The 72,089-nt window shown below is 46.6% G+C and overlaps 1 pseudogene; it reads right to left on the bottom strand.

The window, feature by feature from the left end:
• LOC102171261 lies at nt 37,862-59,688 on the bottom strand (annotated as a pseudogene).

Raw genomic sequence — 72,089 nt, 5'->3', positions numbered from 1 at the left:
CGGGTGTTTAGTTTTGGTTCGTTATCGGGGCAATGGCTGAGAAATACAGACACGTGACACTGGGCGCTGAATTGCGTTCTCCATTCCCTTATCTGTCAAGGGGGCTCATGGCATGAGCACCGGCTTGTCAGGTGGTTGTGGGGTTTCAGTGTGACACTGTGTAGAGTGGCTTGTGGGGCACACCCGTGGGCATCAGCCGTATTACTCTTGTGAGGCCTCCTATGGCCTCCCCCACCCCCTCTCGTCACTGTGCTGGGGGGCAAGGCCTCCTCCCACTTTCTGGAAAATTGTAAACCTTTGCCTCTCCCCCAGTCTTCATGTGAAGGGTTTTTCTCCTTCTCTGGAGCTCAGCTCAGATGGCCCTTCAAAGGAGCACGTGCCCAGGGGCTCTGTTGCCCTGCCTGGTCCCCACGTGCTGGCTTGTTCCGTGTCTGTCCAGATGCTGGAGGGCAGAGCAGGGCCCTTTCTCTCTTGTTCTCTGGGGCATCCCAGGTCCTGACCCAGCCCTGTGCTTGGTGGGTGCTCTGTTAACACTGTGAACTTGATCTAGAAAGCATGACAGACCCTGCCCTTCGTGTGTGCATTCGCCCAGCCAGTCGTGCAGGACGCCTCCCTGTGCTCAGCTCTCCCCTGGGCAGTGGGAAGGACAGCAAGCCCGGTCCCTGTTCTTGGAGCTCCCCCGTCAGCCGGGAGATGCCGAGCCTGAGAACGGCTGGGATGTGCGGCCTGGGGGTGACCGCCGCAGAGAGGAGAGTGCAGCAGGATGAGCCGCAGGGGTGGGAGGGACAGAGCCAGAAAGGCTGCAGGGGAGACCTGCTGAGATGATCACACAGGACAGGGGTCCCGGCGGGCGACACAACCGGGCTTGTAGATCCTGGGGAGGGGGCCTCCAGGGTTGGGGCACGGCCGGGGCAGGACCTGCGGGTGTGAAGGGCAGCGGGGCCAGGGTGGCTGCGGGGAGGTGACTGGGGTTGGGGTGGTGGGCCTGAGGTCAGGGAGGAGACGAGCCGGGTCTGTGTTTGCCTTGCAGACCCCTAAAGGGACGCTGGCTTCACTGTGTGTGTGACCCGAACACTGGCGGGTCTGAGTGGAGGAGGGCTGTGTTCTGAGTGTGGTTTACATGGACCCTCGGGCTGAGGGCAGGGCAGCCTGACCGTGAGGAGGCCACGCTGGGGCTGGGTGACCATGGTCCAGCCTCGGGGTTTACCTGTGAATGTCGGGCTGGCGGATGTGCTGCTGGAGGGACAGGGCAGGTGAGAGGAAAACAAACGAACCGAGGTCACCTCCAAGGATCTGTCCCCAGCAGCTGGGCAAACAGAGGGGCTGCTGAGTCAGGTGCGGGGGTCTTGGGGGGTGGGTGGGGTCCAGGAGGGGCTGAGGTGCAGAGAAACCTTCTGGAAAGGACTGAGGGGCCTGGGCCGACCGGCCCTGGCTCCAGAGCCTCCTCCGTTTGAGCTGCAAGGACGGCCACCTGTGTCATCGGGGAGCTGGTGCAGCCAGACTCTGCCCTGTATCTCCCCTGAGGGACAAAGGTCAATGTCACAGCAGTCGGCTCTGATGCTGGCTTCAAGCCAAGACCTTAATATGCAATGAGGAATCTGCATTGATGAAAATTTCATTAAAGAAACATTTTTCTCTTTCCCTCCCCTTGTTATTCTTGGCTCTGAGTATCAGGCTAATTTGGGTTTGATTACCCGATGATCTGAAGATTGGAGCATTATTAAAAATTTAGATGAGCGGTGATACGTCTGGCCTCCCTCTCCTCTCTCAGCCAGAGCACGAGGGGCTCTGCTAATGATCACAACCAAGTCGGGGCAGACGTGGCAATTAGAGATTTATCCACAGTTTGAGAGGGCTTTGACACCTCTGCCTTCTACGGAAATTAGCTGCTTGGCGTCCAGGGCACAGATTTAATCGATAACATGCTCAAGAGGAAATTCCAGCCCTGGACCCAGTCTTAGGAGTAACCAGCTCTGTTTGCAGGGGCCCTCCCCTTTCTGTGCTCAAACACGCCCCCCATCTGCAGAGAAAGACTGGACCAGGGCAGATGCTTCAAAATAGTGCCTGTGGGCTGCAATCACCTTAGAGAGCCAATCTGTCCAGCACACTGCTTTGTTTATTTGACTAATGAACACTTTTCTAGACATACGACCTTGAGTTCTATGTGTTTCCTGTATATTAACGTTTCTAATGTTCTCTTCCACACTATGAAATTAATTGTCTTAGCAATCCACTTTATAAACTGGGAAATTCTGACCACAAGAGGTTGAATGACTTACCCTGGGTCACCTACTTGGCAGGGGCAAAGGCAGGCTCTGAACCCAAGTGGTTTGACGTCCAAATCCATGCTTTAACATCTATGCTACAATTTCTCAGAGTTTTTAATCCTTGAATATTTTTTCTGAGCACAGTGTTTCAAAAGTAATTAGGTAGTTAGATTGAAATAATTTGTATTTTTTTCTGTAACCATAGAACATATTTAAAAATTGGAAGCTCTGGCTAGATGTTCTCCGAGAGCGTCCATTTTTGGAATATTATTAATACTTATTGCTTCCATGAGATACTAGTTACTAAGATGATTTATAGGGCTTTCTAGGTGGTGTAGTGGCCAAGAATCCACCTGCCAATGGAGGAGATGGAGGAGACTTGGGTTCGATCCCTGAGTCAGGGAGGGGGAGGATCCCTTGAAGTAGGAGATGGTGACCCACTCCAGTATTCTTGCCTGGAAAATTCCATGGATAGAGGAGCCTGGTGGGCAGGCTATAGTCCATGGAGTTGCAAAGAGATGGACGTGGCTGAGCAACTGAGCACACCCCCCCAACACACACACACACAGAGACACACAGACACACACAAGATGCCTTATAAGTTTTCTCTTAGGAAAGACTGTAGTATTAAAAAAAGAACCCCATCTTTCAAGAAGTCCAAGAGAAAAAGTAGCTATATCCGAGGGGACAAACCTATCTGAATACATTAAAGAGCAACTGAGGCTGCCACGATTTTAGGGGCCGACCGCACAGACAGAGGGAAATGCACTGAGGTGAGCTTTACACTGTCCACCTCTTTGCTCTTGGAGGAATCTGCCAATTTGTGAGCAGAGAGGAGCCAAGATTCACAGGAAACTGAGCGTTTTCCAACAAGCTCATGGTTCTGGGGACATAAATTTTGATATTTGGGGTTACCAAGGAAACCAGGGTTTGACGGCCCAAGATTTCAGAGAAGCCCCTAGCAGCGAGTCTCCCTTTTACTGCAGTTCTCTCCCTTTTGAAGCATTTGCAGATTCCTACAGTGCTCTTGCCTGGCAAATCCCATGGACAGAGGAGCCTGGTAGGCTGCAGTCCATGGGGTCGCGAAGAGTCGGACATGACTGAGCGACTTCACTTTCACTTTTCACTTTCATGCACTGGAGAAGGAAATGGCAACCCACTCCAGTGTTCTTGCCTGGAGAATTCCAGGGATAGGGGAGCCTGGTGGGCTGCCGTCTATGGGGTCACACAGAGCCGGACACGACTGAAGCGATTTAGCAGCAGCAGCTTAGCAGCAAGCTGTACCAAGGGGCTCAGAATACAAGCAGAAAGTAAGCAGCTGAAAGGCTAAGAAACTCAGCAAAGATTTCACCGATATCATGATGCTATACAGCAGAACTTGGAGCTCAGTGATCGCCAAATAGGTGGAGTCTTGGAAAATAAACAGTGGTATATGTTCAGTCTCTCAAAGAACTTGTTCTAGGAAGTAAGGACAAATCAAAATGAACCAGAACCGTAAAGCAGAAAATCAGTCTTGAATAATTACAGTCATAATAATCTGTCCTCACTATAGTGGCTAACAGAGACAAGAAACAAAAAGACAAATTAGAATCCTCTGGGGAAATAGAACATTATCCATACATAGTACAATGTTTCAAACAAAATGCCTTGCCAACCTTCAGAAAAATATTACCAGATAGATCAGAAAGAAGACCCAATAACCAAAAACCAAGAAGAAAAAATGATAAACAATAAGAAAAGTCAGTTGATGGATTATCAGAGTCTATCAGAGATAAACTGTAAAACATTTATTATTAACATATTCAATAAAAAGCTCAAATGATGGAGAAATTTATTAGAGAAATGGAATATCTAAAAAGGACTCACATGAATATTTGCTAACTAGAAAATATAATAATTAAAATGAAAAAATATAATAGATTGGTATATCAGGCAAAGATTTTGATAGGCTTTTTGAAAATGTCCTTTTTGAAGCATGGAGACAAAAAAGGATTGCATATACAGGCATAACTAGTTTTACTGTGCCTTGCAGACATTGCATTTTTCACAAATTGGAGGTTTGTGACAACCCCGCTTCAAGCAAGTCTGTTGGCACCATTTTTTCCAACAATACTTGCTCAGTTCACGTCTCTGTGCCACATTTTGGTAATTCTCACAATAGTTCAAAGCTTTTCACCATTACATTTGCTGTTGTGGTCTGTGATCAGTGATCGTGGGGGCTTTACTGTAGCTGTCTCAGGGGCCTGTGATCTGTGCCCGCGAAAGACGAGGAACTTGGTACACGCGTGCGTTCTGGCTGGTCTACTACTGCCAGGTCTTTCCCCCGACTTCCCCCCTCTTCTCTGGAACAACACTGAAATTAGGCTGATTAATAATCCTGGAAGGGCCTCTAAGTGCAAAGCAGAGCCGCATGTCTCTCTCTTTAAGTGGGAGCCTAGAAATGATCAAGCTTAGTGAGGAAGGCACGTCAAAAGCCTACACAGGCTGGAATCTTGGCCTCTTGAGCCAGTTATCTAAGTTGTGAATGCAAAGAAGTGCTCAAAGGAAGGTTTAAAGTGCGACTTCAGTGAACACACGAACGATAAGAAAATGAAAGAAGCTGATGGGCGAATATGGAGGGAATTTTAGTGGTCTGAATAGAAGATCGGTCCGTCTAGTCAAGGCTGCGGTTTTTCCTGTGGTCATGTATGGATGTGAGAGTTGGACTGTGAAGAAGGCTGAGTGCTGAAGAATTGATGCTTTTGAACTGTGGTGTTGGAGAAGACTCTTGAGAGTCCCTTGGACTGCAAGGAGATCCAACCAATCCATTCTGAAGGAGATCAGCCCTGGAATTTCTTTGGAGGGAATGATGCTAAAGCTGAAACTCCAGTACTTTGGCCACCTCATGCAAAGAGCTGACTCATTGGAAAAGACTCTGATGCTGGGAGGGATTGGGGGCAGGAGGAGAAGGGGACGACGGAGGATGAGATGGCTGGATGGCATCACGGATTTGATGGACGTGAGTCTGGGTGAACTCCGGGAGATGGTGATGGACAGGGAGGCCTGGCGTGCTCTGATTCATGGGGTCACAAAGAGTCGGACACGACTGAGCAACTGAACTGAACTGAATAGAAGATCAAACCAGCCCAACATTCCCTTTGATATGCACCGAGAAGCCAAAGATTTGTGTGACTAGCTTTATTGTGATATTTGATTCATTGTGGTCGTCTGGAAACCAGAACCACAATATCTCTGAGGTGTGCTTGTACACAAAAGAGCATGAAGCCACAAGGAGCATGGGAATGGTTCCAACATACGTACAACTTAAATCCTAACAAGAGAGGGAACAGAAAATCAGAAGCGCTATGCGAAGATATATAGCTGGAGGATTCCTCAAAGTTGATGAGAGACTAAAGTCACAGAACCCCTGGCATGCTAGGCAGAAAGAAATACATATCTGAAAGAAAACAACTGCCAGTCTAGAACTTTATCTCATTAAAGTTATCCTTTGAAGGTGAATATAAATAAATGTTCTTATAGAAGCAAAAGCAGCTACTTCACTGTCAGCAGATCTTTCTGTTTTTGCCACTTTTGAAATTTTATAATTAATTTTTAATTACTAGCAGATAGATGTACACCCTGGGCCCCTGTGGATCTGCTTTAAAATAAATATTAAATGGAGTTCTTTAGGAAGAAGGAAAATACTTTTAAATGAAGACTACAGAAAAATAAAGAGCAGTAGGAAGGGTAAATATGTTGGAAACTTTATTTTAACCATGAGTACATAAAATAGCAATAATAATAATAACCTGTGGAGGTCTATAGTATACGTCACATTTAAGTACTTGCCATGGGTGACACAACAGCCAGAGGAGATTAAACGGTTTTAAAGCATTCTCAAAGTTTTCCACTGTCCAAGTGGTAAAAGGATGTAATTTAATGTAGATCCCAGTAAGTTGAGAAAATATGTTGTCATCTACAGGTTATCCACTAAAGAATGATGGAAGTAAAATTGACAATTGCATGTAATAGTAATAATTGTTACTGATTAATATAAAATAAGGCAAGAGGAAACTCCTTGGTGGTTCAGTGGTTGGGGAACTAAGATTCCATAAGCCAAGCGACATGGCCAAAATAAATAAATAAAATACGGCAGGAAAGAAGAGGGGAGAAAAAGAGAAAGAATTAGAAAATCAATACAAGTATCCCCCACTTTTAGAAAGTTTGATTTATGACACTTTTTTTTTTCCACAAAAGACCTATCTGTTTTTTGCTTACTGAAAGAAATCCAAAGAGGATCTTCACTTTTACAAAAATAGTGTAAAATGAAAATAGCCAAAACACTATGTCCCGCAGCAAACCTTGGTTGAGTCAGGGCACACCCAGGGCAGGGAGAGAGAAGCCCAGGAAGCATTTTCACAATCTCAGTATCAAGCCCAGTAGCCTTGAACTGTCTGTGAGAATCTCTGCTTTATCTCAGATTATTTTGTGCACCTGTTAGCAAGATGGTCTCTATGATAACCACTTCTTCACTTTGTGCCATTCCATAAGGCTCTATTTTCAGGAAGCAGGGAAATCCTCTAATAAGATAAGGTTGGATGATAAGAGGCACTAGCACTAAAGCACCCACCTGCCAATACAGGGGACAATACAGTAAGACACACAGATTCAAATCCTGGGTCGGGAAGATCCCCTGGAGGAGGTGACGGCAACCCACTCCAGTACTCTTGCCTGGAAAATCCCACCGTCAGAGAAACCGGGCGGGCTGTAGTTCACAGGATCACAAAGAGTCGGACATGGCTGAAGTGACTTAGCACACGTAGGAATAATTGCGTCAAAGGAAACAGATTAAATTTCCAACAAGAAGGACCAGTCTTAGTTTTCATGGGTGGTAAAAAATGGATCTATTTCTTACCTACTGCAAAGTATTTCAAATAGACATACTTGTGAATCGCTCGAAGAGCTCATGGGAATGTCTGATTCCCCAGGCTGACTTTAATATTTAGGGGTGTGATTTGAGAAGCTACATTTTTAATAAGACTCGGACCCGCTTGTCTTTGAGGGACAATAACCTTTGTGTGGAATGGGAAGGGATAAGAATGAGGATAAATTTGTAGCTCAGTCGGTAAAGAATCTGCCTGCAGTGCAAGAGACCTGGGTTCGATCCCTGGGTTGGGAAGATCCCCTGGAGAAGGAAATGGCAACCCACTCCAGTATTCTTGCCTGGAAAATCTCATGGACAGAGGAACCTGGTGGATTGCAGTCCATGGGGTCGCAAAGAGTCGGGCAGGACTGAGCAACTAACACAACACATGCACACAGTTTAGTTCTTACAGAGCCTGGAGCCGGGCAGGGGAATGAGACAGGCACAGGATAAATGCAATGAAGCTATACAGTGATTGTCTCAGGGAGGACCTTTGCCCTCATGCAAGCGGCCCACAGTCTGAGGTCTGCCCCCATCTTAATGATTCCAGTCTCAGTTACTTTGGACAGACTAGTTGCAGGTAGGATCCAAAGCAAGCAAGGGTCCATGCATGTACTCGGGTATTTATTTACGGGTGTAGCTCAACCAAAGAAACTTAAACCTCGGCCGGCCGTGTGGGGACCTGCGGTTGCATCTGGTCCAGGACACCGGCTCCCCAGGGCTGTCTGTGCACCAGGCCGAGGCCCTGCTGGACGCGGATCACAGATGGGGAAGGGGCTGTGGTTTCAAGCCAACAGCAGCTGGCCTGTTCACTGTGAGGGTCCCGGCTCTTGACAAGCAAAGGTGAAATGGGGGCTTTACTCCAAGGCAGGAGGGGACCCGCCAGCCCTGTGGCGTGGGGGCTCTTCCTGTGACAGCCCGTACGTGCTGGCTGTGTCTCGGGAGTCACAAAAGGGAACCTGAAAGGGGTCACCGAGGCCCAGGCTGTGCAGGGTGGGCAGTGCCAGCCTGTCCTGCCTCAGGCTGCCCAAGGGGACATGCCCGTGGCTGTGAGGATCTCCTGGCAAGCCTGATGGGGTTGGCGGGGCTCGAGTTCCCGCTCAGTGCCATGGCCTGGGGTCCCAGGTCTGACCCCAGGAGGCGGTGGTGGCAGTGAGTCTGGCCATGCTAAATTCGTATAACTCTCCCCCCCACTCCCGCCCCTAAATGATAGGATGTGAATGACTTTCCCTTTATGTCATTTTTGGAATTTCACAGTTTTTATTTACATAGCTAACTGATTCTTGCTATTTGTTTTTCACATTAGAATGGTGTCTGTTTTCCTGCCTGGACCCTGATTTACACAAAAAGTATGAGCATTCTTATTTTAATTTGATAACTATTGCCAAGTACCTGCCAAAGTGCCTATTCTTATTTGATCAGACCAATAGGAGTAAGTGTATCTGTTTACAGCCTGGCAAGCTTTGCTTTGCCCATCTGACAAGTGTGAAAAAAAGGATATTTAATTGTCATTTTCCTTTGTCTAATTAAAGATCAAGTTCTCATCCTTTCATATGTTTATTGATCATTTGCATATCTCTTCCGTATACTATTCATTCATATCCCTGAGTCAATTTTTCTAGCAAACTATATATATTTTTCTTATTATTTTATGGAAGCATATCAAATTAATCCTTTGTTGTGTATAAGCCAGATACCTCCTCCTTGTCTTTGTTGAGGCAATCCTTTGTTATACAGAAGCCATACATTTTGATGTATTAAATTGTAAGAGAAACCTAACCATAATAAAAGTAGCAAAAAGAAAACAAGTTGGCTCTTATAGTTGAACAACTCAGAGATAAAGCTTCAGGTGCAGATGGATCTAGGGGCTCAAATTCGTTATGACATGTCATAATAGTGTAATTCTAGATCTCAACAGGGGAACAACAAGGCTCCCAGCAGCAATTTTTACAAGATTGAAGGTAACTAACAAAATCTTGTCTTAAAGGGGCTTAATTATAAAGTTCTTTTTTTTTTCACACAAGAAGCCTGAATGCAGTTAGCTGTGAGACTGATTCAGTTACTCAAAATGTCAGGGCTAGGAGTAGCTTTTCTTCCCCTTTATTGTGAAAGAACAGCTGTCATATTTCCAAGTATTGTGGACTGAAACAGCAGCATCCAAGAAAAGTAGGAAAGGAAACCTCTGGTCAAGCACAGCTCTCCTTTTCCAGATCATGGAAATCTTTCCCAGGACTGCTCTGCTTCCCTACAATAGATGCTCCCTGAGATCACGGCTAGGACTGGGTCACATGACCACAACTCACTGCAAAGAAGGATGACAACGAAAGTAATGCATTCTCTGTCTCTAGACTGGGGCTGGGCTCTGCTGGCAGGAATCAGTGGTGGGGGGGCTAATGGGTGGACTTCCAGCAGTGCCTGCCCCAGAGAACATCTCTCCCGGTCACTCCCCGTCCACGCAGAAGATTCACTTTGCTTGGACCAACTCTCTTATGTGCTTATCTTGAACCACTTCCAGGTGTGGGGGCATCTGTCATCTGATTGGTCAGGCCAGGTCACATGCTCCACCCTTAGAGGTGGAGCTCATCCCGAACTGCACCAATGGGAGCGGGGTATTATTATGTTTCTTTATCGGGTTCAGTTACCAGAAGATTGGGGCAAGGCGTGTCAAAACTCCAAACAGGTTTACACTAAAGATGGCTGCTGCTGCTGCTGCTGCTAAGTCGCTTCAGTCGTGTCCGACTCTGTGCGACCCCATAGATGGCAGCCCACCAGGCTCCCTCATCCCTGGGATTCTCCAGGCAAGAACACTGGAGTGGGCTGCCATTTCCTTCTCCAATGCATGAAAGTGAAAAGTGAAAGTGAAGTCGTTCAGTCGTGTCCGACTCCTAGCGACCCCATGGACTGCAGCCCACCAGGCTCCTCCATCCATGGGATTTTCCAGGCAAGAATACTGGAGTGGGCATACGAACATATAATAATCACTATTGATCGTAATGTCTATTTCTATGAGGCTAAATGCTGGACAAATACTCGCTTTCTTGCCGTTCTCTCATCCCTCTGGAAAGTGAATGGTGGCAGGTAGCTAGTTTCTTCTCTCTGGACTGCACATCCCTCCCCAGCAATCCCCAGCCATGCCTATTATTGCCCTTTGAAAATTATTACCTTTTAAGTGGGAATTTGGAGAGCTCTAACCTTGACCAAGGTTGCATTGACTGAGTTTAGTGCCCAGTAAACAACACAGATGTCTTAACAGAGTTTGCTGCCCCATTTCTGGAGGTGTTATTATAAAGCTTCATGATGATTCTTTAACTTCTATTCAAATTTCCATTCCTGCCATCCTAAAGGAAAGCCATCCAATCTTGCCTTGACTCTCCCCATGTACCCATTACCAGCTTATGCAGAATCAGCTACACAAAGGCTCAGAATTGCTATGTGTTAGAATAGACTCAGCTCAGAAGCAATTAGAATGTTCATGGCTTTAAAATGACCTGGCAGTCTGTCTGTTACCCGTTCTGTGGCCTGAAAGGGGATGAAAACACGTCTGCATACGTTAGTGATTAATTGATCTGCTGATGGAGCGCAGTTAACCTTTGTGACCAAATTGAGAGAACGGCTCAGACCTCAGCAATCAAAACAGCCATTAAGAATCCAGCCTTGTCCACAGTCCTGCTCCATCTTGGGTTCCTGGGGAGAAAAATTTAAAGGGAAGGGGTTTAGCCACAAACACAGGGATGTGCAGACAGGCTGGACAAAGGTTAGCGAGGTTGGGTTCATTGTGCTGGTGGTTTGTGACTTTCCCTAACCCCCTCCTGGGTTAAATGCAGGGGAGCAAAATGCAAAGTGACATTGGGGCTCTGACACCTGCAAGGTGACTGTCCTTCCATTTCCTGCAGCTTCGGATCTAAATGCAAGGGAGGGTGTGCGTCAGGGCAAGTACCAGGTGCAGGTAGGGAAAGCTCAGGCTTATCTCTCCTTCAGAAGGGGGCTTGTCTCGGTGAGCTCCTTCAGGCCAAGTCTGGGGACTCCCCATCCTGGGCTGACATCTGCGCCAGATTCAACAAAAAGTGTCATGGGGAGAGTGAATGGCAGTTATCTCAAGCTTTTGTATTAAACTGGGAGGGAGAGAGTAGTGAGTGGTTTTGTGTATTTAATCTTAGACATTTCAGAACTTTTCAATGACATTTTATTTAGCAGTTCATTTTCACTCTTAAAGAAGAAAATGATCTTGTAGGAGGCATCCTGTGTTTAAAAATTTAAATTTGAGGAACACCCACACATCAGAGATGTGGAGAAGAAGGCTTGTTGAAGCCTTGTTTGTTTTACAAAAAGCATCAGGGGACATATCCGTTTCCTATTATTGCTGTAATAAGTTACCCCAAACTTAGTGTCTTAACATACAAGTTTACTCTCTTATAATTGTGGAGATCAGAAGTCTAAAGTGGGTTGGCCTGATGGGGTGACCTGTATCCTTGCCTTTTCTGGCTTCCAGAAGCCACCTGCCTTCTTTGGCTCATGGCCCCGCATCTTCACACCTGGCAGGGTAGCATCTTCTAAATCTCTCACCCCTGAGGTCACATCCCCTGTTTTCTGACCCTCCTTCCTCCCATTTACAAGGACTCTTGAGATTTCACTGGACCCATCTGAATAGTCCAGGTCAATTTTCTTATCTCAAGGCTCTTAACTTAATCACACCTGCAAAGGCCCCTTTTCCATGGAAGGTAACATATTCACAAGGTCTGGGGCTTAGGATCCGAACAGCTTTTGGCCAGGGGTTGTGGGGTGGGTGGGGTGTCGTTTTTCAGTTGACCACAGAAGAACTTGCATCTGTCAGGATAGACAAGATGCTGCTGCAGTAACAAATAGCACCCAATTCTGTGCTACCCTCCTCTGCCATACTGCCCGCTCCCCTAACATGCTGGGTTTAACTAAACAGGCAGAAAGCTTCTCATCAATGTTGTTCCACTTTTACAACCTGAGGAGTGGTCACCAAGGGCCCTGGAGAGAGAGGGCAGTTGAACTTCAGCCTGACTCCACAGCCACGGCTTTCCCCAAACCTGCTCTGTCCTTCCCACTCCTGCCCGTGTTGCTCCATTGCTCTAGAAAAATAAGCAAATAACAGCATCAGCCTGAGCTCCCTGGAAGCCCTCTGCTCTATTTTCCAGCATCTGCTTCATAAACCGCTGGACGTCCACATTTAGTTTTCCTTATTGCTCTTAATCTTGCTTTCCAGTTAGGCAAAATGTTCCAGCAGAGCAGCCCTTATTACAGCGGCCGTCTTTGGCTGACATTTGGCGCTGTGGATCTTGGCCTTGACTGACAAAGGCAGTGACTTCTCACATCGGCCTCATTTTCTCCAAACTGTAAACGACCCCACAGCCAGATGGGCCTCTGTGGGACCCAGGCACTCCAGTGGCTGCTGGGCAGGCAAAGAAATGCTTATTAAAAACAAGTAAAGGCTGATGAAAATGTACTTATTTGGTTTCTTCCAAAAAATATAAAGATTGGGAGGTACTTACAAAGAAAAAAGGTGTCATAGAACTCTGTGGTTTTGGCGTGTTTTTAAATGGACTCTCTAACGTTCTTGCAGCCTGTTTCACTTGGCATTTGATGCCTGTGTAGCTGTTCTGTTTCGCCTGGTTTCTCAGTGAAAGAAGTTACCAGGTGTCTGTTATGTGTTAGGCACTGTTATGGGCTCCAGGTATGAAGTGGGGGCTCAGTGAGGCTCCTGACACTGTGGGGCTCACTTCTGGTCAGGGGTGATTGAAAACAAGATAAAGTGTTTCTGGAATGAACCAGGAGGTGGCAGGTGCTAAGAAGGAAAGCGAGGCAGGGGATGGTGGGGTTGGAGTCCAAGAGGGGTCCTCAGAGGGCATTGACGTGGAGCAGAGACCTGCAGGCGGTGAGGAAGAGACTCAGTGTAATATGTGGGGAGAGAGTGTATTCCAAGTGGGGAGAATGGCAAGCGCAAAGGCCCTGAGGCAGGAGCGCACCTGGCATGTTTGAAGCAGAGTGAAGGAAGGAGACAGGTGTACAGAAAAGACCAGAGAGGCAGGGAGACCAGACCTCACGTGTGGGCCATTGTGAAGATTTGAGTTTTATCTGAGTGAGGTGCTATGAGTTTATCCAGAGACAGACATATTTCTGAAGAATTCGTTTTGTGTTTCTGAGAATAAAGGTAGATACTTTCTCTTGCTTTGTGGTCTGTTTTTAAAAGAAAAATTGCAGCATATTATTTATGCCAGAGGGTTTCCCTGGTGGCTCAGATGGTAAAGAATCTGCCTGCAATGCAGGATACCCGGGCATGTTGTCCCAAGGGGACCCCAAATTGTCATCTTTTATTTAAAACAACATGAAAAATAATATGAGATCTCTTTTCACATCATCAGAACTTTTTCAGCTATTGGTTCCCCACCCCCCCACCAAAAAAGAAAAAAAAAATCCTGCAGTGCAAGTGAATCAGCTGCAGTGATTTGTGGACAGGGACACAGTAGGCCAGGAATAGGTTTGCCTAAGAGATTTCAACTGGACTTAGGTGGAAGACAGATGAGTGGGATCTGGCTGTTGCGGAGCAGAAAGGATCACCATGTCAGAGCGATAAAAGGGCAAAAATTGAACAGAAACACGTGTTCTGTAGCTATTAGCTGTTAGGTACGTGCCTTTCTCTTGTTTAGGTTATCGGTATGAAATCCAATATTCTCCTGGGGAGAGGAAACACAGCCACTCACTGTCGGATGACGAGCCATGTCCCAGTTCATCAAGTCCCCTTGGTAACTTGACATATAGCGTGGCCTGTTTAGGAAGGGCGGAGACTGGACCTCTGCTTTCTGTCAAGAGGCGAGCTTTAGAAAAGATGCCAGCATCAGGGTGGCCTTTGGCACGTGTTTGTATCGTCCTCAAACAAAGCAAACCACCACTACAATAAAACCAAGCAGAGCTCCGGGGCCCCCACCCCCAGCCCTGAGATGGCCCCACTGATTCACATCAGTCACGGTCCTTGCTGTCCTAGGGAGCGTCCAGTGGCAGATCCAGAGGGGTCAGCGCTGTCGTCCTCCTCTCTGAGTGTGACCAGGGATGCCAAGTGATGTAGAGCCTCCTGGATGACTTTTTGGGCTTCCCACGCGGTGCTAGTGGTAAAGACATAAGAGACGCGGGTTCGGTCCCTGAATCGGAAAGATCCCCTGGAGGAGGGTACAGTTACCCACTCCAGTATTCTTGCCTGGAGAAGCTCATGGACAGAGGAGCCTGGCGAGCTACGGTCCATAGCGTTACAAAGACTTGGACAAGACTGAAGTGACGTACACAGCACACACAGATGACTTTTTAATACAGATAGTTTTGATCGTGACAAAGTAGACTGGGATATCATTTCTCTCTTCCCTTATGGCAAAAATCCAAAAGTTTGGTAATGTTCCATGTTGATGAAGCTGTCGGTATATAGGCACTCACAAATGTGGTCGGTGGGGATGAGATGGTAACACTCTGTTGAAGACATTTTGATAACATCTACAAAATTGACAAATGCGCTTGCTCTTTGATCCAGTCAATTTGACCTCTAGGGGTTTAAGTTGTAAGTATTTGTGTCCATGAAATTAAAAGATTGCTTAAAAGACACTTAAAAGACGCTTGTTTCTTGGAAGAAAAGCTATGACAGTGTATTAAAAAGCAAACACATCACTTTGCTGACAAAGGTCCATCTACTCAAAGCTATGTTTTTTTCCAGTAGTCATGTACAGATGTGAGAGTTGGACCATAAAGAAGGCTGAGCACCAAAGAATTGATGCTTTTGAACTGTGGTGCTGGAGAAGACTCTTAAGAGTTCCTTGGGCAGCAAAGAGATCAAACCAGTCAATCCTAATAGAAATCAGCCCTGAATATTCATTGGAAGGACTGATGCTAAAACTGAAGCTCCTATAATTTGGCCATTTGATGCAAAGAGCTGACTCATTTGAAAAGACCCTGATGATGGGAAAGATTGAGGGCAGGAGGAGAAGGGTATGGCAGAGGGATAAGATGGTTGGATGGCATCATTGACTCAGTGGACATGAGTCTGAGCAAACTCCAGGGAAGCCTGGCGTGCAGCAGTCCATGGGGTCACAGAGAGTCACACAGAACTGAGTGACTGAGCAACAACTTATGATCAAGGTTACAAATCACAGTATTGTTTTTGAGAACTGAACATAGGCACCAAGAGAAACTTGTCACTACAGGAAACTGGTTCAAAACAAAAAGCTAAACAAACAAAAACTATGAACTGTCCATGTACTGAAACATGGAAGGGTTAAAATAAAGATATAGGATCATGGTATAACATTTTGGATATACAGTCTTGTAAATGGTAAGAAGCAAGATGCATAGCAATATACAAAAAATGGTGCTTTTGTGTATAACAGGAAAGCATGTGGGACTATCTATGTTTATATTGCTCATGTTCGCATGAAGAAGCACTGAAAGCTACGTTGGAAGCCGGGACAGTAATTGTTTTTGAGCAGAATGGGGTACTCAGAGCAGAATGAGCCCATTAAATGAGTACCTTTTTATGTTAGTTTGATGTTTATGCCATCTGAATGTATTGCCTGGAAACAACATACGTGGATGGCTTATAAAAGGGTCCTTTCTATTTTGGCAGTCCAGGGTGGTGTTAGTACCCAAAATATAGCCAGGGTCATGGAGGGCAGGATGGATGAAGCCCCAGTGTGTCTGTCAATCAGGAAGCAAAAGATGATGTGACCATCCTGATCCTCCCAGAGATGCCCACAATTGACTCCTCATCCTTCCCTGCAGCTTGGTCCAAACAGCCCTGGGATCATGTGGCAACGACTTCACGATAGACACTGTACCGGATAATAAATCCCACCCAACTTCATTGAAGACTCTGCAGAGGAAAGTCACATTAATGTTTCAGTTTCAGAAGGAAAGTCACTGAGCCCGGTGTGGGGGCAGGGGTAGGGGGAATCCGGACCCACCCCTACTCCCACCCCCATCCAGGGTAGATCTGATCCAGGGTGGAGGTGATGGGAGAGGTGGAGGGAGAGGCTGAGCCTTCTCTTTAATCCATCCTTGCCATTTTCTTGACCTGAAGATGAAGGCTTTCCATCTCTAAGCCCCCGGGACGGAAATTCTCATCATCGAGGGACAGAAAGTAGCTCAAAACATCAAACCACAGATGGCCTGCTGCTTTTCCTTGAAGTGCTGGAGTTTTTCAGGAAATGCTGGAGGAAGGGAAGAGGTCAAGTCAGTTGTGCTCAGCAATCCGTCATCGCCGGGTTTTACTGAACAAAAGCAAACAGGGGAAACGTGCTCACAGTTCAAAGGGGCAGCTGGGCTGACAGGTTTCGCCTGAGGTCCCTCCCGCAGCATCGGCCGCTGCCACTGTGGTATCAGGTGCTTCTGTCTCCAAGGCAGTGAGCGCGTGGCTCTGTGCTTCACGTCTGATTCATCCTGGCATCCTCCGTGTCCAGCGCGGGTCTAGCGCTCAGGATGCTGGGTCCCAAGTGTGAGCTTATGTCCTGATCTGAGTGAGGACGTCCCTATGCATGCCTGTTTGCCTCCTTGGTGTATTAATAGCAGCCTCGTTCACTCTCCAAAGTGACCCAGCTTGAATAACAAATTCTTTTGTCAACCTATCGGTGAGGCACAGAACAACTCTCTGGCTGACTTAAGACACTGTTGTGAGGGTATAGAGTGGCTTTAACAAGAACATGATTTCTTGTCTCATGGATTGAGAGGTCAGTCAAGAGTTTACCCAGGACAGCCCTGGTTTATGCCTGCTAGTTAGTAATTGTAATAGTTATAAAGAACGTTCCCCTTTATTTACAGAAGTGTCTTGGTTTGGACAGTAAGTTACATGGTTATTTTAGGCAGGCGTCAGTTATATAGCCAGATCCAGCACTCACACTAAGGCATTAGGACATCTTGGTTCAGGGACCTGCTGGTCCACAGTGCCTGCATCCTAGCATCCATAGAGATTCTCAGACAAAAGGAATGGGGGCCAGATCTCCAGCAGCTTCCACCAAAGACCTGGGATTAATTCTGATTAGATCACTGGTTATACCCATGGCTGATCCAAACTGAATTAAGTGGGAGGAATGGAATCTCAGAGATGCTTAGATCAGATTTGAGTAGATGGGCAGGAAACTCACCTCCCACCCCGGGGAAAATTCTGGAATATGTAAAGTCTTTCCTAGGACCAAACAAGGCTTTAATGTGCCTTGACACCTGATGACTTCTATAAATTTTATCCTTGCTATATAAGCAAATCTCAACTTTAATTAAAGTTCCTTCTGGCTCTTGATTTCCTGATTCTATGATGCCTCTTAACAAATGCATATGAAGGTTATCTGAGGGCTGACTTGTATCAGTCTTTGAAAATTAACAGTGAACATCACCAAGATTTAGCACAGATGCCAACAGGCATCCCAGCAGGGGTAGCAAATTAAAATATATATCTATTCAAAAATTTGATCAGGAAATTACTTCTTCAATGAGCTCTTTAGTTACTGCCTTCAACAAAGGATTTGTTAGGATGGTGAAATGAAAATTATACATTATAATTTGACATTTTCCACGCAGATGAAAAAAGTAGCATGAATACCTGTCATTTCAGTTCAAAAGAGAGTTAACTTGGAAAGAGGAGAAATACACACTGTCACCGTAGGGAGTGGTTTGTTAAGGGTGGTTGAAAAATAGAGATAGAGTTTCTCGAAGTCTGCTTTGAATACAGGTTACAGAGACGCTCTCTCCCAAGTCTGATAACTTGGGGGTTTATTTTTCCTCATGTCAAACAACTCTAGAGGTATGCAGTCCTGGAATGTTATGATGGCTCCATGATAACATCAGGAACGAGGCTCCTTATGGCTTTCTATTGCTCTATCTTTAGGGTGAGTCCTGTCCCCATGGCCTCAAGGTGGCTGCCAGAGTTCCAGCCAATAAGACCAAATTTTGGAAGACAAACAATAGCAATGTCTGCTGAGTTAGCTCTCTTTCAAGGATTTTCCTAGAGGTACCACCTTGTAACATGTTTAGTAACCATTGGCTAGATCTGTATACCCAGGATGAAAGGTAACCTGGCAAATATTTTTAGCTGGGAATACTACTACTTGAAATAAAAATAAGTCTTCAGTTAAAAAGAAAGAAGGAATATTGGACAGGCCAACAAGCTCTGACACAAACCTAATCAGTCATGTCTCTGCTCTATTTTCTCTAATAACTTTTGATTTTTTCCTTTCCTCCTTCTCTCTTTTTTTTTTTTTTGGTAATGTGCTATCTTCCATCGGAGAAGGCAATGGCACCCCACTCCAGTACTCTTGCCTGGAAAATCCCATGGATGGAGGAGCCTGGTAGGCTGCAGTCCATGGGGTCGCTAAGAGTCAGGCACGACTGAGCGACTTCACTTTCACTTTTCACTTTCATGCATCGGAGAAGGAAATGGCAACCCACTCCAGTGTTCTTGCCTGGAGAATCCCTGGGATGGCGGAGCCTGGTGGGCTGCCGTCTCTGGGGTCCACAGAGTCGGACACGACTGGAGCGACTCAGCAGCAGCAGCAGCAGCGGCTATCTTCCATTAAGAGAAAACGAACAGCTGAATATGTCCCTGTCTCACTTCTCTTATTTTTCCTTCCCTCCTTGAAATGCATAAATGGGATCTGCCTTATAGAGACTTGTGATCTCATCCCTAAGAAACACGGAGGGACCTTCATAAATACAGAAGCACAAAGCACCAGAGCTATGCCGTGGAAGACCTTGTATTATGAATCAAAACCTTTATGTTTTCCGCCCAAATATTTATTTTCCAAAATTTTTGAAATGTGACTACTTAGCATACTCATTTACGCCTATTAATATGAATAAGTATTTTTAGTCACCTGTACTAAACCAAACATCTAAATGAACAGTGCTAATTAACTAGATTGTCAATCACAGATTCAAAACTAGATGTCAAACTTTCTTTCTTTCAACCCGCCTCTTCAAACCTCAGCATACAGCTTCTTAGAGAATTGAATATGTATATTTTGTTTCAAAATTCAACTTTAACAGGATAAGTTCCACTCAAATATTCTTGAAAGATAAATTTGGCACAGGTGTATTTCTCTGCCCAGTAGCCCAATTCAAACCAAATACATCTTAAAATTTAAGAAACTATTAACTCGTGGTATTTAAAAAAATGAAGACACAGTTGACAAAGTGCTGGAGGCTGATAAAGTAAGTATCATGACGCTCAGCTACCCAGCCTACATCCGTCCACATCTTGAGATGTGCAGACACCTTGACTGGTCTGGAAGCAGAGCCAGGGAAACCTGTTAATGGATCAGCTATGCCACAGTCAGCCCCTGGGCAGCAACAAGATGCATCAAAACTCCCAACCAGTGACCAGCTGGGAATCCAGAGGTGTTTGTATCCTGGAGATGGCTCTGAATCTTAAGATGGGGGCAGCAGACTGGCATGTGGGCTAAGGGTTAGGATTAGAGTTTGGACACAGTTTCTAGTGAAAAGGCAGATCCATGGTTCATCCCATGACTCTGCGCGTGGTAGAGGCATTACGTCCTAGAACGATCAGGTGGTATGTACGGATGGATGGATGATGGAATGATGCATGATGAAGAATGGACAGAAAAGTGAATGGACGGATGGATGGAGAGACAGGTGAGTGTGCCTTCTCTGACTTGTTGTATACTAGGCTCGTGGGAGGGGCTCAATAAATACTACCGAAAGAATGAACATTCATTCTTATCTTTCCTGTTCTAAAAAGCAGAATTAGGGTGACTTGAGGTCTGGAACCAGGGGGCCTGTGTTGAAATCCTGGCTCTGTCACAATTTGTTGTGTGACCCTAGTCCCTTTCCCTGGTGTCTCTGAGTCTCACAGTTCCCATCTCTGATGGAGAATAAATCATCATAGTTGTCGTCATCGTCATTATCCTCCACATCATAAAGATTTGAGAATGAGTATGGTAAGGCATATATAAGTGGCTTAGCAGAGTGTCAGGCACCTACAAGTTCATTCAGCAAAGGTTGTTGTTAGTTTGAACCACGTGAAATTGTCATCATACTTACGATCATATTGTGATTAATTCTAAGCTTTCTCAAGAGGAAGGAAAACTCCACTATTACAGCCACTAATATTAATAGTAATAGCAACACCTATTGAGTGATAAATATGTGATACAAACTCTTCTGAGCACTTCTACTTATTAACCCAGTTAATCCTCAAAATAATGCAGTGAGGTGGGTGCTATTATCATCTGGATTTTACAAATGAGAAAACCAGGGGATGGGAAGTTGAAGTCACTTAGCCAGGTCCCGTGGCTGGGATGTAGAGGAACTTCAGTTCCAACCCTGGGACTCTGGCTCCAGAGTCTCTGCTCTTAGCCACGTCACATGACATGAGGGCAATGGACCCATTTTACAGATGAGGAGGCTGAGGCTCAGAAAAATGAAATCACCTGCCCAAGATCTCACAGCCTGGAGGAGGAGAAGATGGGGCTAAACTCTGGCAGGCTAGTCCTAGTGGGCGCTTCCCTAACTCTTGTGTGTGGAAGGCCTGGCCCTGAATGATCTTGGCTGATAGTTGTCAACTGGACCAGCTTTGTTTACATTTAAGATGTTCTGAGGGATTGACCAGAGAATTAATAACAGTTCTCAAGTCCTTCCCAATCGTAGGCATGGCTTAGCTCTCTGACTCATGTCCATACATCAATTAATAGTGTCAACAAGGGAACAAGAGGACTGTGTGTTTTAGAGACTGTGGATGTCTGGAAGGAATAGAAGCTCATTTCATTTTGTAAGTCTTTGATTCAGGAAGTCCTTTAATTCAGGGTGGCCTTGGCCTCAGGCTGAATTCTCTGATGTTCATGCTCACAGCTCAAAGCCAGTGCCCGAATACCACTTTGAGAACCGAGAAGGGCTTGTGTACTAGAATTTCATCCTCTCCACTGCTGTCACCTGTCACTCATCTTTCACCAACTGAGGTTTCCCTTAGAGAGTCTCCCAGGTGCTTCTGAAAGAGAAGTGAATATACGTGTCAGCATGGCCAGGAACCCGGAGACCAGCTGGGAGTCTGGGTCGGCACTCTCTGCTTCACAGGTAACATGAAGACCCAACTCAACAGAAAAGAGAGGCGATGCTTCTGTCACTGTGGTTCAGAGCTGTGTGGATGCTATAGGTTGGGTTAGCATTTCTCAGTCCCTTCCTTCCATCATGGGGCCTCTTGGTATTTCCCTGGAGAGTGGGCAGAGCTACAGCCTCATTTGAGGTAATTTGACCTTGGCTATGTGACCTAACTTGGAGAAGGCAATGGCACCCCACACCAGTACTCTTGCCTGGAAAATCCCATGGATGGAGGCGCCTGGTAGACTGCAGTCCATGGTCTCGAAGAGTTGGACACGACTGAGCGACTTCCCTTTCACTTTTCACTTTCATGCATTGGAGAAGGAAATGGCAACCCACTCCAGTGGTCTTGCCTGGAGAATCCCAGGGACGGCGGAGCCTGGTGGGCTGCCATCTCTGGGGTCGCACAGAGTCGGACACAACTGAAGTGACTTAGCAGCAGCAGCAGCACGTGGCTTGACTAACAGAACATGAGTGGATATGACATGCTGCTGTGCTGTGCTTAGTTGTTCAGTGGTGTCCAAATCTTTGGAACCCCATGGACTGCAGTCCGCCAGGCTCCTCTGTTCGTGGGGATTCTCCAGGCAAGAATACTGGAGCGAGTTGCCAGGATATGGCAAGAGAAGACCCTTTAAATAAGCTTGTGCGGAATGCACTTAGGGTAGGGGAGTGAGAAGGCCAGGCTCTGAGCAACCTAATAGCCCAGGATGAAGACGTGGAGTTGAGCCTGACCTGAAGTCTGAAGCAAAATGCATTCAGTTAACCTGCAGATTCACGAGTGAGAAAAATACAGATTAGCTTCTAATAACCCAGCAGGATACTAAGACTATTCGTTATGGAGCTCTGTCGGGTTTCTGTCCCTCTCTGAACTGATCAACGAGTCTGGGCAGAATCAAATAGGTTTCTGAACTAAGCCCATAACAACTCATTCCTGGAGCTGAGGGTAGAATCAATGTTTTCCAGCGTGGGCTTGGGATAGATTCCCAGGAAAATAAATGGGGACATGATTTTATTGAAAGGCATGTGAATGAATGCTGGGGAGCAAAAACAACATTTGCCTACTACCCTGAGTTCATGTTCATAGTTTAATGCTTCATAATTTTGGAAATTTCCCACATTTATTCAGAGCTTACTTGTGATGGGAACAAAAGCAATCTATACTCCTTTGATTTCTGAGGCTGTGGTTAATGATCAATTGTCCAGTCTCTTGTGTAGAATATATTTTTCTCTTACCTTCTCCTTCCTGTTTCTTAAAAGATCTAAAGCAAAAATATACCCCACAATGTGTGTGACTGTAATTATTTAGCTCAAATAATTCCCAAATGGCACCAAGCACCTTAGTCCCACAGGTTCATTCCTCCTGTTGTTTCGTTTGAAATATAGACCTTGAAAGGTGTACACTCGGCTATTTTCAACTTCGGATCTCCATTGACAGAACCATTAAAGTGTCTGTTCCTGGTGACAGAGAGTTTAAAGGGTCCTTTCCTTTTCATTATGTTCAAGTTTGGGGGCAGTGTTTCCTTGTGGCTGATGCCAGCTGCTGTCTTGTCTCTAGACACTCTGTTTTTGTCTGGAGGGGCCTGAGAACCAGACGTACTTTGTGTCTATGTTTAGGGGGAATTGTAAGCTTTTAACGCCTCTATAAGCAGTTGATTGGGGTTCAGGTTGCAGTTACTAGTCAGGATGGGTAAGGTGATGTTGCATTATCAACCCTGACATCATCCTGGCTTCAGGCAACAAAACCAATTCTCTTTATATAAAAGGGTTGGTAGAGGGGCTCTGTTTATTATTATTATTATTACCTCTCACGGATCTAGAGCAACAGAGGCTCCACCACCTTATTATGTTCCCACCATCCCCGCGGTCCCCGTGAGACCAGAGAGAATCATACACCAGTTCTTTAATGATTCTACCTGCAAACAGTAAGTCACTTCCTCTCAGATTCCATTGCCCATGTGAGATCATCTGTCTCCATATGACGTTACAAGTTAAGGAAGTGTGAACCTCCTGTGGGGTTGGAAGAGGAGGGGAACCCAGAAGGCGAATGAGGGCTTGTGCTGTCTACCCTAGCAGAGCACTAGCTGTGGAAAGGAAAAGACTGACTTAAAGACAACGTCACTAATGTGATGGTTTTCTCTTCGCCACGTTGGATCTCAAAAGATTGGGTTTCTGAGAGGATGGATTAAACAGAAGTGCCATTTGAGGCTGCCTTTCTCTGCACCCAATCTCTTATAATCTTATTTTTGTCTGCATGAAGCCATTAGCCTGTGTTTTCTGGGCTTTGAGCCAGGATGAGTCATTTTCTCTGCCTATTTCCTTGTCTCCATGGAGCCCTGGTCTTTGCCAGAAGCAGAGAACAGCCCCAGTCAGGAACTACTTCAGGGATCCTGAACCACCTCCCACCCCCAAGCCTGAGGCCTGGTCACCTCTCCTGCTTACCTGGTGGAGCCCACCCTCAAACAAGAGCTCCCGACCCCACAGGGTGAGGGGCCAGGGACAATGCCACTTGGAATCTGAGAAGTCACGCTTGGGGCCATGCCCAGATCAACTTTTCATCGCCTTAGAAAAGAGATGGGCTTGGGACATTTCAGCCTCCACTGGAGCCCTCAGGCATGCCTTTGTTATTACTGGGTGGGATTATTGTAGCGTACTGGATGGACATACCCCCACCTTGGGCTGTGGGAAGATTAGAGAGGGTGTAAAGCAAAATGAGAATGTCGGGTTTCTCATAGTGGGGATTAAAAGGCACTCAACTCTAGCCAAGACTTTTCCCTTTAAAGCAGAAAAAAAAAAAAAAAACCACCAAAAATCCCAATCCAATTTTCCCATCCTCTTCAACAGTCCATAAAAGCATGAGTTAGGGGGAAAAAAGACACAATTCAGCTAACAAGTGAGGAACGCTTTCCCTGAAATATCACATTTTTCGATGGGTTTGAGGCCAGCAAAGCAAAAGAATTTCTGTTCACAACCATTGTGTGAACAAGGGCTATTTCCAGGAGAGAAATCTCTCCTAAAATTGGGAAATGGAAGAAAATGCAATCTGTTAATTATTCACAATTGAGTCTAACAACTCTTACACATTTTGTCAGACACGGTGTGTCGGGCAGTTTCTAAAATGGGTCCCATCCTGGTATAATGTCCGCACGTGATTTCCTCCCTGAGAGTGGGCTGGACCTGATTACTTGTTTCTAACAAGTAGAACAGAGTAGAAGTAATAGATGTCACTTCTGAAATTTGGGTTGAACAAACTCAACCCCGTGGGTTCAGCCTTTCTCACATGCTTTAGCCCTTTCAGCTGCTCACTCTGAGGAAGCCCACAGCCATATTGTGAGCTCCCTCTGGGGAAGGCCCATGGGGTTAAGAAGCAAGGGAGGCCTTCAGCCAACAGCCAGCAAAGACCAGAGGCCCTCAGATCAACAACAGCCTGTGAGGAACAAAACAACCACTTGAGTCAGCTTGGAAGCAGGTCTCCCAGACCCAGGCCCAGCGGACACCCTGACTGTAGCACATGAGAAGTCCAGAGGCAGAGGGTCCAGCTACACCACTCACAGAGCTATAGTTGATAATATGTCTGACTTTAAGCGGCTAAAATTTGGGGCAACTGGTTCTATAGCAACAGACAACTAATACACAGGTGCCAGCTTCAGTGGGCAGTGACCCTGACTAGAACAATATTTGAAATGTCCTGCTGAAAATGGCTGTTTTTAAAATAAAGTGATCCCAACTTAGACTGAAGCAGCTATTCTCAAAGTTGTTAGGTATGAAGAGTTTCTTCAAATGAAACCCTACATAAAAATTCCATTCAGAAACAGACTGAACACAGAGCTGCCCTGGCTGAACGGCAGGGGTGCATTTCACACCCCTATCCCCACCTTATGCCCTCCAAGGACCCTCTGATGAGGATCCTGAAAGTCTCCAAAAGAGCCATTGGTCAGTCAACAGGGGCAGCCCCTCGCCAAGAATAGTCACAGGAGGTGACATTAACTCCCGCTACCCCTCCCAGCATAAACTTGGGTAAGCCCCCTGGAGAGCCAGGAGAAGGGAAATCTCCTGTGGTGTCTCAAATGTACAAGGCTTTCTCCTTCCTCCTGACTCCCCCAACTCTGCCCTCTGTTCCATCTGTGGAATAGACCCACATTGCCTTCCAGAAGCCCCTGCTACAACGTAGGCAGTTATGCTTCCGCCAGCCACCCGACCAAGGAGAAGGGACTGGTAGAAAGTCAAAGAGGAGGAAATCTCTCATGATGGAATTCCAGGCTCACAGCAGGGTGGGGGCAGGAGAGGAAGAGATGGCCATCACCACCTGCCCCCGTCAGCCGCAGGGAGGATTTAGGATTCCGCTAGTCCAGGCCTGGAGATGGAGAAGGGGGCAGATCCACCTATGAGCGTCAGATCTCCCCCCCGGACTAAGGCCTCAGGGCTTTCTTTTCCTGACAATGCTGATTGGCTCAGGGGTGGACATGTGATAAACTCAGGACCAATGAGATGCAACAAGACTGTCGTCATAGCTACTGGAACTGAGGCAGTGACCCTTTCCCACTGGACTTAGTCTGTCCTGCAGCTTTGGCAGGAGAATCTCTAAGAATGGGCCTAACAGGGAAAGCAGGAAGTGAGAGACCAGGACATTAGTCAGGACCAGATGGCGTCATTTGAGTAACTAACTGGACTCAGCTGTGCCTGAAACTGACAAACTACTCCTGGTGCTTCTTAGGGATCTGATGTTATAAATTCCTTTAATTTAAAGTTATTTAACTCAGGTTTTCTGTTGTATGAAACCAAGTGTCCTGACTGATACAGTCTTTTCAGGTTTATGATGTTTACACTTAAAAAGGAGTGTCCACTGTCTCAGCCAAGAAGAAGTACAGTAAGTTCCTTATAGATGAACCGGTTCTGAGAGCACATTTGTGAGACCAATTTGTTCGTTAAGTCCAGCAAAGTTGGACTAGGTACCCAACTCACACAATCAGCTATATAGTACTGTACTAGAATAGGTTTGCAATACTTTTCACACAAATGATCAAATGATCCATAACAAACACAAAAATAAACATTTTAAATCTTACAGTACAATATCTTGAAAAGTACAGTAGTGCGGTACAACAGCTGGGCACACAGACGCTGGCATTGAGCGAACGGGCAAGAAGAGCTACCGACCGGAGGAAGGAGAGCAAGACAGGTTAGTCCAGAGCCCTTTCACTGTTGATCAGACCTAGTAACGGCACGCTGAGTGTCCTATCAGAGACATCTTCGCGAGACCTAGGAATGAGCTGGAATGAGATGGGAGAGGGTAGAGCTGAAGGATCGTCAGCAAGAGGAGATGGAAGGCAAGCTACAACTCCACTCATGGCTGATGTTGATGGCAGCGGTTCTGGTTCCTTGCTGGAACCAGGTACATGTTCATATCTTTGAAAGTTAGCAACTTGGAGATTCATATGTAGAGGAATTATTGTAGTTATAATAGGATTGCAAACACACAACAATGGGTTGTAGAGGGTCTCTGATGTCATATCGGATAGCTGATTGCTATTAGGTCTCAAGGGGCTTCTCAGGTGGCTCAGCAGTAAAAATCCTGCCTGCCAATACAAGAGACGTAAGAGACATGGGTTTGATCCCTGATTCAGGAAGATGCCCTGGAGAAGGGAATGGCAACCCACTCCAGTATTCTTGCCTGGCGGGCTACACACACACACACACACACACACACACACACACACAGACACACACACACACACACACACACAGACACACACACAGACACACACACACACACACACACACACACACACACACACACACACACACACACACACACACACACACACACACACACACACACACACACACACACACACACACACACACAGTCTCTAGGTTCAGCTGGTTCTGCAAGAAGAGTCTTCCAGTTGTTACTTCTCTCCCTTCATCCTCCAGAAGGTGTCCTTCTGTCCTTTAAGAAAGAGGGATCAAGTAGCCTTGTGTGGTTTCAATTAGGTCTACAGTTAAGAAACTGAGAGGAAAAATTAAAGCCAGAACTGATGAAATGTGATGATACATACCCTCAAGAATTTTCCAGGAGAAGCTGACCTCATTCAAGACTTTGATGTTGGATTAGGTGCCCTGGTATCACTCAGAGTTTAAGAATGCTGGATCTCTGATCTGCTAAGGCCTTAGACAAACGAGGAGACAATTCCATGCATGGAGAGAAAAGTATTGTTTCGATCATGATGAGATTTTTTTTCATTGTTCTGCAATGGATGATTATCTACATTGGAGTTTGGGTATTTATGTTGCTGTCTTAAAGGAGTGAAGGTTCCCACCAGCCTTTCGGGTTCACTAATCACCAGGTGAATGGACCCATGCAGGATGGCATCTGGGTCTGTCATTGCTGAGCTGGATTGCAGGCCATGCCCTTTGGTCTGGTTCACCAGTTTCCTCGAGTTTCCAGGGCTGATGAATCTTGTTCTCTGGTCTCCATTAGCTGCACGTGACATTTCTCTTGCAAAGACCTTCCTGTTTACTTTCTTATTTAAATCAAATTTTGATGGACACCGGGCTGGCTTATTGACCAGTGTCTCTGACCCTGGGTCAAAGCAGAAAATGGAATTGCTGAGAAATGTTAGAGGTCATGGCCTTCAGGATTTGTTCCCTGAGCACAGACTCCATGGTCAAAGGGTTTTGGCCGGCAGCAGAATAAATCATGGTGGTAAACTCTTGGGTCCTTTCTGAAGTCATATATATACCAAGGACAAAATACAAGCTTGGCAGTTTGCAGAACGGGTTCCAAAAGGCGGATTTAAAATGCAGATCATGAACTGAGACAGTAGCATTGAAATATACATACATTAACATATGTAAAATAGATAGCTAATGTGAAGTTGCTGTATAACTCAGGGAGCTCAACCTGGTGTTCTATAACAACCTAGAGGGGTGGGATTAGGGTAGGGGGGAGGTAAGAGGGGGAGGTTCAAGAGGGAGGGGATATATGCATACTTATGGCTCATTCACATTGTTGTACAGAAGAAACCAACACAACACTGTAAAGCAATGATCCTCCACTTAAAAATAAATTTTCTAAAATGTATTTTAAAAATGCAAATCATGCAAAGGACTGAGGTTCTCTAGGTGGAAAAAAAAGCACAGTAACCAAAATAAAGGGCTTCCCAGATGGCTCAGTGGTAAAGAACCCACCTGCCACACAGGAGATGCAGCTTCGATCTGTGGGTCGGGAAGATCCCCTGGAGAAGGAAATGGCAACCCACTCCAGTGTTCATGCCTGGGAAATCCCATTGTCAGAGGAGCCTGACGGGCTACAGTCCATGAGGTTGAAAAGAATCTGACCCAACTTAGCGACTAAACAGTAAAACCGAAATAAGATGCATTACAGATTTAACAAGTTGTAAATGAAGCTTTAGCTAGTAAATAACTCTGTGTGTCAGTCAGAAAGGCCTAGTATGCTGCAATAACAAATCTCAGTTGTTTGAAATAAGAAATAGTTAATTCTCCTGAATGCTGCGTTTCCAGCTCTGTTACAGCAGGGATTTCTGTAGATTGTTTTCACTAAGGGCCCAGCCTTCGGCTCAACAGGTGTTTCTATTATACCACTATGGCCAGTGGATGATAATGGGGCTTAAGGGAATGGTTCAAGAATAACACATTCCACTTCTACTCATACGTCACAGGCAAAGCCAGTCACATGGCTGCACCAAATTTCAAATATGGTGGGGAAGTACAATGCTGTCTAGAAGGAAGGAGGGCCTTGTGTATTTAGCAAATAGCCCTGACGACCACCACGCTTCATCACATACAGCGATGTGTAACTTTGCTGGGGCGTGGATTGGACTGTCCCACAGCAAAGCGGATGCGCAGGGCAACCCACTTTAGCTGGTAACTCAGGCTGGCCCACCACTCGACGTCTGGAACCCAGGAAGGGCTAAACTTTCCTCCCATCCATGTAATTGACTAAAATTCAGATTCCTGGTGAATAATCATCTCTGAACAGAAACCCAACCTCCGTTCTGTTGCGACTTTGTTAAATGAACAATTGTTAAATAGAGTCCAGCGTATTGGATGAAACAGATTCAACAAAAGACTGCCAGGGGAAGTGAAATATGAAGGCTTATTACTCACAGGTCCTGGAGGCAGTACGTGGCACATCCGGAGGGGCCCCTAGGGAAGTTAGGGCAGGGTGCAGGCAGAGAGGGTGCCGCAGGGCCTGGGCCGAGTGCCTTTATTAGGGTCCACCCAGAACTAAGGCTGGATTAGTCAATTTAAGCAGAGAGAGAAGGGTTTGGGTAAGCTCTGGAGCTGTGAGGTGATAGAGGCACACAAGAAGGCGGCCCTGGGCTGTGGGGAAGAGTTCACCATAAAGGTCATTGCGGGAGTCAGATTAGGAACTTAATGTTTACTTGTGACACAGCGGGCTCTTAAGTAGGGCAGTGGTCGCCAACCTTTTTGGCACCAGGGACCGGTCTCCTGGGAGACCAGGATGGTGGAGAGGAGCGGGAGGGTGAGGGTGGGGCTTGAGGCTTGGCGCTTGGCAGGGGGAGCGGAAGGGGGTTGCGGTGAGGGCTGGGTATGCCTCAGGCAGTAATGCTGGTGAGGGGAGCAGCCGTGGAAGCTTTGCTCACAGGCCTCCCACTCCCCTCCTGCTCTGCAACCCAGGTCCTAAGAGACCTCCCACCGCCCCTGGTCCTGGGCATGGGAGCCCCTGAGGCAGGCATGCGGTGCGGGAGGGGCTGGTGTCCATTCAAGGCCCCTGTAGGCTTCCTGGCCTCATGAAATGGACGCTGAGGCAGCAGTATTATGGAGTAGTTGATTTTTTAATTTCCTTTTAACCTTTACAGTCTATAACTGTCTTCACCAGTGTTCCATATTTAGATGCCTATTGTTAGGACATTTTAGTTTTTATTTTCCCAAGATAAGACCTGGGTCCTGGCTATTGTTTGGAAGAGGGACAGTATTATAGAGGTGCTGGTGACCTTGTAAAATACTATATACACTTAAGAGGTCAGATTAACAGCATAGTCTGATACTAAATGGAATAAATGATCCCAGAAACATGAACTTGAGCCCAAAGGCTAGCAGCGGCTTCTGTGGTATTTGCGTATAATAAAGTAGTCTTTCGGGGGATTTTCAGTATTATGGAGTAGTTTAAGTCAACTCAGCACAGCCTTTGAAGTTGGAGAAGCCTGAAAGATGAATGGCCTTAGCCAGGAAATGGCTCTTTTGGAAAAAATGAAACAGTGAGATGCAAATACAACTGAGATTAATGAAATGGATGAGACTGCACTACAGGCTGAATGGAAACAGAAAGCAATCCATGAAACTGTTTTTCAGTGAGAAGGTATCCTGTGACATAGCTGCATTTTAAGGGGACCTGATTGAGACCACAGAGCTGTTAGTAAATATGGAAGTTACCAGTGGCTTCTGGAAGTCAGGATCTACCTGCATATTGAAAAACGAGGCTCTACAAGCAGGTGGCCTGGGTGCTTTGCGGTCGCTCAGGTAAAACAGGTCTCTGCCCCTATGGGATTCAAATGTATATGTGAATTTTAAAATTTACTGTGAACAGGAGTCCCTAAGGATGTGTGTGTATGTATAAGATTTTTTTGATGTGGACCATTTTTTAAACTCTTTATTGAATTTGTTACAATATTGCTTCTGTTTTCCCTGAGGGCTTCCCTGTTGGTTCAGCTGGTAAAGAACCCGCCTGCAATGCGGGAGACTTGGATTCGATCCCTGGGTTGGGAAGATCCCCTGGAGAAGGGAATGGCTACCCACTCCCGTATTCTGGCCTGGAGAATTCCATGGACTGTGTAGTCAGTCCATGGGGTCGCAGAGTCAGACATGACTGAGCGACTTTCACTGCTTCTGTTTTGTGTATTTTGTGTTTTTTTTAGCCAAGAGGCATGTTGAGTCTTAGCTCCCCGACCAAGGGTTGAACCTGCACCCCCTGCTTTAAAAGGCAAAGGCTTAACCGCTGGACCACCAGAAAAGTCCCTAAAAATATTATTTTGGATTGAATTATCAGAAGAACTCAATTCATGAAAATAGTATAAAAAGCAAAATGTGATGACTTTTAAACGTTAGAAGAATATTTATATTGGAAATGCATCTCTTCAAAAAATGGATAGAGAGCGTGGTGGAGTGTTGGTGAGAGGGGCCCTGGCCCAGAAGCCAATGTGCTAAGTTGCCCCTTGGTTTAATGCCCAGGAGGTGTGTACACCTGGAGGTAAAGGCCCAGGGGAAGAGCTTGGATGGCTGAAACCATGCCTTTCTTTTGCAAAATTCGAGAAGGAATATTATGAAGCAGGGGGATGGGAGAAGGCAACAGGCTTGCTGAGAACGTAGCAAGAGTGTTCTTGGGCAGATCAGTTCAGGCAGCAAAAATAGTCAGAAGCTTCTGAACTGCCATGCCCACACATATATACACCCCTTGGAGAGCAAGGTGGAGCCCCAGGTACGCCTTCCTCTGTCAGGCAATTTTTGCTCTTACTCCCATGATTATTTTTCTGGCTTCTCTGTCTGTTCGAACTGTAAGCGTCAGAAGTTCTGTGAGTCGTATTTGACCCTTTTAGGATCATTGTCTCATGTCTGTCCTCATGGCAGGTCTGGGAGGTGCCCAGGGAAGGAACTCTGTGCTGCATAGAAAGTCTAGTGCCCCTGGCACTGACCTGTTCCTTCTTTCCTGCTTCCCTTCTCTCCACGACCCCATCTCTCCTCCACTTCCCTCTTCTTTCCCCTCCATCTTTCTATGCAGCTGCCATTTTGGTCTATCTTCTCTCCCCACCACCTTCTTGCTCCCTAAACATTTCCCCAGAATTAAGTCTCGAAAGCTATTTGCATAAAACCATTGCAAAGGGGGTGAGAGTGACATTTCTTTACGGACCTGGGTCAATAGCTTTGACAAATGAGGCTGAAAGCAGGGAAAACAAATTGTTAGTGATCTATTGAAATTTCGCAGTGGGTATTAAATATTTGCATGAGGTAGCCAAACACGCTAGGGGATAGGCAGATGAATCCTATTCCAAAACCACTAAAATGAAAAGCCAACTGCAAATTAGGCTTGAAATGGACCTGCCTGTCCTCAGAGATTTCACAGTGACGAATGGATTAGTCCCCAAGTGGAACACAAACCTACTTTGCTTTCATAGAAGCAAAGAAGACTGTCTCTCTGCATTCTGAGTCAACCAAGGCTCCGTCAACCTCTGTTTAATAGCCTGATGCTTCTCAGCTGAGCTTCTTAATTAAGTCGCAATAAGAGTTGGCCCTTAAGAAATCCCCAAACACCTGAGTTCTTGTCTTAATATCCTTTACTAGTGGTAGTGCCAGCAAAGAATTGGAAAAAGGGCATTCACCAGCCTCTGTAGTCTCCACTTCAGTTCCACTAAGAAAAGATGTGTTCAAAAACAAAATAAAACTGTTTCATTTTAATCTTATTGATCTTAGACATACACTCCAAATAGAACCAGAATGTTTTGCTGAGGCTCTTCATGACAAGTGCCCTCCACCCATCATGATAACCCCTAATTAAACATAGAGGGCTGAAATTACACCGTAGCAACAAATGCTCCCAAATCTCAGTGGTAACTGATTCAAAAATGTGTTTGTTGTATATGAACCTAGATGCTTATTTTTCTTCTCATGTGAGGCTCATTGAAGGTCCAGGTGGCCCTCGAGGGTAGTGTCCCTGAGTAGACTCAACCATTGCAGAGGCTGAGGGGGGGAATCTGTCTTGGTGTCCCACCAAGCGTGGTGTGGATCTCGCAGCACCAGCTCCCCCGTCATGGTGCAAGGCAGAGAGCCCTGGAGCTCACTCACCTGCCATGAAATGCTTCAGTGGAGTGACCCACGATGCCTCTTCCATTCACACCAACCATCGAGGGCATGCCTCCTGGCCCCATTTAGCTTAAAGGGCACTGCGAAGCATTGCACCTCTATTTCTGGAGGTGAGACCGTGGAAAATCATTAGCCAAAATCCACTTCATCTGCCTTCATTAATCAAGGACACGCATGTCCTCCAAGCGGCATGTAGCTTAATAAGATGTTTGTCCAGTTTTTTTTCTCCAGAAACTTGGAGTCAGCTGTGCCTAGTTTGAGCTGGTTAGGATTGGATAAGATTGGCTAGGACCACCAACTGGGCATGTGCCAGCTCCCCTTAACGACCTTCAGATGTCAGAGGGCTGAAAACTCCACCCTCTGATTGGCTGAGCGCCTTCACCTGTGAGCCCATGTTCCATGAAGAGGCCCGAGGCTTAGCCACGCCTGCACAGAAGGACAGGCTGCGCCTGTTTCTGATCACTTTCCCCATGCTCCCTACACTCAGCCTGCCCTGTTGCTTTATCCCCTAACCCATAAATACACCAGCCGCTCACCCTCCTGCGGGGGTCTGAGCTGAGGTTGGTCTTGTCACTTCTGTGCTTGACTGTCCTGCAAATATGCTGTCTCTTCTGCTGCAAATAACAGCGTCTCAGGGCCTGGGTTTGCTTTGCATCCAACAGAGCCTAGTGCATCAGCAGTAGAAGGGGACAATGCTCACGGGCAATGAAAGCTTCTCTCAAGCCCTTTTCACACAGAGGTCTGCTAGAGTAGAATTCCAGAGCCACTCGTTGGAAACAACTTTTTTTGTTGTTGTTCAAAAGAAAACAATTTCTTGAACTTCCTTCTAAAAGGGGTGGCAGGATGGGAGTGATGCCATGGGTCACTATGGGACCACAGAGGAAGTCTGGGGTGTCCCCGAGGAGGCTGTGGCTTCACTTTTTTATGTTGTCTCCACCATGGAGTGTGAGCTCCATGGACGAGGGCTGAGCTGGCTCTGTTCATGTATTTTAACTCATGTCTGGCACATAGTGGCTAGCGCATATCCAGCAGACGGGGGGGAGGGAGGGGGAGGCAGGAAGGCCTGACCCCCAGTGTGACTGTATCTGAAGATGGGGCCTGGAAGGAGGTCATAAGGGAGGGCCCTAATCCGTAAGATAGAGGAGGAGACGCCAGAGCCGACTTCTCGTGCACAAAGGAAAGACTGTCCTCCTCCCTGAACATGGTTCCTTACTGAAACAGGCAGGGTCCCCGGAGGGGGCAGTTCAAGACCCCCCTGTGATTTTACCACATAGCTGATGAAAGCACTGAACAAGAGAGGGGACGTATGTTAAAAGTGCAGACCTCCAAGTTGGTGCCATCTTAGGTGAAGGAGGCAGAATCATCTGTCTCTTAGAAGAAAAGAAAACCTTTGTTTCATATCCGTTTTGGGATGTGGAACAGTGGTTGCTTTTTCTACTTGACCAGCTGGGGAGTTAGTGAGGATGAGGGTCTCTTAAGGGAATCGTTTCTCTTCATTCTTGGGGATCTTGGTCAAAAGGAAACATTCCCCACTCCAGGGCCTGTTACTTACCTCCTGTCCACACTCCGGGGCCCTAGGAAGGCCTAGTATCAGCACAAATGCTATCTAAGAGGTAGCCCCACAGCCATCCCACCAGAGTGACACCATTGCCTCCACCTGTGACCACAAACCTCTCTACAAGCCTCAACTTCCTCATCAGTAAAAAGAGACTAACTCCTCCTCCCCCAAGGTTGCCGTGAGGGTCACTGGGGCCCGGCAGGCCACAGGGGCCCAGCTCCAGGAGTTGGGCGGCTGTCTACAGGAGTGAAACCCCATGTGGCCAAACCGTCTTTCTTTAGAGACAGCTTGGAAACCTGGTTGTTTTATTTGGAGTTTCCCAACTAATTAAATTTCAGCAGCCTGTGGCCTGGATTCACCTGAGGCTATCAATTTTCTGAACTGCATGCAGGAGGAAAGAACTGTGAACTAGGAGTTCAAATGTTGTGAAAGTTGCTCAGTCGTGTCTGACTGTTTGCAAGTCCATGGAACTCTCCAGGCCAGCATACAGGAGTGGGTAGCCTTTCCCTTCTCCAGGGGATCTTTCCAACCCAGGGACCGAATCCAGGCCTCCCGCATTGCAGGCAGACTCTACCAGCTGAGTTACAAGGGAAGCCCAAGAATACTGGAGTGGGAAGCCTATCCCTTCTCCGGAGGATCTTCCCGGCCCAGGAATCGAACCAGGGTCTCCTGCATTGCAGACGTATTCTTTACCAACTGAGCTAATAGGGAAGTCCTCAGCCGCTTATAGTAGTAGTATTAGTTGCTCAGTTGTGTCTGACTTTTTGCGGCCCCATGGACTGACTGTAGACCGCCAGGCTCCTCTGTCCATGGGATTCTCTAGGCAAAAATACTGGAGTGGGTTGCCATTTCCTCCTCCAGGGGACCTTCCCAACTGTATGTAAAGGAGACTTCATTAATGTGCGTTAGAGGATACCCCAGGTTAACCTGTTATAGAAAACTGTCTCTTGAGTCTTTAAATTCTATACCAATTCTATACCTCTGGTTGGCCTATTGTTTCTTTATTTAGGTTTTAAGGTGAATGACCTGGGGCTTATTTGTTTCCATCAACCTGATTGAGAATCTAAAGGCACAGTTGAAATGTCTCTCTTTCTTGCTATCCTCAGAAGTGAAGTGAAAGTCGCTCAGTCGTGTCCGACTCTTTGCGACTCCATGGACTACAGTCCATGGAATTCTCCAGGCCAGAATACTGGAGTGGGTAGCCTTTCCCTGCTCCAGGGGATCCTCCCAACCCAGGGACTGAACCCAGGTCTCCCGCATTGCAGGCGGATTCTTTACCAGCTGAGCCACAAAGGAAGCAAATAAGGGGAAATGAAACTAAACCTGGAACAGGAAAGGTTTAAACGTGCGAAGGATGTCCAATTAGCAAACTTATAAATGCTTTGGCAACAGTTTAAATCATAATTTATTTTGTTGTTGTTGCATTCATATTTATTGCCAATACCTGAGACGTTTAAGGCACTCAGTGATTTGGGCCTTGATTTCTAGTCTACTAAAAGAGTGCTCTAAATTCCACAAGACTTGTATTCTGCACCCCCAAACCAAACTTCCTCAGAAGAGATTGCTGCAAATCTACTCCATGATTCTTTTTCAGCTTACAATACACATAACTCATTTTTTGCAACCTATGTCTTATAATAAAGCAGTGCTGAAAAATTAAATAGAAGAATGTTCAGTTGCCGTATAGGCTATGAAAATGATTTGCTGGTGGTGATTTTTAAGCTTGATTCCAAATAGATTTATGAAGAATGGCACTTGGAAGACATTCAAATTTTGCTACTCAAGATGGACGTGAGTCTGAGTGAACTCCGGGAGTTGGTGATGGACAGGGAGGCCTGGCGTGCTGCAGTCCATGGGGTCGCAAAGAGTCGGACACGACTGAGCAACTGGACTTTGAAGGTATCTTGAAATTATAGGCTCACTCTCCCTAAAATTTCAAAAAGCATAGACCTTAGGCTCTTAAGGGTATAGCAATGATAGACGCTTTCATAGTCATTTCTAAAAAGCAACACTTCATAGTTTTCTGTCTCCAGTGATTCTCTAGTATACTTGTAGAAGGAATGTTCCAAATAGGAAAAGGAATATGTCAAGGCTGTATATTGTCACCCTGCTTATTTAACCTATAGGCAGAGTATAGCATGAGAAACGCTGGGCTGGAAGAAGCACAAGCTGGAATCAAGATTGCCAGGAGGAATATCAATAACCTCAGATATGCAGATGACACCACCCTTATGGCAGAAAGTGAAGAGGAACTAAAAAGCCTCCTGACTGAAAGTGAAAGTGGAGAGTGAAAAAGTTGGCTTAAAACGAAGATCATGGCATCTGGTCCCATCACTTCATGGGAAATAGATGGGGAAACAGTGGAAAGAAACAGTGTCAGACTTTATTTTTGGGGGGCTCCAAAATCACTGCAGATGGTGACTGCAGCAATGAAATTAAAAGATGCTTACTCCTTGGAAGGAAAGTTATGACCAACCTAGATAGCATATTCAAAAGCAGAGACATTACTTTGCCAACAAAGGTCCATCTAGTCAAGGCTATGGTTTTTCCTGTGGTCATGTATGGATGTGAGAATTGGACTGTGAAGAAAGCTGAGCACCGAAGAATTGATGCTTTTGAACTGTGGTGTTGGAGAAGACTCTTGAGAGTCCCTTGGACTGCAAGGAGATCCAACCAATCCATTCTGAAGGAGATCAGCCCTGGGTGTTCTTTGGAAGGAATGATGCTAAAGCTGAAGCTTCAGTACTTTGGCCACCTCATGCAAAGAGTTGACTCATTGGAAAAGACTGATGCTGGGAGGGGTTGGGGGCAGGAGGAGAAGTGGACGACAGAGGATGAGATGGCTGGATGGCATCACTGACTCGATGGACGTGAATCTGAGTGAACTCCGGGAGTTGGTGATGGACAGGGAGGGAGTTCATGGGGTCACAAAGAGTCGGACATGACTGAGCGACTGAAATGAACTGAAATGAGAAGGAAGGCAACAGAAAACCAAGAATAAACATAGCTGAGCTCTCCACAATTGGGCTTCCTGCTTACTTTCGCTGCTCAAAGAAAAGAGGAGACACCATCTCACAATGGAGGCTTCATAGACAACTGGGCCTCTCCAGTGACAGTTGGCATTTGATGCCCCATGTCTCTTAGTTCTTCTTGTTGCCAATGGTCGGCCTGGTGATGGTGGTGAAATGGGAACAATTAATCTGTAAAAACCGCATACTGCTCTGTATCTTCTTGAACACTGCTAACTGCTTTCTGGATGTTTTTATACTTTTCCTCCAAGTCACAGAATCTCTCCTCCCAAAGACTGATTAACTGGTAAAGTTCCTGTGAATATATTTTCTTTGCTTTCTTCACGTCTTCAGTTAAGTTTTCACACAGCTTCGGTGATTCAGCCAAGGAAGAAACTGTGTTTTCTTTTAGTTCATGTAGATTGTTACACAGTGTACTAAGAAAGCCATCCATTTCCTTCTTCTGATCTTCTATCTTATTAGCCACAATAGATGAAGTCTTGAAAATATTGTTCAGTTGACTACTGATTTCCAGGATAGATGCCACAGTGGGGGGATAAAGATGTTCCCAGTGAACTGAGGAGGTCAGTAATCAATTCCTGAAGTACAGTTTTACTTTCTGCTGCTAGCGACTGTTCTTTCAATATCATATTAGACGTCTGAGAAACAAGTGTAGACACATTTTCTGGAATCGATGAGAGAGACCCAAGTACTGCAGTAATGGTGTCTGATGCAGACACACTGGACGTCAGCAGGGCACCATGCGAGGCCTCGTGAACTTCCAGCATGGCCTTTGTTTTGTGCTGCCATCCTTAATTCTTCCATATTATTAAACAGACTGTTCAAGTTTTTGCCAGAAACATCCTGAACTTCTGCGTTATGCTGATCAACTGCCTTTCCTTCAACTGTGTTAAGCATCCTGCTGGCAGCATCATGAAGTCTCTCCTCCGTACTTTCCCAAGCCGAGGTGATATAGTCTTCAACAAGCTGTCATTTCGTTTCCTGTCTTTGAGTGTTTCAAGTTCCTGTGTCTTACTTTGCAGGTCGGATGTGCACTGGTTAAGTTCCTTTTTACTGTCCTTAAACAATTCTGTAACCCTATTTAGCTCTTCCTCAACAGCAGCAAGTTTTTCAACCAATCCTACAATTTCTTCCTCTTGAACAGTTAGCTCATCGCTCTAAAATTTTCTTCAGAAATGTTCACTCCATTCTTTTTCACGAGTTGCAGCAGGATCCCGTTTCAGATGCTCTATCTCTTCTGTATATTCCTTAGTCAGGGCTCTCTTGGTGAGTTTCTGGTTAACCTCAGGCTTATTGAGTATGTTCTTTGCTCTATGAGCATATCCCAATGTACTCAGTTTCCTCCAGGTTGAGAGATGCAGGAGAAACTGTTGCAATGATAGAAGTTCTTGTACTTCCCCCAAGAGAGTCCTGGAGTCAGTTCACATCCTCGATAAGGAACATGAGGTGTTCTTTCTACAAGAATAGTGATACCCCTTCCCAGGGTCAACAGGGACTGATTGATATTTCCAGCTTCCCGAGCTCTTGTCAACTGCTCCAGAATGGCTGATGTTCTCACTTCCTGCAAGATCAACCTTAGTCAGAGCTTTCTTGGTGAGTTTCTGGTTAACCTTAGGCTTATTGAGTATGTTCTTTGCTCTAGCCCAATTCTGCCACCTCCTTTTCCCATCATGTTGCCAAGACTTGGTTCTTATAACTTGGGGATACTAATGACACATTTGGCCAATGGACTGCTGTGACATTCAAATGAAAGGTGTTGGTAAAGTGGAATTCATTCACTTGAGTAATTATTGATGGGTTGTTCTAGATCCTTAGGAAAATGATGGAGTAATAATTAAAGGTTGGAACTCTGAACACCCCCTGCCCCCCCACCCCCACACACACCCGTACACCCCCCCACCCCCTTCCCCCACCCACACACACACCTGTAGACCAAATCCTGGTTTCCTTACCCATGAATTCTGGGAGGATTAATAATACTTGAAGAGTTATTGCCAAATTTGTGCTCAGTTGTGCCTGACTCTTTGCGACCCCGTAGACTGTAGCCAGCCAGGCTCCTCTGTCCGTGGGATTTTTCAGGCAAGAATACTGTAGTGGGTTGCCATTTCCTCCTCCAGGGCATCTTCCCAACCCAGGGACCAAATCCGCAACTCTTTTGTCTCCTGCATTAGTAGGCAGATTTTTACCAGTGCTCCCTATATGCAAAGCTTTTAACCACATAGAAAAATGTGCTATAAAATCATTTGAAAACAAAAGATTTCTTTGACATAAACTAGGTCGAGTTACTCTTTAAGGAGACAACTGAATATCTTAAATTATATCAGAGGTGAAAGAAGAGAGCGGTACACACCAGCATAACAAAATTCTTTAAATATAAAATGAAGCTTTAATTATTAATCATTAGCCATTGGGAACACAGATGTCCAGGATGCCTTATTTTACTTGGGTTACAAACTAATTCTACTGCCATTAGAGCATCCTAGGTTTCTTTTTATTAACTAATGACCCAAGTGATATGTGAATATGTTCCTTTAATAAGTAATGAAAACATTTAGATGAGGCTAAAGTTCTCTGTGATATCTGATGTAATCCTCCCATAACATGTGAGGAAAAAGAAACGATCTCAGTAGCTTGAAGCGACAGCATTTATTATCTACTCAGATTTATGTCCATGGCTGGGCAGTGGGCATCTGACTCCACAAGACCCTGACTTACAGACCCGAAATGGCAGTTCCTCACCATCTAGAAAGTGTCACCGCAGCAAGAAAGCAAGATACATCACGGATCACCGTGACATCCTCTCCAGAGTGACACACGCTTCCCGTCACATTCCACTGGCCCTTGTCAGGCACATGGCTACTCCCAGTTCACAGGTGACAAGGGTCAATCCTATCATGCACTTGACCCCATCTCTGACCTTGGGAAAGTTGCTTAATTTCCCTGCGTCTCAGTGTCCTCATCTGTAAAATGAGAACAGATTCAATACTAATTTCAGGGCATTGATAAGTAAAATAAGTGTAAAGTGCTTACAGTGGTGTTCAAAGTCTAGCCATGATGCTGATGAAGATGACACTTTACGTCTGTACAGCACTGTGTAGTCTAAGTGTATCTTGCGCTAGTCTGTAATTTATAAGCAGCTGCATTTTCAACCCACAGAATCTTCCATTGTGTTCCATCACTTTGGTGTGTGCACACATAGATGAACTTAACGCATATGAAACATACCTATTTCTGTTTCCATGCAAACGTTGAGACCCAATTTTAATGCTTTCGGTCTGAGGCTACAGGATAATTTATAGAGCAACCAGTGGGTGGATGTTGGATATTTCCTCATGTGAGCAAGAGAAGACAGGCTGCTTCAACAGGCAGTTCTGGCCCGTGTGCCCATTGGCCTTTGGCAGTCTGATGTCAGAGGCGACGAGAATCGGGGCGCTCAGATGCTTGAATGGTGACACCGTTGGAAACCTGGAGTCTTTCTTGGCCCATTTCGAACAAGCACTGTTGGCTTCTCAAAAATTACAGTTTATTTTGTTTCCTTCTGGGAAACTGAGTATTAATTCATCCTCATAAAGCACATGTCTCTGGAATAGTCAACCAGGCACTAATATTCACTTCCCTTTAGCTAATTTGTCTCTGTTATTAATACCACGCAGCTCCATGCTCTTCAACATCCCCATGACAGTCAATCATCTGGTCAATTTGATTTTTTTAAGCCTTGATTGAACCCCTAAAATGTGTTTACTCTGAATGCGTTAAGGTTATACTTATAAAATCGGAACTATATTCCCTCCTTAAATTACCTTGAAAACAAAATCAATAGTTTATTTAACCAGAGTCAAGAAACGAAAAGGGGAAAAAAAATACCCTGGGGAATTTTTGTAATAAGTTTTACTTGGAAGGAAACAATGTGGATAAGCAGGGGGAAGGAATTTCAGTGTGAAGCAAAGAATATGGGGTAGCTTGGAGGAATAGACAGGCACCTAATTTAATATTGTTCCTTTCTGTGCAGTTTCTTACAAAATAGGTCACCAGCTTTTGTTGCTTTCTGAGCAAACCATAGGAATAAACAACCAGCTGACATTTTTTAATATGACAACAGCTGGATTTAATACAGACATTTATAGCATTTTTTTAACCAAATATTTGAGCTCATTAAAAAACTGGGCTGCCTATTAATGCCTCCAAATTGGACTCCAGGGGGGAAAATCTGATCCAGTTCTGATGCCTCTGCCTACGCTCCCAGTGTGTTTTACATTTGCAGGTTCTCAGTTTTTCTGCTCCAGGTCATAGCTCCTCTGTATTGAGAAATGAGGGTCTCCATGGAGCGACAGGTACAGCCCAATATTCTCTAAAACTGGGGTCCCGAACCTCTGGGATCTGACGCCTGATAATCTAAGTGGAGCTGATGTAATAATAATGAGGTGCACAGTAAATGTAATGCACTTGAATCACCCTGAAACCATCCCCCCAACCGGGTCTGTGGAAAAATTGTCTTCCATGAAACCGATCCCTCGTGCCGAAACACTAGGGAACAGCTGCGCTTAGATCCGAGCCTTCAAACTAATCTTCTCCTGGCACTTTGAGGATATCCGACAGTAAGCAGAAGGCAGCTTCTTCCAGAAAAGCTGATGAATGTCTCCTGGGGGATGGATGGTTGGATTGAAGTCTAAACGTAAGAGGAAACAAGAGGGTTGGTTATTTCGTTCAGCTTCCAAATCTTTCCAAGTTGCTTCCCTTTTGGATCTACACATCCTGGTCCTGCAAGTCTTTGAGTTCTCATCAAGTCAGATGAGAATTGGGAATCCTGGAGCTCAGCTCATCATCTTCATTAGCTCTTCTGCGTCCTTTTTCATCAAATATTTCCTGAGCATTCCCCCTGGCAGCTGGCCTTAATCCAGGCTCTGTGCTGGCGGTGGAGACCATGGAACAGAATAGCTGTGATCTCTGCCCAATCTGAGAGAACAGCAAATAAAGGACCTACAAACAGATAAACAAGATAGTTTCAGGTACTGAGAAGTGCCATGAAGCAAGGTAGGACCAAATATTATGTCACAGTGTCTAATATCTAGAGTTCCGAAGCTTCCATGTTCTACTCTTTTCAAACACTCGATTCACAAATTTGTTTCACTGGTGACCTTCCCCATAGCTTTCCAACATAGCTTCTTCTTCTTTTTTTTTTGGCTTAAGTTAACTAGAGCCAGTCTCTCCTGCCTGTGACCAAAGAGCCCAATGGATACAGACATAGTGAAAAATAATCAAGAATTCTTCCTAACAAGATTGTCCTCAGAACTTCAAATACAATTGGAAGAGAAGGGTAAGACCTGCCCTGTTTGGAGGAGACACTTGGCAGGGTTTTGGCTGCCCTGCATGTCAATTGGGGAAAAAAAAAAGCACAACTTGAGAGTTGTGAGTTGTTTTCTGGGGGCAAATGAGGACTAGACCCCAGAAGACAGTGTCTCAGAAAGCTCTGATGGACTGCCCTGAGGGAGGCCAGTGATCTGAATGAGGGGGGTGGTTGCAGTCAAGCTCATATTTTGGCAGAGGCTTGTTGCCAGTCACAAGGAGCAGGTGTTTATGTTAGTGATTTTAGTGCTTTGCTAGATACGGGGAGATGTAAGAATCTGGGTTCATAAGATCTTCTCCTGAAAATATATAACACGTGACGTGTTCTGCCAGTTTTGCCCAGAGTGCCTCCCTCCTGATCTCCGGCCTGAACTCCTTTCAGGATGTGTTGAAGGTCAGTGACTGCAGTGGCTTGTGACTTAATCCTTGTAGGGGCAGATGGCGCTTGACACTCGTATCTAAACACTGCCAGTGCCTGCGGGGGACTTCCTGTCATCCCATCCCCTGCTTCCACGACCTCTCCTGCAGGTAGAGCTCTCACCTGACCAGGGCTTGGCCAGTCGGCACGTGGAGGCTTCCCTGAAAGCTGGTGATGGAGAGAAGCAGGGTTAGTGACGACTCTGCACTGGTGATGGGGGCATCGTGACTTGTCTCCAGAGACAGCTGGGACCAAACAGCTGGAATCCAGTGCTCAGGTTAACACTGCAGAGCTCCGCAGTGTAACTGAGACAGGATTCCCGGCTGCAGAGACTCCCAGAAGCCTGATTTGCTGTCCCTCCCAGAAAGCTGGGGAGCTTCCTGTTGCCGCTTATTAAATTCCTTTCTTGCTTGAGCCAGCTGGACACAGGCAACCGAATCCCCTGACAGAGGCATGGTCAGGACCTTCTGCTCCGCCTGCCCATCCTTTCTGAGTCTGAGCAGCTGGTGATCCTCAGAGCCACCGAACTGTCTGATTGAGGAGTGGGGAACCTTTCCTTGTCTCCTGCCTGCAGCAGCTGACAGACTAACAGAGCAGAAAACGTTTTTTTGCTTCACAATATGAAAATTCGATGATAAATCAATGGTGGGCCATCTGTGAACACGTTCCCACAAATGCCAAGTGTTCTGAGTTAGTGGACAACAAGTCCCTGGAGAGTTCTTCTCAGCATTGATATTCATAACAATGAAGATGGATTCTCCTGAGGGGTGGGGTAAGGAAGAGGGCTGGTCACAAAGTGGGAGAGAAGCCACCCTGGCCCCTGAACCCCGTGAGGAGTGAGACACAGAGGGTTGGAGGTTGAGGGGGAGGAGAAGAGTCAGGATCAAGTGAAAAGAATACGTCGGCTGCTGGGTCTGACCTTCCTGGCAGTCCCCCAGTATCCATGATCTCTTCTGGAGTTGTGCAATCCCAGAGCCTTATTTGATCACTTGGAGCCTGTTAGGAACTTGTGCAGGGGCTCATGGCCATTTCAATCAGTGGGAACGTGAGCGCAAGCTCCGTGCTCAAATTCTGGGAAGTATCACAAAGACCACAAGCTGCTTTCCGATTTCCTGTGGCTGGAACACAGACACAGGCCGCCCATCCAGGGCAGGCACCTTAAGGCAAGGGTGAGAAGCCTTATGCTGAGCCTGGCCGAGCAACAAGGTGGAGGGGGCCTGGGCTCCCAGTGTCTTGAGAGCCGCAGTGCGAGCGCTGCAGTACGCACCTTTAATGGACACAGATACACTTATCTTTAAGGCACTATCAGTCTTGGAAATTCACAGCAGGCTGCAGTCTCACTAACACGCAGTCCGTGTTGCTCAGCACTGGGCTAGGACCTGGGCAGAGGAGGTCGTTGAGAAGAAACTGTAGTTCCAGTGAAATGTCTGGTAGAAAGAGAACACAAAACTCCCCGGGGGTGGAGGCTGGGTGGTGAGAAGCAGGGGGTAAGAGCTATGGGAATGAGTGCAGCAGACGCTTGGGGCTTGGTCAGGGGAGGTGGGTGGGGGAACCGGGCCCTGAGGCTGCAGGATGAGGGGAGAATGGCAGAGAATATGGCTTACTGTCCAAGGCTCAGAAGGCGAGTTGTCCTTCCTTACCAAGTCAGCAGGAGGTGATTAAACCTCACTGGAGTGGGTTTCTAGAGGGTCTCTTAACCCACAGTTAAGATGCACAGGGCCCAGCAAGGGCTCAATTATTTGCCTCATGAAATAAAGATGAGATATCTGTATAGTAATCCACCAACCAAATGAAAGAGGCGGTGATGCGGTTTGGTGGTTAAAGGAAGGATGCCAGAACCTGAAGACTGGGGTTTAAATGCTTAAAAGTCTAGCTTTACCATTTAGCAGGTGATGAGTAATCTGGGCAAGGTAATTAACAAGCTCATTCTCCTGTAAATGGGTGATGGTGATGATAAAGCCTCTCCTTATAAGGACCGGCCTTCCCGGGTGGCGCTCTGGGAAAGAATCCGCCCGCCAGTGCCAGAGACGGAAGAGACTCCGTTTCGATTCCTAAATAGGGAAGATCCTCTGGAGTAGGAAATGGCAACCCATGCCAATATTCTTGCCTGGGAAATCCCACGGTCAGAGGATGGCAGGCTCCTGTCCTTGGGGTCACAGAGTCAGATATGACTGTGCATACACGCCTATAGGGATTGTTGAGTGGGGTATATACATACAGATGGAGGAGTAAATATTTAGCTCAGTGCCTAGAAAATATATGTGCTGGATATAGAACTGTAGCATTATCATTTTGTAGTTGATTGCAAAAAGAGGACCCCTAGGTTATGACCAACCTAGATAGCATATTCAAAAGCAGAGACATTACTTTGCCGACTAAGGTCCGTCTAGTCAAGGCTATGGTTTTTCCTGTGGTCATGTATGGATGTGAGAGTTGGACTGGGAAGAAGGCTGAGCGCCGAAGAATGGATGCTTTTGAACTGTGGTGTTGGAGAAGACTCTTGAGAGTCCCTTGGACTGCAAGGAGATCCAACCAGTCCATTCTGAAGGAGATCAACCCTGGGATTTCTTTGGAAGGAATGATGCTGAAGCTTCAGTACTTTGGCCACCTCATGCAAAGAGTTGACTATGTTGGAAAAGACTCTGATGCTGGGAAGGATTGGGGGCAGGAGGAGAAGGGGACGACAGAGGATGAGATGGCTGGATGGCATCACTGACTCGATGGACGTGAGTCTGAGTGAACTCCTGGAGATGGTGATGGACAGGGAGGCCTGGCATGCTGCGATTCATGGGGTCGCAAAGAGTCGGACACGACTGAGTGACTGAACTTACCTGAGGGTCTTTAATCCAATTTCCTCTTTCTAAAATGTCCTGGCAGCGTTTCCCCTGATGTGTTCAAACCCCCACCCTGGTTTTGAGCCCTGGTAAGCCTCGGGTCCTCTCTACGAAACCTATTCTGACCCCAGAGATCTTCTGACATCATATTATTTCTTATTGGGGTCTAGATGAGGTCTGTCCTGGTCATCTTCTAGATTCTTATTTTATTTCATCCCCTGATCTCCAGTCACATGAAGCACCCACATCACCCTTGGACCCATGCTGAATTCTCCAAATTCATCCCTTCTATTTCCTTCTGCATTTAAAAATCCACATAACCACCCCCCACACACTTTTAACACCTAATTTTAAAACATACATGTAAATCATCGCACCAGAAATATTTAACACTCATATTCTAAAAGAAAACTTTTAGACCACTTTTCAAGTGTGTCTGGTGGAAGCTCAGGACCACAGAAATTTGATATACATCATCAATGATTTGGAAAATGTATGAGAAACTCAGCTCTAATTGATGGAAATTTCTCATTATTCCATTTTCTTTCAAACTTGTCCTTTTCTGGCAGAATTTGATGGGGATGTGCTCTATTTTTATGCTTGGAAATCTTTCATCGATCTTCAATGCCACAAAAACATGGGTGAGTTAACGTAGAAAATTTACAAATGTCTGTGACCACACACTCCAAATGTTTAATACGTGATTCTAATTGTGAGTAGTGCATGAATGATCAAAACAATATAAATATTGTGGGCAGGGCTGTTTGTTCACATAGTCACAAATGAATATTGTTGATATAAAGGGACAAGATTCAGCTATTCCCTCCTTTAAAAAATAACTTTAGTTTGATTTGATATAAGCATGGTGAATCTTGGGCTTCACAAATGACTCAGTTGGCAAAGACCCCGCCTGCCAGGGCAGGAGACGCAAGAGACAGGGGCTCGATCCCTGGCTTGGGAAGTTCCCCTAGAGAAGGAAATGGCAACCCGATCTAGCATTCTAGCCTGAGAAGATCCTATGGACAGAGGAGCCTGGTGGGCTACAGTCCATGGGGGTTGCAAAGCGCTGGACACGACTGAGCGTGAGGCACAGGAAGGATAGTGGACCTTGATCCACGTAAATAGATGGGCATTGAAGAGCTTCAATTATGTCACTCGATGCTTTGTGTGCCTTCCACAGAAGTGGGCTGCCTTGCTTTCTGGCTTTTGAATGAGTTTGCCGATGCGTGGGGAGAATGGGTGGGAGACAAGGAAGTACGAGGGCGGGTCTTCATTCTACTGGATCCCACAGGGAGTGGCCCCAGCTGGGTGCATCCCCTCCAGGTCACAGCTCCTGTCTGCCTTTAAGTCCCAGAAACCTTCCCCAACTTCACCCCACCCAGGGTCCTGGTGGTACAGCCAGGGCCCCGTGATAGCCTTTGTCATTCCTCTCCACCCTGCTCACAAGTTTTAAATAGTACCTATGTGAAGCTCTCCTCCAATTAGCCAATATGAGTGCCATCTGTTTTCTGCTGGCATCCCAACCGATCAATCTTCCTTTTATAAAGGGGGAGAAGGGCGTTTGTAAAAGAGAATGTGGAAGAGAACCCACAGAGAGCATACGGCGGTTGCGAGGGGTCTGGATATTGATTCTCTTAAAACAGTCTGTGCCTGTGAACCCTTACAAAGTCACCGAGTGCCCTCAGGGGTCTGAGTACTCCAATCTGATGATCGCTGATCTAATATCCGACCATCTGCCCCTCTCTCCTCGGCCCCATAATTGCAAGAACCATGTTGGGAACAAGAAAGTTGTTAAAGCTGGTGAGTGTGTTAGCATCCAGACTAAAGGATGCCAAGGGGTGCCAGGTAGCCACGGTGTGTGTGCTTCCATCAGTCTCATAGCAGGGAAGCTGCTTCCCTCCTTGAGATGTTGTTGGGGAGAGGCTGATCTCAGGAGGCAAGGACCCCAGGGTCACCTGCTTGAGTCAAGCACTTATCACCCTTGGCAGGGAGCCTGCCTGTTTTACCCACCAGCCTCTCTGCAGCACTGATTTAGAAATTCTAGACAACCCAGTGAGAGTTCTTTATTGCAGCGGTGGGCAACTGATCTACAATAACATGTAAAAAGATAGGGGTCCCCAGGCAACAACAGCAGCTGCCGATTAAGCTGAAATTGGAGTTAAAACGTGTGCTGGATCCACCTGCTAGGAGGAGTTGGAGGGTAGTGGGGAAAGGGGTTGGGGTGGTGATTCCATGCTCCCCATCCCGGAAGCTGCCTAGAAACTCCAGGGTCATTGCTGCATAATCTATAGCTGTCTTCATCCCCAGGTGAAGTGATTAAGAGCCTGCCTGCCAATGCAGGAGAGACGCAAGAGACACGGGTTCAATCCCTGGGGTCAGGAAGATCCCCTGGAGAAGGGCATGGCAACCCAGTCCAGTATTCATGCCTGGAAAATTAGGAACCTAGCGGGCTACAGTCCATGGGGTCACAAAGAGTATCGGACATGACTGAAGTGACTTAGCCCTTCATCCCAGAAGGCAATGGCTGTGGATGTGCTTGCATAGCTGCGCTAGTGGGTCTTATCTCCCAGGCTCATTCAGAGTAAACCAACCTTCCTTCCTTCCTGTCCTCAATCTGGGTGCCCACTTCGTTACTTACACAAAGGCAGAGGCTCAGCTCTCCCTCCATCTGGTTGTTACCTGGTCTTTTTAAGGGAAATGAGGTAATGGATGTACACATTCCCATAGCACTTGGCTGGAAAGGCAAGCAATAATTCCAGCCTGTTTCCCATCCCATTTCTCCTTATCTTTGGGGCCAGGCTGGGGTGGAGTGAGTCAAAAGGAATCCTGAGCCTGTCCAGGCAGGAGCTGATGATCCTCCTGAATTAAACCAGGGGCTGTGGGTAGAAAGGGAGACAGGGTAGAGGATGCCTGCCATCTCCCTTGAAGAGAACAGGTGTTCTCCTCCCTTGTGGGTTATTTGGCTCACTCACCTTGGGGTTGGCCTTGTTTCTGTATTCAGAAAAAGAAACTGAGGCTCAGAGGAGGTGGTAACTCATCCAAAGTTACACAGCTGGCAACAAGGCAAGACCCTCTTCAGATCCATTCAATGATGGTTGCACTTTCCTAAGGGACAGTCATTGGAGAAACAGCAACGAATATTATAAAATTGGCAAAGTCCTGCCCTAATAAGCTGTGTTAAGAAAGATGGAGGAGGACTTCTCTGGGGGCACAGCGGATGAGAAATCCACCTGTCAATGCAGGGGACATGGGTTCGATCCCTGGTCCAGGAAGATCCCATGGGACAGCTAAGCCTGTGCGCCACAACTACTGAGCCCCTGCTCTAGAGCCCGTGAGCTACAATGACGAGCTAGTGTGCTGCCAGCTACTGAGCCCCTGCTCTGGAGCCTGTGCTCCACAACAAGAGACCCCCACCACAGTGAGAAGCCCTTGCATTGCAACAAAGGGCAGCCCCTGCTGCCCGCAACTAGAGGAAAGCCCACCTAAAGCAATGAAGAGCCAGTACTCACACTTATGTCCATCGAGTCGGTGATGCCATACAACCATCTCACCCTCTGGCGTCCCTTCTCCTCCCACCTTCAGTCTTTCCCAGCATCGGGGTCTTTCCAAATGGGTCAATTCCTTGCATCAGGTGGCCAAGGTATGGGAGTTTCAGCTTTAGCATCAGTCCTTCCAAAGAACACTTAGGACTGATCTCCTATAGGATGGACTGGTTGGACCTCCTTGCAGTCCAAGGGACTCTCAAGAGTCTTCTCCAACACCACAGTTCAAAAGCATCAATTCTTTGGCCCTTACTTAGTTTAATACTCTACTATTACTGTCTTGAAAGTCTTAGAATGTTTGGACACAGGACTCTGCATTTTTATCTGGTATTGGGCCCCAAACATAGCTGAACCTGCCACCTTCCAAGGAACAAGGTTTGCCCCATCTCAGGTTTTAAGAAACACAAGCTCCCCAAGTGTTTGATCACTGGGTGTGCCAGTGGAGGGTCCCACTCAGTGGAATTCACAAGCCACCATTGTCTTGGCTAAACCACACAAGTCTTACCAGTGCTCAGGTTATGTCCTGGGAACCAAGTCATGATTTCAGGATCTGAGCCTGACTAAAGATGGAACATCATTAGAGTCCGGCCTAGATACTCCTCATTCATTTCTTCCTCTCTTATCCATTTCTTCTGCTTCAGGATGGGTTTGATCAGGGTCTCACTGAACCCTGGCTGCTCTGTTGATAAGTTTGGAGCTGGAGCAGTTTCTGTTCAGTGCCCCCAATTTTGTCTATACTTGACTAAAATAATGTCTCCCTCCTGTGGGGATGGACCTCCAAGGTTGGCTTGTCCTGCAGTCTCATGCTGCTGAGGCCTCACTCATGACCCCAGGGCCATCATCCTCAACCATCCAGGAGCTGCCATGAGAACCCAAAACCCTTCCATACCATAGTCCCAGGAATGTCCCCCAGGTCACCCTTCCCCTCTGAAAGTTTTTTGAGAGAAGGGTTTGAGCAACTATAATAAAAATGAGAAAGACTTTCCCAGCACAAAATGAAAACATGGGGACCCTTGTTCAATGACTGTTAGGAATTTTAAAACAGAGTTAAACCAAACAGGGACCCTTCCAAATGCGGGTTGCACGCCCTTGATGCCAGTGCTGTTTCCAAGGTCTAGAAACTTAATCACAAGGCAAACCCAGGCTGTGTGTCTTTTGAAAGTAATTACAGCCTCATTTTTCATTCATCTCTATTGCGTGAGTCCCAGGCAGTCAGACCCTGCGCAGCTAAGCAAAGCCAGAGCCCAAGGCTGCCTGATGTGGTCTCGGAGTGCATGGAAGGAGGAGGCAGAGATTCGTCAGTGAACTTTAGGGCTGTGCGTGCTGCCCAGGATGCTGGCAAAGCACAAAATTACTCCCCAAGCCCTCAATTTCAGAGCAGCATTTTCCACACATCCTATGCTAAAGACATCCTTTCTGTGTTACTATTAATATTATTTCAAATTCCAGCAAAATGGTTCTACATCTGCTAAGTGTCCCTTTTTTTTCCTCTTTCTCTCTTTTCGATTATGGATAAATCGAGTTTTTATCCATCATTTTGTACGTCTGCATCCGTGTGGCAAGGGCTGTGGAGAACCGAGGCGGGTGGGGGTGACTGGTCAGGAGGTATTTGCAAAGGCTTGTGGATTGCTTCACTTTTTTTTTTTTTTTTCTTACTCCAGCTGCCTTTAGTTGAAGGGTTATGAGGCATCTTGGAGGAGAGAGAAAGTTTTCCAAAACCACTGCTTCTGTTAGCTAGAAGAGAATCCAAAAATCTTTAATATCATCAGAAAATTCTGCTTGTCTTTTTTTTTTTTTTTAATCATTTAAAGCTATCCAGACTCTGACAGCTTCTCATGACCTCCAGTGCCACCATCCTGCTCCAAGTCACTATGGTCCATGACCGTGGCCTTCTCACTTCATCCTTGTTTTGTGCCACGCAGAAGCCCGTCATCTTAAAAATGGTTAGATATGTTTACACCCCTGCTCCAAATGTTCCAGTGAGTTTCACTGGCACATGAAACACAACCCAAACACGTTCCTACTGTCTGCAAAGCTCTCTTTGATCTGGAACTCACTGTCTCTCTGACCTCACCACCCGCCCTCTTCAAGTTCAACTGCCTGGCTATGATAGTCCCTTAAGCTCCTGAACAAATCAAGTTCGTTAGTGTCTGACAGCCCTTGCCTCTGCCGTTCCCTGTCTGGAATGCACTTTCTACAGGCATTTGCAGCTTAGTTGCTGTCTCCGGCTCTTTTGCGACCCCATGGACTGCAGCCTGCCAGCCTTCTCTGTCCATGGGATTTCCCAGGCAAGAATATTGGAGTGGGCTGCCATTCCTTTCTCCAGAAGATCTTCCCAACTCAGGGATCGAACCCACGTCTCCTGCATTGGCAGGCAGATGCTTTACCACTGAGCCACCTGGGAAACCCTTCCATATGCATCCACGTGTGGAAATAAGCAAAATAATTGCCCCCCAAGGACGCTCATGCTCTAACCCCTGGAACCTGGGAATATGAGATTTTCCTGGGTTATTCAGGTGGAACCAATGTAGTCACATGAACCTTTGAGAGGAGAAGAGGAAGACAGAGGACTCAGTTCCAGAAGGATTCAAGAAAACTGAGGCCTGGAGATGGGATGGTGGTTTGCAGAGTCAGGTTAATTAGAATTTCAGCCCTGGGGCTGCTTTGCTCTGCTTTTATTAAATCAGCAATCACGTTAATCAGCTCATTCAGTAAATTTTCTGGAAAGTGATTGTGAAACAAGACATGCTGTCACAGAGGGAGACCCGAATCGAATTGCACTTATTGTCCAATGGAACCTGCTTTTCAAACCCTTCAGAAACCTATTACCCACCAGGCCCCCAAGCTGTACTTTGCCCATAGAGATTTGTAGCTGAGCACCCCAGGGTATTACTCATTATGGTGGTGGTGGTTTAGTCGCTAACTTGTGTCCAACTCTCGCAACCCCATGGACTGCAGCCCGCCAGGCTCTTCTATCTAGGGGATTCTCCAGGCAAGAATACTGGAGTGGGTTGCCATTTCCTTCTCCAGGGGATCTTCCAGACCCGGGTCGAACTCGGGTCTCCTGCATCGCAGGCAGATTCTTTACCAACTGAGCTACAAGGAAGCCCGACATGACTTGTTATAATACACAATATTTTGCCACTGTTGCTGTTTAGTCACTAAGTTGTGTCTGGCTATTTTGAGACCCCATGGACGGTAGCCTGCCAGGCTTCTCTGCCCACTGAATTTTCCAGGCAAGAAGACTGGAATGGGTTGCAATTTCCCTTTCCAGAGGATCTTCCCAACCCAGGGATCAAACCCAGGTCTCCTGCATTGGCAGGTGGCTTCTTTACCCCTGAGCCACCAGCGAAGCCCAGTAACATACAATTACCTGTGCACTGATGCTTGTGTGTCTGCTTCATCACACAGTGAAGTCCACATGTTTAATCTTCCTCATCTACTTATCCAAAAGAGAATTATTGGTAGATAAAGGTGGCTGTTTGCTTGCTTTATTATCTATGATCTCAGAGCAGTGTCTTAACTCGTGATGGTGAGAATTTAGAGTAATCACCATCACTCTCTGAGGTCACACATAAAATAGTACATGGATGACTAGCGAAGCCAGTTTATAATTCTTCCATCTCCCAATCTAATCCTCCCTTCATGAAGATGCACTGTTAGGCACTGGGTATTAGTATAAATCAGACTATTCAGTTAGGTGTAATTAAGGGGGGAAATGGGTACCTCTTTGCAAAGATGAGCCCCATTTTGCCAAAATAATTCCATCTCTATGTCAACGCACAGCTCAGGGAGTCAGCATGAAATACAATTATCTTTCTTCTGACTTAATGGGGGGTTATGCTGTTATTTTTCATTATCATAATTTCTCAAGACATATAAACATTTTTTTTCCCTAATTACAGTCCTACATACGAGACAGTTTATGTCTAAATGAAAACTCGGGCAGAATTAACATGAGTTTGTTGTAGATGATACTGGCATTTCTATTTTAAAACACGTGCCCAGTCCCCACTCCAGGAGCTGAGGAGTTTGAATCCAGCTCTGAAGGTGACTCCTGTAGCATCTTTTCCTCTTGAAAAGCAACTGTTACAGCCCCCTTGCGCCAGCTCTATGCCTGCCCTCCCCTGAGCTACCCTGCCAGGCTGCAACCATTTTTCCTACCTTTAACCTTTCTGTTGCAATGCCAATTTGTTTGACTTGATGACAGACTGACTTTTACATCCTTCATAAAATCCCTTTGCTGCAACCTAAACTCGGCCGAAAAGTGCTCAAGCTAAAATGGCCCAGGGATCTTTCAGCTCTTGAAAGAGATTTTTAAAAAAAATGATTTTTTTAAAATTGTTGCATAGGAGTCCAGGAAATAGAAGAGCATTAAGGGTCAGCCAGATAGATACAGATGGGCATTTTGCACAAAGGGAACTGGTCTGAGGAGGAAAACAGGTTTGCGGGTATCGAGAGAAAGGTCCCCTCGAATTGATGCTTTTGAACTGTGGTGTTGGAGAACATTCTTGAGAGTGCAACATCCTTGGACTGCAAGGAGATCCAACCAGTCCATTCTGAAGGAGATCAACCCTGGGATTTCTTTGGAAGAAATGATGCTAAAGCTGAAACTCCGGTACTTTGGCCACCTCATGCAAAGAGTTGACTCATTGGAAAAGGCTCCGATGCTGGGAGGGATTGGGAGCAGGAGGAGAAGGGGACGACAGAGGATGAGATGGCTGGATGGCATCACGGTCTCGATGGACGTGAGTCTGAGTGAACTCTAGGAGATGGTGATGGACAGGGAGGCCTGGCATGCTGCGATTCATGGGGTCGCAAAGAGTCAGACACGACTGAGCGACTGAACTGAACCAGCCAGAACCAGGAGGATCACAGAGAGAGATGACGTCAGGGTGAGGAGGGACACAGAGGAGAAAGGCTGTCCCGGATGGTGGCGTTAGAGGTGGGAGAGGCCACAGAATCAGGAGGTGGGATGTTCTGAGAATTATCCTGAGCCCCCTCCCAGCTGTGGCTGAGTGACTTCCCAGGCTGGGGGGGCATCTGAGCCCCTGAGGCCCCTCATGTTTCCCAGGAGGAACCTGCGCTCCCGAATGGAGCCAGGAGTCCCCACCTGCCTGCAGGGAACCTGGGAAACTTAGGCCGAGGCCTTGGACCGAGAGAACTGGGAAGTGAGCTGCGGGGAAGAACATGACCAGAGGACACTCTGCAGAACCTCTGATCCTGCGAGTGTCTGAGCTGGTGAGCTAAGTCCTGACCTGAGGCCTGATCCACAGCATCTGCCTGCAGCGGACACACACATGTGCTTACACTTGCACATGTGCACGCTTGCTCTTGCACACTCACTGCCATTGTTCAGCAGACACACATATGTGCTTACACGTGCACATGTGCACGCTTGCTCTTGCACACTCACTGCCATTGTTTGTTCAGCAGTTCATCCATTCACTCTGCAAATGTTTATAGAGTGCGCTCTCTTGCCAAGTACCGCGTAACGTTCCGGGAACATTCAGAGAAACAATTTAATTCCTGGGGGCCCAAAGCTCCTGGTATACTTGGAGGGCAACTGGGAAAAAGGATGTTATCTAAAAGTAAGCAGAGAGCCACAAATCCTAGTTTTGCCCAATGACCTCTGTCTTCAATTTCCTATCTACCAGGAGGCTGAAGACCACACCCCCTGCATACAGTAAGTGTGCGTTAAGTTGCTTCAGTCGTGTCCGACTCTTTGCGACCCCATGGACTGCAGCCCACCAGGCTCCTCTGTCCCTGGGATTCTCCAGGCAAGAATCCCGGAGTGGATTGCCATGCCCTCCTCCTGGGATCTTCCCAGCTCAGGGACTGGACCTTTGTCTTTTACATCTCCTGCACTGGCAAGCATTCTTTACCACCAGCGCCACCTGGGAAGCACACAGTAGGACAAGCCCATTTTGACAATCCCTTTTCTCCTCCTCCACCTTCCTGAGAGTTCTGAATATTCCCTGCCCCCTCTCCTTTCTCGGCAGCCTTTCCTGCAACTTATTTTAATCACTTTTTGAGTTAAAAGTCAATATTTAATTAACCAAGTCATTACATTTAGCTTCCGCTTGAATCTGGGTATTTGCACGTCTGTGCATGTCCGGGCGCCTGCCCGTGCGCCTCTCCATCTATCTGCTGCCCCTTTCCCGCAGGGTCGCTCTCGTTTCCTTTGGGGCAGAGAAGGAAGGATGCTCTCAAGCGGGTTCTCTGGGCGCCAGCGAAGCAGGGAGGATGGGCTTCCCCTGGAGGACACCCCGCACCTCTCCCGCGAGCAGGAAGAGTTGCTCTCTTCTTGTAGTTAGTAGCCATGGGGATTTCTTGCTGCATCTCCACTCCCCATTACAGAGCCTGTGTGTGTGCGCGCTTAGTCACTCCGTCGTGTCTGCCTTTTCGCAACTCCATGGACTGTAGCCCGCCAGGTTCCTCTGTCCATGGGGATTCTCTAGGCAAGAAGACTGGAGTGGGTTGCCACACCCTCCTTCAGGGGATCTTCCCAACCCAGGTCTCCCACATTGCAGGCAGATTCTTTACCATCTGAGCCACTAGGGAAGCCCAAGAATATTGGAGTGGGTAGCCTGTCCCTTCTCCAGGGGATCTTACCAACCCAGGAACTCCAAATGGGATCTCCTGCATTTCTGGAGGATTCTTTACGCTGAGCTAACAGGGAAGCCAGAAAGTCACTGGAGGGTTTTAATTAAATTGAAACCATTCATTCTACATAGAAATGAGGTGGGGAGGAGACTGAAGACCACTCATCTGGTGAGAGAGGTTCTCCCAGCTCTGCTTGTCCCACATGTGGAGGATAGAGCTCATCACAACAGTCTGTCCAGGTGTGTAATTTAGCATCCTCATTAGCAGCGCAAGGTAAGATGGAAAGGAGAAAGGCTTGGTTGGAGGCATGTTGGACCTTCGCACGTGAAGGAGTTTTTAATGATGTTCTTTGTGAGAAAGTTACCCTCTTTTCCTGGTTTCTGGGTACTTTTATCATGAACAGATGCTTTTTCTTCAACTAAAATGATTTTTGGGGGATGATATTGATTTTTTTTCTTGACCATTGAACCAGTCTTGCATACCTGAGGAAAAAAACCTCCACTTGCTCATATTATAAACTTCTCTTTACACACTGTTGTATTTAATTTGCTAATATATTTGAGAAGTCTGTGTTTAAATTCATGAAAGATATTGGCCTATAGTTTCCTATTTCTGTATTGTTTCTGTCTGACTTGGGCATCAAGGTAATAAAATGAGCCGATAAGTGTTTCTTCTTCCATTTTTCTGGAAGAGATTGTGTAAAGTTGGTGTTAAATTTTTTTTTTTAATGTTAGATAAAATTCTTTAGTGAAACAATCTGGAGATTTCTTTCTCAGTAGCTTTTTAATTACAAAAGCAATTTCATAAATAGTTTTAGGACTATTCAAGTTACCTATTCCATCTTGATTGAGTCTGGTCGTTTGTGGTTTTTGAATAATTGGTCCATTTCTCTAAAGCATAAAATTCATGAGCATTAAGTTGTTTATCGCTTCCCCTTATTATCCCATTGATGGCTAGATGATCTGTAGTGATACTGTTTTATTCCTGGTGTTAATGAGCTGTTTCTTCTCTCTTTTTTCTCAATCTTCCTAGAAGTTTATTGACTTTATTGATATTTTCAAAGAAGCTGTTCTTTTTTCGTTGCTATTTTCCCCCATTGTCTTTATCTTCCACTTCATTGAATCCTGCTCTTTACTATTTTCTTCCTTCTGCTCACTTTGGGTTTACTTTGCTCATCTTTATCTAGTTTCTTGAAGTAATAACTTAGATTACTAATTTGAGCTCTTTCCTTACTTAATGTAAGCATTTAGTACTCTGAATTCCTCTCAGTATGGTTTTAGCCACCTCTCACAAATTTTGATAGGTTGTATTTTCATCCTCATTCAATTCTATGTGTTTTTAAAATTTTCTTTTGAGACCTCCGCTTTGACTCATGGCCATATAGAAGGGCACTGTCTAATATTCATATGTTTGAAGATTTTCCTGTTGTCTTTGTTATCGATTTCCATTTCTAGTTTGACTCCATTATGATGAGAAAATATACTACTAGTGATTTGAATGCTTTTAAATGTGTTAAGATTTGCTTTATGAATCAGGATATGGCCTCCCTTGGTAAATGTTCCATGTGGGCTTGGGAAGATGTATATTCTGTTGTTGGATGAAGTAGTCTATAAATGTCAATTAGGTCCAGCTGATTGATGGTGCTGTTCAGTTTAACTATATCTTCACTGATTTTCTGTCTGCTGGATATGGAAATTACTGATAGAGGGTGTCAAATACTGATGCGTTAGACGTTGAGGTCTCCAGCTATGCTTATGGATTTATCCGTCTCTCTCGGTGTCATCAGTTTTGGCTTCCTGTAATTTGAAGCTCTATTGTTTGGCGCACACACATTTAGGATTACTATGTCTTCTAGGTGGCTGATCTCATCGTTATACAATGCCCCTTGTCATCTCTAGTAATTTTCTTTGCCTGATGTCTACTTAATCGATTACCAATATAACAATCCCTGCTTTTATTAAAGTAATGTTTACATCACACTTCATTCATTGTTTTACTTGTAGCCTACCGATATTAGTTTCAAGGTGAGTTTCTCGCACACTGCATGCAATTTGAGTGGTATTTTTTAATCCACTCTGGTCCTCTTTTGATTGATATATTTAGGCCATTGGCACTTTAATTATTGATGGGTTAGGACTAAAGTCTGCCATTTAAATTTTTATTTTCAATTTGCTCCCTCTGTTTCTCTTTTCTTGGCTTCCTGAGGCTTTTTAAAATGTTTTTTAAATGTCATTTTGATTTATTTATAATACAGTATTTTGTTGTATATTTTTCTCAGTGATTGCTTAGGTATTATAGTATGCATGTACATGACTTAACATGCTGCTATCAACGTTTTAACACTGCAAGGTAAGTAAGAAGCCTTCCCTTTATCTTTCACGCTTTAAAAGTACAATTGTTGGGACTTCCCTGGTGGTTCAGAGGTTAAGACTACGCACTTCCACTGCAGGGGCCTCAGGTTTGATCCCTGGTCAGGGAACTAAGATCCCAAACCCGCACTGTGTGGCCAAGAAATAAATACAAATAAACCTGTATTCACATACTACTTCAATAAAAAGATTGTATTTTGAAAAAAAAAAAAGTACAAGTGTCTGAAGTGTTTTTTATGAGCAGTACATCACGTGATGTGATTATTTTTATTTCAGCCATCACATATGATTTAAGAAACTCATGAAGTGAAGAATCATAGTCTAATAACACCCATTTTTAACCTGAGCAGGCAAGTGACAGGGCTGGACTAAGGTGAGCTGAGTGCCTTACACCTGTCCTCCTGGAGTGGGTGCCCCTTCAAACCTGTGCCCTGGGTGCCTCTCTGGTCTCAGCTCGTCCAGGCCCTACTCAGTTATATGCTTGGATCTGAGTTTTAGAAAGAGCCTGCTGGCTGCCCTGGAGAGGATGGCGGGTTGGGGCAGAGGTTGGGGAGAAAGAGGGAAACCCCTTAGGTGGCTGTTGCTGTCCCTGGAATTTAAAACTAGTGCGAATTTTTGTTATGGGACCTGTTGACAGGAGGCCTTCATACACATCCCCATTGGCTTCAGTTCTTATAATAGCCGCGTCTCCCTGTTTCGTACTTGAAGAAACTGGCTTGTTAATGGGGGACAGAGCTGGTGAATGGCAGAGCAAGGACTAAGCGAGTCATCCAGCCTGAAGCAGATGCTTTTCCTGGCTGTGCTCTCCCAGAATCCTCCCGCCCTGAATTACCTGTTACCTGAAAGCTGGGGCTGCATCCGATCACTTCTGCATCCTCCATGGTACCTGTGAAAGGAGATGACCAGAAAAGTCTGCTCCTCCAGGTCGGGTGTTCTCCTTTTTTCTCTGGGGAATGATTTGTCTGTTGCATTGATTGGATGGTTTGGAGACAGCCTGATGATCTGACTTGGGTCTTGGGCTACCACCAATATTGCCAGCAGGGCCCGGAAGGAGAAATTCTGTCTACAGAAGTGGTCTCCAAAGAGTTTTCTGCCAGTCTATCGACCAAAAAAATTGCAAATATTTTTCTTTTGATTTTAGCAGAGTTAAATCTTTGCTCCACTACAGCTTCAACTGTTCAAAGAAACTCTCATTGTTCATGCCAGAAGGTGTTAATATAAATCATTATCTGAGGGCTGGCATTGGGCTGCCTTTGTGTAAATATCCACCTGATTTTTTTTTTTTTAATCTGTAACTATGGTGGCAAGGGGAAACAATTCAAACAACAAAACACAATATCCTGAGAAGCAAGAGATCACGACCCCCTCCGTCTCCTATTTGTCTGCTCTCCACAGTTGAAGATACTGGATTAGGAGTTCAGTGATTCTTGCAGGTACTGTCTTTGCATGTGCAAAGGGCCTGAGGCAGAACTAAGAAGGCAGGTGTGGCTAGAGCATAATGAATCTAGGAAGGGAGTTGAACATGAGATTGGAGACGATAGCTCCTGTAGGCTCTCGTGTGTGGTAAGAAGTTCCAGCCACTGATCAGGTGAGGGTGAGGCTGTGGCCTCTGTCCACTTTCAAAGGATAACTGAGTTTGGAATATTGTTGCTGGCAGAAAATATAAAGATTTTCTAGGTAAGACTTGTCAACGAATTCTTAAATTGTGGTGATGATACAATTGCAAATCTGTGGCCTTTTAAGATTCAGTATTGAAGCCATGACTCAGCTTTCCAGCTGCCAAGAGTAGGTGATTTGTATGAAACCAAGGTGCTCCTCATATAACAATATGTATTAATGATCACGCATATAGATGTTTCCCAGGCAGCTCTCAAAAAGAATTTGCAGCTAGGAAGCAGTCAAATTCCAGGGCTTACATCAACTACTTAGCAGTTAACAATGTGGTGGCATTTAGTATGGGCCACATGGGGTCATGGGTGGGGGCTGTTTCCATAAACAGTGTGGTGGGAGCTTTGTTTCCAGGCCTAACTTTGCGAAGTGCACATGAGAGAAAGGGCAGCAGGGCCATGGTACTTAGGGCTCCATGCGCTGCGGTGAGGTTCATGTTTCACTCTAAGGAAAGAGGCATGGGTTGGGGGGTTTAAACAGAGGACGGACATGCCTGTCTTATGTTCCAGAAAGACCCCTCGGTCCTCATGTGGAGGAAGAACAGTCAGCGGTGAGGACTGAAGCAGGGAAACTACGGAGGAAGACAGATTCTCAATCAGAGAGGTGACGATGGTGTGCAGACCCCAGATGATGAGAAGGAGCCAGGCTGGCCGTGGGTTTGGGGGATCAAGGTGCAGAGAAAGAGAGCATCTCCTAGAATTTTTACCTGAAGCACAAGGATGGTGATTGAACACAAGAATTTCTCTCTTGGGATCCATAAATGCTTGTTGGAGAATCTGTGGTCAAAACAGGCCAGATCATAGGCCTGGGTTATCATTTTGCATCGGGGACTCTTAATGGAAACCAAAAAAATATGCTAGTCTAAGAACAAGAGCTATGGGTATGATATGGACACAGCAGAATAAGAGAAATTGTGGATGGCTGGAAAAATCTGTGTGTGTGTATGTCTGTGTATTTGTATTTGTACATAAGTATGAAAGTGAAAGTGTTAGTCGCTCAGTCATGTCTGACTCTTTGAGACATGGACTGCACCTCGCCAGGCAACTCTGTCCATGGAATTCACCAGGGAGGAATATTGGAGTGGATAGCCATTCCCTTCTCCAGGGGATCTTCTCGACCCAGGGTTCAAACCCAGGTCTCCTTCATTGCAGGCAGATTCTTTGCTGTCTGAGCCACCAGAGAAGCCCAATATAGGTATATGAATGTCCATAAGTATTTACTGGAGTGGCAGAGCCAAAATGTGAACCCAGAGCCCATGTTCCTAATCACTGCACTGTTTCAACAGTCTCCTGGTTTCATTGATACTGAGCTGTTTCTGTATGAAAGGTTACCTTTCACTATTATGAGTAATGTTGCTGAGAATGTCTGTGCACACGCATCTCTGGACCTCAGGTAAGAGTTTCTGAAGACGAGTTCAAGGAGATGTGTCTTCGAGCCCCTCTCATCTGTGGTGTTCGGCAGCCCGCCTCTTAGGCCAGTGCTTGGGAACCTTTCCTGTTCCGATAGAGCTGGGACTTCTTCTCTAGCAGCTGAACTGCACTTTGAAGGTGGCCAAGTTCCTTTTAGGAAGTGGGGAACACAGGCTATAGGCCTCCTGAATCTTTAAACAGGATCAGATCAACGATGATCACCCCCAAAATATTTTGTTTTCTCACAGGCAGGTAAGGCTGGCATGTGGAGGTGGAGGTCTGGAGAAAGTCATTACTGCTTTCTGCTCATCCAAGCTGCAGTTCTGGTGGCACTCTGAGATGAAGACTTCTAGACCAAGGTCACCCCAGGCTTCTTTCCAGTCCCAGGGATGGTGACCAGCCATCCCCCAGCCTTCTAACTTGGGGCTGGTTGGGGCACAGAAGGAAAAAGGTCTCCTCCTGCTTCCTAACTGAGGAAGGTATGGATGGGAGGGAGGAATGGATGAAGTCGTTTTACCCTGATGAGAGAGAAACTCGGGGAGGATCCAGACCTTCCATCCTTTGGCAGGGAAGCTGTGACAATGGTGGACTCTTCCAGGGATACCTGTGGAACAGGCATTACTGGCGTAATCCAATCCAGGCGAATCTCTGGGGGCCAGACTCTAGGACACAGAATGGTTCATAGCTCTTGCCTCGAGGAACAACCAGTGTGGCTCCAGGTTCCCCACCATCAGCCAGGCACACACAAGTACACTCAGTTCAGTTGCTCAATCGGGTCTGACTCTTTGTGACCCCATGGACTGCAGCACGCCAGGCCTCCCTGTCCATCACCAACACCCGGAGCTTGCTCAAACTTATATCCATCGAGTTGGATATACCATCCAACCATCTCATCCTCTGTCGTCCCCTTCTCCTCCTGCCTTCGATCTTTCCCAGCACCAGGATGCCTTCCAATGAGTCAGTTCTTCACATCAGGCAGCAAAAGTATAGGAGCTTCACAATTGCACTGGTTTTGGAATAACCAGGTGCCACCTCTATTATTTAGACTTTTCTGGACTTGTATTTTTATGCTCAAGGAATTTTGTTTTAAAATGAATTTTATATCCAGACTGTGACGAGGAAGCCAATATTCACCGAAATAAGGAGAAGTTTGTTGTAAAACCAAGTACAATGAAAACAGTTATTAATCTTCAGCAAGTTCCTGCCTTCCATGATAGCTGAGAGGGCTTTATTTATGAGAGTGAGAAAAAGAGAGGCATCACTGGAGATGAAGGCGCTCCTCACTGACACCTTCTCCTTGACCTAATCAGCAGGATGGAGATGGGGCAAAAAAGAAATTTCTCAAGTGTGAGTCACAGGCTATTAACGTTGAGGCCACACTTATACGGGCACCATACGGTGGTGGCTCTGGTGTCCGAGGTTAAGGAGACAGGCAGACCCCAAGCCCTAGTATATTCTTCATTGTTTCATCATGACTCTTTCCCAAGTGTTCACACGAGGTAGAGATGTTTCCATTTAGAGATCCTCTTAGATTGCCAACTTCAAGTGCCCCCTCCAAAAATAGATTAAAAACCCACACCCCTCCAAACTGTTTGCTTTTGAGACTGTCCTTAAATGACAGCACTCCAATATACGGGGAAAAAGCATGTACTAACTCTGCGACTGAGGCCTGGCCAATCCCTCCTCCCCACATTCACACCCTTGGAGGCAAGGGAGTCAGGGCTGAGACAGGGTAGGCCCATCAGCAAAGGAGGCTTCAGGCAAGGCCTGCTGGGCCATGCAAGAGGGTTCAGATTCCTTCCCAAGAGCATTTAAAAGCCACTGACACTTTCTCAGCAGGTGAATAATATCTGCTTTGTGTTTTCAAAGGCTCACTCTGGCTGCGGTTGGAAAGGGACCCCGGACAGGATTGGAATGAGGTAGACCAGCTGCTCCAGTGGGAGGTGATGGGGGTGCTACAGGGGGAGAGGGGGGGATGGAGCAGGTTCTGTTTTGAAGGTTGGACCAGAAGGGCTTGCTGATGGATTACAAGTGGGAGGGGCGGGAAGGAGAGTCAAGGATGACTGAGGTTTTTGGCTCTTGGGCAGATGGTAGTGCCATTTACAGAGATGGGAGACCGGGGGAGGAGGGATAAGGATGGGCAGTAAGAGGCTTTGTGGGCATGGTCCACCAGGCCGGTGACTGGTCAACTTCCCCCAGACTTGGAAACACTTTTTATAAGCTATGTTTGATTGAACAGAAATCCTGCTGCTGAGGATAAAGCCTCACTGAATCACAAGTGAGGGAGTCAGAAAAGGACAAGTTCTGGGCAGAGTCTCTCTCAGAGAGGAAATGAAAATGACCAGTGATCGCTGAGCACCATTGTGATACCCATGACCTACTCGCCCTCCCCCAGGGGACCTCTCCTCCACTGAGAATGACTGGAGCAGAATGTTCTGGAAGCTTCTGCAGCCAGAGCCAGCAGAAGGCAGAGGAAAAGAAAAAATTTCTGGGTGATTTTTCTGGTTTTTCAGTCCAGCGTTCATTAATGAAATCCCAGTACTGCCTCTTCAACATCTGCATAACTGGTTCCAAAACCCAAAGTTAATTCTGAGTCTTGGCTTTTTGTAGCTAAAACTAGCAGTAATTTTAAACTTTAATTTGTAATCTCCCAGGGTCAGGAATGGTTCCTCCTCTGCCACCACCATGAGGAAACCTCGTCTGAGAAGCGGGTCCCAGGAATCCAGGGGATTTTTCTGGATTGAGTTGCAGGCACAGCAGTTGTTGCCAAGTGACAGCAGTGAGAACGCTCCAACAGGAGGAGGGGGATCAAATGTAACTGCTCGGAAGGCAACGGGGTCCCTGGGCCGGAGGTGGCCTCTGATTGCTGCTGTCTGTTTCCCAGGCCTTCCCCTCACCCCGCTGCTGGGGACAGAGTACTTCTGGGGCCCAGCCTGATGTGGCTGTTCAGCAGGTGTTGCCACGAGCTGGCAGCTCGCAATCTGAGCCAGTGACATTGTGGGGATTCCAGGGACACTCACGGGCCAGCTGAGGGCCAGTCGAGGGCTGTCACTTAAATTCCAGCCTGGCAGGTGGCCACCAGTGGCTGGAGGCTGGTACAGGACACACGTGCTTCCCCACCTGTGGCCCGAGTTCATGACCCACCCCACCCCACCCCCTCCAGAGCCTCTCCAGGGCAAGGTCTGGCCTTAGTCTGTACCTGAAACTGCCCCAGCCCTGCAGCCTCTCTGCCTCCTGTGAACACACACAGGATTAATTATCTCTTCAGCTGGAGCCAGAGTTGCAAACTCAGTGTCTTTAACAGGCTGGGGGGTAGAGGTAATGTGAATTAGAGAACTGGAAACAGGCCTGGGTGGGCTGCTGAGGACGTGTCCAATCTCGAGCAGTCCCGCTACACCTCCCCCAGCTGTCCCCCTGGGGAGAGGGGGACGCAGAGATAGGCCTCCAACTTTTCAGGCAGAGCTGGAAGTTGCTGCAAAATCACGCAGTTAAAAAAAATGTTGACAGTTAATCTATAAATGTGCATGTGCTTGATAAAGACATATGTTAGCTCCTCTATTGGAAGAAATGTAGCAACTCGAATAATGATAAAGGTCACTAGCCTCAGAATTGAGGAGGCAGTAACGAGAGATGGGGACTATGGAGAACAGAAGAGTCCACATCCCGAGAAAGAGCCGGACTGTTCTCACTGGACTGTGACCTCACATTCCTGCAAGAGAAGGTAGAGAGCCAGACCTTTACACAACATCTCCTAACTTTTAAAATATGGGCAATTAATTCTTTTTGAAAGCATCATAAAAGCCTAACAAAATACTTTTGGAGTCTTGACTGTCCCATCTTCTTCAGTGTTTGCAGTTGCCTGTGGTCCCAGCACTGAGAGTGGGCTCCTCCCGGCACATCCCAGGCTCCGTCCAGAGCATGCTGACCCTCAGATCTGAGACAGGTCTACAGAGTCCCCATCATCTCAGTTCTTACCCAGGTTTACTTGATTCCAGGCAGTGTTTTTTTTCCTCACCAACCCCTCTCTCCATATTCTTAGTTACAAGAATAACACAATCATACTTTAAGTATTTAAATGACACGAAACCCTTCACTTGCCTCCCACTCTTCACTCCTCAGCCCAGAGGCCAGGACCACTTTGATGTGTGTTCTCTGAGACCAGTCCCCTCATTTACTTACAGACAGAGGTGCATGTACTATAGATGCGTTGAGAAGAGAAGCAAAGTAAACTGTCATTAGAGACAGGGGCTCTCCTGAGTTGGGGGGGGGGGGTGGTCAGGGAGGGCCTCTGCAAGGAGGGGACATCTACAGAGATGGAGGTGAGAGAACCGAGTCATGCAGATAAAGGGGAGGAGCCGTCCAGGTAGTGGGACCAGCAGGTGCCAAGGCCCTGAGACCACTCTGATGATTTTAAGCAGCACCAAGGAGGCCTGTGTGGTTGGAGCAGAGTGAAGGAGCACGAGAGAGGTAGGAACTGGGGTTGCAGAGAGGATGTGGTTGGGGGTGGCCCGATCACATAGGGCCTTATGGGTCACTGTGAAGACCTTGGCTTTTATTCTGTTCGAGAGGTTAGGTCACTAGAGGATTTTGAGTGATGAAATATGATGACCTGACTATGTATCTAAAGAGCCCTGGCTGCCAAGTGGAATGCACAGGGTGAGGGAGTAGGATGGATGCCCAAAGCCCAGTTAGGAGCCTTGGGCAGTGGTCCAGATGAGAGGAGGCACGGCCCAGACACAGATTTAAGTCAGACCCTGGTTTACAGACTCCAGCTTTGTTCTCACAGTTCCAACCTCCTTTCCTCTACTTTTCCAAAGAACTCCTACCTTCACAAAATCTAATTATTTACCTAGTGGCTCAGTGGTAAAGAATTTGCCTGCAATGCAGGAGACACAGGAGACATGGGTTCGATCCCTGGGTTGGCAAGATCCCCTGGAGGAGAAAATGGCAACCCACTCCAATATTCTTGCCTGGAAAACCCCATGCACAGAGCCCTGAACCTGACAGGCTACAGTCCATGGGGTCACAAAGAGTCGGACACAACTGAGTGACTGAGCCCACAAAAACAAAACATGCGGGAAGAAATCATCTCCTTAGCTCTCCATTGCAAGCCGTGCTCCTGTGTCTTCTTAGGAGAGGCGCTGCAGGCATTTGGTCTGAAGGGGGCGCTGTGTGCAATGACTCCCAGACCGCCTTCATCTCTGACTCTTCAAAGTCCAAGTCAACAAACACTGTCTGCTCTGAACTTTGGAGAAAGGCATGCATTTTTTACTCACCAACTGTACTGCAGAGAACACACAGGTAGAACCTGGCATGCCAGCAACCATCATTTATTCTGCCTTTTCTTCTTTAGAGTTTGAAAGAAAAATGCATACAACTAGCACATCAAATCCATGCTTCCATGAACAATGTTGCTTGGTTGGAGGCTCAAACTGTAGAGTGCGCCCATTTAAAGAAGAATACTAAATAACAGTCCAACTGGGGCCTTAAAATGGCCCCAGAACAACAATCACAAAGTATATATGAACCGGTGACACTTGGGAAATGCTGAGCTTCTGGTGGGCAGGGTGGTTCGGGCACTGGCATTTAAGTCCCATCATTGTGGCTGGAAGGGCTTTTTCTTGTGAACTCTAATGAGCTGAGGAAAGGTGTCAGAGTGACCTCACTCCCAGCCCAGTGTGGTGGGAAGGTTTGGTCATGGAAATAAATTGGTTTCTGTTTTTTTTCCCACACGTCTTGAAGTCAATGCTGGGGAAAACAAGTTTTGGTTGGCTGGCCTGGTTTCATTAAAAATATTTAAAATTGGCTTCTTTCGCCCTCATAGTGATGTCTTCCAGGTGCTCTGCCTCTCATCTGAGCTGTCTGTCTGCAGCAGGGCGGGGTGGTGGAAGATTAGATCATATTTTTTGAGTTAAAGATGTTGACATATAAGGCTTGGGAGTTACAGCATTTTCAATAAATCAGGTTACTATCCCAAGGGGAGGCTTACCACGTGCTATTTATGCACAAATGCCTCTATCATTTAAGAGGCTGGTTAAAAATTGTAGTTTAAGAGCGGATTAACAAAGCTCTCCGCAGCCCGTGGATCTGGGAAGGAATGAGTGCTCTGAACAAGCAGACATTCAGGGAGCTGGCGGCAAGAACACCCAACAGCTAATTGCCTCCAAAATGAGTAGGATGGAAAAGCAACAGCTTCAAGACCCTGGTTTTGAGCAGATTAAAAATAAGAAACAGTTTCGCAGGCTGTTTGCCTTTTGCCAAGGCAGCATTTGGGGCTGCTGACTGCAGGTGAATTATTCACCAGGTGGTGTCCTCCTGCTTCCCAGGAGAAGTCTGAAAGTTTGGGTGGGTGGCCAACTTTGTCCTTTTTCTCTCATTGAGGTGCAGGAGAAGGGATTCAGCCTCCATGGTGACCTAGCAAAGCGTTTAGCAAGCAGTGATTGGTCCTGGTGTCTAAGGACCCCACAGCTGGCTTATCAGGGGTCAGCAAAGCTTTCCCTTTGATCATCGGTCCGAGGGACCCAGTCTAGGCCCTACGACTTGCCCTTTTTCCTTTCTGACTCACCTTGTCTGAACGATGCCCTCCAAGCCCCAAACACTTCTTACAGATGACAAAAACCCAAACTCGAAACTAGGACCCTTTCAGATCACGAGAAGTGGCATGGAGAAATGGGTCGCAGGCTGGTAGGGACAGAAAGGGAAAGGGGGGAGGTGGTTTACCTCAGATCAGATGCTCAAGGAAGGCTTCTTGGAAGAGGTGACATTTGAGAAACAACCCGTAAGAACTTAGGGACTCACTTACATAATATCTGGGGAAGGCTGCTCCAGGCAAAGGGAACAGCAAAGGACAAGGGCCCTGACACTTGGTAGGTTTGGAAATGAGAAAATCCCCGTGCGGCTGAGGTGACGTGGGAGGGGTCTGGATCCTGCAGGACCTCATAGACCAGTGTGAGGAAACTGAACTTCACTTGAAGGCCATGAGGAGGCATTAAGGTGCTTTTGGTGAGGAGGTGACATGGCCTGTCGTCCTTATTAGAAATTCTCCCCCTCCTGTTACCTAGGAGACGAGGGAGGGACAGGGCAGGTGGGGAGGTGGACAGGAATGGAAGGAGTGACCGGATGGGGGAGGACGAGGTGCCGGGGGGTGACAGGAAAGAGAGAGGGCGGTCTGACCAGATGTAGTAAGGGGCACTTCCTCCTCAGGCCGGTTAATCGTTAGCTCTCTTTACTGAGCCCTAATTATAGGTGAGGTATTCTTCCAAGTCCCCGTCACAAATCATCTTGTTTGATCCTTAAATAGCCCTCTGAGGCAGGTAGTGTTATTATCTCCAATTTCTCTTAGAGGGAGGCTTCCCAGGTGGTGCTAGTGGTAAAGAACCTCCCTGCCAATGCAAGAGATGCAGACCTGGGTGGGGAAGATCCCCTGGACGGGGGCCTGGCAGTTCCCTCCAGGGTTCTTGCCTGGAAACTCCCTCCAGTGTTCTTGCCTGGAGAACCCCATGGACAGAAGAGCCTGGCAGGCTACAGTCTATAGGGTCGCTCTGAGTTGGACACACTGAACAACTTAGCACACACACATATAAGAGGGGACAGACATGGAGTAATTTTCCCAGGATCTTCTAGTAAGTGTCACTCTCAGGATTTGAACCAAGGTCATCTTGCTGTCCTCTCCTCCAAGCAGCCACTGCTGCCTGAAATCTGAGGCTGAGGGTCCCTATAATTCAATATTCAGGACCCTGGGTGGCTAACCAGGAGCTGGTTGCTAAGCAACCTACTTTTCACAGTAGATCATGGGGATAGAGGCAGAGCCAAGTCATTGGTGGTCCCCATTCTCACATGATTGGGATCTGACCAATCAGAGTATTTCATTCGGGGCAGTGGTAAAGTAATAGTTAACTTGGGAGGTACAGACCGTGGGCATCCAGGGAGAGGCCTGGGAGAAGGCAGGCCTCCTGAAGGAGGACTTGGGAAGGATGGGAGAGAGAGTGGGCAGGGTTTGCTGGACAGAGGCAAGCCCAGCCCTCTCTCTAAGGACCAGTGTCACACACGGAGTCCTGTCTCCTTTTGACCCACTGTACTGGGGAGAAAGGTCTTTTCTCCTGGCAGAGAAGAGGCAAGACGGGCCCTGAGGGAGCATTGGTGTGGGAGACAGGAGACCTGTCCTCTCATCCCCAGCATGTTCTAACTTTCTGAGCCTCGGTTTTGTCATTTGCAAAATGAGAGCAGTCAACCCCTCTCTGGACCTCAGGCTTCCCTTCTGTCAAACGGGGTGTTGGAGAACTTGGCTGGTCCTTGAAGTCTCTTGGGGCATCCAGACCAGTCTGGCAGGGAGACCCTTCTAGAACCCGTGTCAGCAACTCTTGAGTCTGTGGAAGGCTCTGGAAGATTCTTACCTCCCTGTTGGAAGATGGTAATTAGCTGTGTTAACAGTCTGATGATGGGGACTGCATTTGGGTGCCTGCCACCCCAGAGGAGGAGGGGAGATTCCCAGCAGGAAAACTGCTAATGTGATAACCTGGCGGTTTTATTATTGTATCTCACAAACAAGCTGTGCACTTAGCGGGGCGGATAGTGAAAGAGTAAATATCAGCAGTGGGCGGGGGAGGGAAGGAAAGCACTCCTGTGGGGCTCCAGGGAATCTTCCAGAGACAGGGAGGATTAAACAGTAACAAGCCCCTGCCCCTCCCATGACTTGACTGCCTGGGACACAATGAGTTAAGGAGGCACTGGTTCTTGTACTGTGTGAGGCTGCCAGTTCTCTCTCTCTCTGGATCTCCGGATGCGAAGTCTCCATCTGCTCTAATGGCTGCACCCCGCTTGGCAGTCTATGGGCATCTCGGAAGGAGCACGTCTCAGCCCGAGCCCTGACAGTCCCCACCATGACCCTTCTCCTTCCACAGGTGTCTCCGCTGCAGTGGACGGCCCAAGCGGATGGGGGAGAGGGCCTGAGCCAAAATGCTAAGGCCAAGTTGAGCGATAAGACAGTGCCCAGTGGAAAACATGATCCATGATAATTAAAACCACCTGTCTATGGCAGAGAGCGGGATGAACAGGTAGAGCACAAAGGATTTTTAGGGCATTGAAACTGCTCTGTGTAAGACTATATTGATATGTGTCACTGTGCATCATCCCGACCCTTAAATGTACCACACCAAGAGTGAGACCTAACGTAAACTGCGGACTCTGGGTGGCAGTGATGTGTCAATGTAGGTTCATGGATTGTAACGAGTGTCCCACTCTGATGGGGGATGTTGATAATGGGAGAGTCTGTGCACACATAGGGGCAGAAGGTAGACAGGAATTCTCTACCTTCTGCTTAATTTTCCTGTGAACCTAAAATGCTCTAAAAAATAAAAGCTTACTAATTGTTTAAAAGTTACTGATTTAGAAGGGTACACTCTAAATTCACAGTTATCTCCGAGGTGAGGAAATCGGACATTCTGGGAAATAACAGGGATCTTTTATCTTTATTTGCATTTATTTATCGAATTTGTATCGCCTTCATTTAAAAAGAACTAGAGGCACAAGTGGGATAAAATGTTAGTAATTGTCCATTCTGGGGATGTTGGTCCACGTGCCCTTGTTCTCGATCTTTGTACTTTTATGTCTATCAAGCCACTTCTCCTATAAGAATATGACAAAATAGCCTGTCACAGCCGGGGGCCCAGAGAACCCAGAAGATGGGTGGGAGGGGTGAGCCAGGGTGAGCGGCTGGCAGCAGGACAGAGCTGGGGGTGGATCCAGACAATGCTTTTTGTCCAGAAGGTTGGGGAAGAGGTGTGAGCCGGCCTTTGCAGTACACGCCGATGGTCGTGGAGGGACATGGAGCTGCTTGCTGAAAGCCTGTCATTTGGTTCATCTTCCCGAGGAGGCAGTCTCTGTGCAGGCGGCAGGCTTGGCTTGTAGTAAAAACCATGGGGAGGGGGGACTCATGGGTTCCTAACCCCGTGACTTACTGACTGTGGGTCCATCCCGGTGAGGGATGGTGACTTCAGCTGCCTGAAGACCTGGCCCCCAGCCCCAAGACAATACTCAGTGCTCCCCAGGAAAAAAAGAGGGAGGGAAGTGTAGTTTCAGGCTCCCTTGGAGCCTTACAGATCACAAATCTGCTGGGCTGGAGGCCCCCGCAGGAGGTGATGCACCGAGGTTTCACTTTATTTTCCTTCCCAACACCACCTCCCCCCTGACCAGCTGCTGATGCACTG

This window comes from Capra hircus, chromosome 13 (genome assembly GCF_001704415.2).
Source record: "Capra hircus breed San Clemente chromosome 13, ASM170441v1, whole genome shotgun sequence".
In the NCBI taxonomy this organism is placed as follows: domain Eukaryota; kingdom Metazoa; phylum Chordata; class Mammalia; order Artiodactyla; family Bovidae; genus Capra; species Capra hircus.
Note: the sequence above shows the minus strand (reverse complement) of the source record. Positions and strands in the feature narration are given on the sequence as shown.